Source organism: Manis pentadactyla, chromosome 16 (assembly GCF_030020395.1).
Source record: "Manis pentadactyla isolate mManPen7 chromosome 16, mManPen7.hap1, whole genome shotgun sequence".
In the NCBI taxonomy this organism is placed as follows: domain Eukaryota; kingdom Metazoa; phylum Chordata; class Mammalia; order Pholidota; family Manidae; genus Manis; species Manis pentadactyla.
Genome location: NC_080034.1, coordinates 75,878,555 through 75,950,643, shown reverse-complemented (window position 1 = coordinate 75,950,643; position 72,089 = coordinate 75,878,555). Strand labels below are relative to the sequence as shown.

General features: G+C 41.2%; 1 protein-coding gene and 1 long non-coding RNA gene across 3 annotated transcripts; one reads left to right on the top strand and one right to left on the bottom strand.

Moving 5' to 3' along the window:
• Positions 1–35,963: 35,963 nt before the first annotated feature.
• Positions 35,964–54,785, bottom strand: LOC130681203 (uncharacterized). Its single transcript, XR_008994272.1, has 3 exons — positions 54,660–54,785; positions 38,192–38,329; positions 35,964–36,050 (listed from the first exon to the last, which is right to left on the bottom strand). It is a non-coding gene; the product is annotated as an uncharacterized LOC130681203 (long non-coding RNA).
• A 6,340-nt stretch (positions 54,786–61,125) lies between these two features.
• Positions 61,126–63,304, top strand: ID4 (inhibitor of DNA binding 4). Of its 2 annotated transcripts, XM_036911751.2 has the most exons (3): positions 61,126–61,948; positions 62,146–62,204; positions 62,696–63,304. In XM_036911751.2, the coding sequence occupies exons 1-2, from the start codon at positions 61,508–61,510 to the stop codon at positions 62,188–62,190; spliced, it is 486 nt and encodes a 161-aa protein (XP_036767646.1). In that variant the 5' UTR covers positions 61,126–61,507; the 3' UTR covers positions 62,191–62,204; positions 62,696–63,304. The 2 variants fall into 2 exon arrangements, with proteins under 2 accessions (XP_036767646.1, XP_036767647.1); XM_036911752.2 differs by lacking the exon at positions 62,146–62,204 and having other exon boundaries at positions 61,128–61,948.
• Positions 63,305–72,089: the final 8,785 nt, after the last annotated feature.

Here is a 72,089-nt window from a genome sequence, read left to right as displayed (position 1 = left end):
TACTAGGCCTGATTCCATTTGGGGAAATTAAGACTTGGCATCTCCAAGTTCACTCACTCCTGACCGGTCTGCAACTACTCTAAGAACCAATGCAGAGATCTGCCAAAAAGTAGAACAACAAGAAACAGAGGACTGTCTTTATATAAATGTTAATGAAAGACCCTTAGAAGTAGCCTTGACCCCCTCTTCCCCCAAAATGGATTCCAGTGTGTATCAGACCCCAGAGAGATATTGAGTAAGACAGAGCTTAATTAAAAACAAAAACTATTACCTAATTAGCTTGAGACCAATTCATTTTATATACTACCTAAGAAGACCCACAAGCCCTGCATTAATACGGAGAGCAACAGAGTCATGCTAAACGAATACCACCCCAAACGTGAAAACTCTTTCTATAATCCCCTCCTTGTATTGTTTCACACTGTTTCATTTACTTTTTGTACGGTTGCTAATTGTTAACAGGGTTCTCTTCTGGGGTTTTGAATCCCCTAATGCATCTCTTAGAGATTCTTAGTTCCACATCTTCTCAAATGACAAGAGAACTAAAAGAGAGAGAAATACAGTATCAAACACCTGCTGGTGTGTGATTCTATATAGCTTCCTCCGAATGGGAACACTGTGTTGGCCATTTGCATACCGGCATCAGCCTGGGAAGGGGCATCAACTGCTTCCCGAGGGCGGCTCTAGTCGGCTTTTCCGGCCCAGGCGTGCCCGTGGTGCCTGCTGATGAGCTGGTATCCTCTCTCCCACCCATGCAGAGGGATTGGTACTAATCACTGTGTGTCAATCTGTCTGGGAAACAGGTATTTTTTTTATTAGAAGATTTGAGAGCAGGTGTAAAGTTTTCTAGTAACAAAACAAATGACAAATCAATACAAGATTTTATTTAGAACTAATGGATTTTTACTAAGTTTATTTTGACAAGTATATAGTACGCTATCATCCCTGATTCTGATTAATACATTGATCAGACAGTGAGAGGCTGGAATGTGGAATGTGTTAGCTCAAGTATCCTATTTCAAGAGCATGGATTTTGATAACGAAAAAAATAATAATTTAAGTGCCTTGTAATTGTCAAGGCCTAATCCACAAGTATACATATGCCTGAAAATATGCATTCTACAGGGAGCACAGGATCAAGTATCAACAAACCAGTAACTTCTACCCATTGGAAAAGAATCTAACAAGAGAGAAGTACTAAGGAAAATGGATTTAGAAAATGAATATAAATTCTGGAACAAGATGACTATAATGAGGAGCACAGGGATGAGGGCCGCGCCCACAGCCGGCACCGAGGAGGCCAGGACCCCACAGCGCTGGCCTCCTTTCTCCAGGCTGGTAATGACTGCCATTCATACGACGGAGTTCGGGCTACAAGACAGCTCCTTCTGCACCATGTGCAGGAAAGAATCCTCTGACTTCTGGCTGCATCGATGATGAGCAGAATACGGATCCTGCTTCTGCTCAAAAAGATCCAACCTCTTTTAACGTGACACGCCAGGACCCTGACTGCCTTCTGGCCTGACATGTCCCATTGCTTTCAGGATCCAGGACTGGATACACAAAAGTGTATCCGAATTCCTAAATGTTTTAAGAATTATCTGAAATGTGCTAGGGCACCATTATTCATACAGTCTAGAGCTGCACCGCACAGGAGTCTGAGGGAAGAGAGGGTCAGCGTGAAGGAGACACAACCCACCCCACGTTATGAACGTGTATTACACGCTGAGAGCTCCGTATCTGCTCTGGGCAAAAATCTTCTGTTGGAAAAACTCAAAAACTGATTCCAAAACTTATATGGAAATACAAAGGACCTATAATAGCCAAAACAACAAAGTTAGAAGACCAACATGGCCTGATTGCAACTTACTAAGAAGCTATAGCAATTAAAGTGTACCACTGTATTATGATAGAAAATTAAATCAATAGATGGAACAGAGAATCCAGAAATAGACCCACATATACATAGCCAATTGTTTGGGGATTTTTTTTTTCCTTTTTTACAAATATGCTAGGGCAATTCAATGGAGAAATGAGAAGCTTTTCAATAGCTGGTCCAAGAAAACTGCAAAAGAGTGACACTTGACACTTGCCTCATACCACATCCAAAAATTAACTCATAAATAGATAATAAGTCCAAATAGAAAACTTAAAATTATCCAACTTTTGGAAGAATATTCAGGAGAAAATCTTACTGCCCTTGGGTTAGCCAAATTTTTTTTTTGACTAGGACCCAAAAAGAAAAAAATAATTGAATAAGCTTTATCAAGATTTAAAAATTTACTGAAATTCTGTTTTCCAAAAGGTACTGTCAAGAAAATGAGAAAGCAGGCTACAGTTCAGGAGAAAATACTTGGAAAACATGTTACCTTAAGAAGGACCTGCATGCAGACTATGTTAAAAATTCTTATAACTCTAAAAGGCAAAGAATCCAGTTAAAAAGGCAAAAGAACTGTAAAAAGACATAAGAATGACAAATAAGCACATGAAAAATTTCAGCATCATTACTCATTAGGAAAAGAATGTCCATTAAAACCACTAGATACTACAGAATGGCTAAAAAATAATACATACATAAAAACAGAAGATGCCAAGTGCTGGTGAAGACGTGGAATGACTGGCTTCTTATTCATTGCTTGTAGGGATGCAAATAGAACTGCCACTTGGGAAAACACATTGGCAGTTCTTTATCAAGTTCAATACACACATAGTATATAGCACAGCATTGCCACTCCAAAGTACTTCTCCAAGAGAATGAAAAATAGGTGTCCACACAAAGACTGGTGCTCAAGTTCAGAACTGCTTTATTCGTACTCATCCTTGTCAAATGCTGGAAAGAACTCAGACACCCATCAGCTGATGAAGAAATAAGCGAATAGTGGCGTACGCATACACTGAGATATCCATATGGTGACATATTCATCACACGGAGGACGGAATACGATGCATGCAATAGCACGGATGTTCTCAAGAGATCCTGTTCAGTGAGAGAGGCCAGACACATGAAATTATATGATTCCATTTATATGAAGTTCTAGAAAAGCCAGACTATGGTGACAAGAAGCAGAACAGGGTTGCCAGAGGTCAGGAGCCCTGAAAGAGGACGTTGACAGCAAAGAGGCACAAAGCAATTTTCAAGGAGATAGAAATGTTCCACGTCATGATGCTGCTGGGATTACAGGGTGGCACCTATTCGTCAAACTCATCAGATTATATACTTAAAACTGAATTTCACTGTATATAAATTATAGGGCCATAAAGCTGACCTCACCCCCCAAAAAAGGAAGGCTGCAATCAGTCCTTTGTATATCATTTTAGACAAGCAAGTGTCTTCGTTGCCACAGTTTATACTCAGGAAACTTCCCAAAAGCTCGATTTTAAAACGGTGAAATTAAAAAAGCAGTGTATCAGCATGCGACATAATGAGTTATAAGAAATACATCTTTGGTCATTTCAGATGACCAAATATATATTTTCCAGGTGTATTTGGTTTTCATCCACAGTTCGTGAAGACACTGCAGAGTCTTAAAGGTGAAATGGGTGTCTTGTCATGTCAATGACAGACTCCCTTACCCAAGGGCAGGGGCTGGAGGTTGGATCAGCCAATGGCCAATAATTTAATCAATCATGATTATGCAATGAAGCCCACACAAAACCCAGGAGAGAAACACTTTGGTCTGTTTTGCATCCTGCTTCTCTGTCCAAGAGAGCGGCCATGCTTAGGAACCCAGAACTTTCCACGAGACACCTAGATGGTCCCCAAGCTCCATAAGGACAGTAGCTCCTTTATTCAGGACCTTGCCCTTTGTGTCTCTTCTTCTGGCTGTTAATTTGTATCCTTCACCGTATCCTTTATTAAACCGGTAAACATGTTTCCTGAGTTCTGGGAGATGCTCTAGCAAATTAATTGAACCCAAGGGGGAGGTCATGGGACCTCCAATCTGTAGCTGGTAGGTCAGAAGCACAGGTAACTGCCTGGGGCTTGTGACCAGCCTCGGGAGTGGGGAGTGGGGCACTCTTGCAGGATGGAACCATTAACCTGGGGAATCTGATGCTATCTCCCAGCACATAGCATCAGAACTGAGTTCTGAAACACCCTGCTGGTGTTGAGAATGGCTTGGTGTGGTGGGTGGGAAGATCCCCAACCCCACACACATACACACCCTGGAACCAGATCTGGGAACCCAAACAGAGTCATACTAATATTACTGCTGGATAGAATGCTGTTACACTGCTGTAATATACTATTGTTGTACATATGAAAAGGAAAACAACTCCACAGCCCCAACACAGAAAAAGTCACCTTGCCATATACTATGCTAAAACTCTTCCCTTACAAAAGTTCTTGTTTCTTTTTATTGTAATCTGAATAATCTAAAATTATTACTCAGACAGAGGTGTTAAAGCTCTATTACATATGTAGCTTGTGGAGTTGTTCTGGAAGGATTGTGGAGCTACTGGTCCCAGTGGACATCCAATCCCAGGAAAACTGCTATCAAGTCTGTACTCACCAAGCCTCTTCAAAACAGTGATCACAAGTGATATCTGAAAAACAAGCCACTCTGATGCTTTGCTTTTATTTTATAAAACAAATTGATCAATGCAATTTTGTCAGAAGGTTATGGACATATGCAGATAAAATGCAGGAATAGCAAGTTTGAATGTTTGAAGCATGTAGCAGAGCAGACACATATTTTCCAGCCATGGATTTTTAATCTATGATGGGCCTCATGTCTACTGATACTAGGAAATGAAATGGGAATACAGTCTGTTGGCCGGCAAGTCTAGAATTCAGGACTCTGTATGTGTCAGCATGACTACGGTTAGTTGTGACTATGCAAAGCTGAATAACAGATGGAAAGTACAAAAATGGAAGGTATTTAAAGTAAACAAAGTGATATGTACATGCCTCAATGATTTTTTAATATGCACAGGAAATCAAAAGACATACATAAAAATGTGACAGGCATTGTCTGTGAAAGGCTTGATTTTTTTATAATTCTTTTCTATAATTTCTAAGTTTTTATGAGAGTGTACTATTTTCATAGTATTGTATTTAAGTATACATAAAGAAATGCAAAAAAATGCCTTTCCAGGGAAGAGGACTGCTGACAAATTTGTCATAAGAGGTAATTTGTTCCACTCTATTAAGTTTACTGTTTAGTTCATGTTTTTCTTACTACTGGAGAACTTTTCAAAAATGTTTCCTCCCTTGCAAGTAATGACCTCCAAATAGCTCAGCTTCCACAAAATGCAAGTCATTTGAGCAAGACAATGGCTGGGCATTCTACCTGGGCAGGTAATTCAACCACTTAATACCAGCAGTGTTCAGGAATAGGACCTTTCCCATCATAAATGTTTTCTTCAAATGCTACGTACAGTTTTACAGAAAGATAGTTCCCTCTGACAACAGCTTATTAGTGTATTTTTAATATGAGTTAAAGGTACAAAACCATAGAAGTCATTTTCCTGAAAGTAATTGCAGAACAAGACATTATCTGTTATCAAAACATGAAATGCGTTGAAAAAAACTTACAAAGAAAACTGGTGCTGTGGTATATTTCATACTGACAATCCAAAATATGAGAAAAATGCCTGGTGCATGTTTGGGAGAATGTTCATGCAAGATAACAGACTTTGAATATAAACAAGTACCTAGGAACATTCTGAATTACTTAAAGGGATATCAGTTCTCTTTAAAATGTACGGATTTATGAAGTAACTACCAGTAAATACCTGAGGAAGTACAGTTACTGAGCTGCAGTACAAAGCTATGCATTTCTCCAAAGATGCTATATCTTACTGTTACTGGCAAAAATAAAAAATGGGAAACATAAAAATGTTTTGCAATGCAAAATACACTGTATGGGATCAAACTCAGTTACTGAACATGAAGCATTATATAATATACACACGTGAATTCACTTGATCCACTCTACCTGGAACACAAGCAGTTGTGTTTATCATCAAAGAAATAAAAATGATATCTAATGTTTGGTGAGCTTTTAGTATATGCCAATAACTATTCTAAGAATTAGTGTTTTGCATTAATTCATGGAATACTTACAGTTAGAAATAGCATTTGTCATCTGATTTTCCCAGAAATACTAAATTGTATGACTGGCCCTTCTTGACCACCTCTCCCTAAATATCAAATATATTTAAATAAAGTCGTGAGTGGGACACTTTTTTAACATGCCTCTCATGGAGCAACGACCTCTTTCAGATCAAGCCACCACTAATACAGGGGTAATGTTCTTATCAAATATTCCATTGTGCTACTCAAATCTTGATAAATTGCTCACTGATCATTGCTCTGCACTATACAGCACATTTTATCAAGTTATTTAAAATTCTGTATTATTTGCATTATTCTTTTTATTGTCATATACTATTGACCTTCTAGAAAATGTTAAGCTATTTCATTTGAATGTAACGTTTCCTTCAAAGCTAAGAGCTTCTGGAGAATAAGGACCAGTTTTAATTTATCTTTATTTTCCTGGGGCCCAGAATAGTGTTAGGTACACTGTCGGTGGTTCAGGTGCTTTGAGCTGAAGTCCATTAAGCACTAATGCTTAAAAAAATTTCCCTCACCTTAGGATACAGTCTAATGACCTTGGGAAAGGCTCAGGTGTGAGGCCAATTAAAGTGCAAGGCTGCCTGCCCAGGTACTTAACAGAGGGCAAGCAGGACTCAGCTCGTTTCCTGAGGAAGGTCCGCAGTGGCATGCTGAGTAGGGAGAAACCAGTTTCCAGGTACGGTATTAAATGACCTTTCTTCCTGCCCTGGCTAAAAGCAAATGGAGTTAAGAAGAGGCAAGCATGCACACTTCTGCATGGCGTGCCCAGGCTCTGCTCTGGCTCATTACTAAGTAGGTAACTTAGGGCACCTCCATCTAGTTCTCCTAGCCTCATTTTCTCTTTCTGTGATTTCCAAGTAACCTAGAGGTTTTAATGAAGCAATAGGAGAAAGCCCTTCCTCCCCAAACCAGTGCTCAGTCAAGGGCAGCTGTTATTACCTCGCAGTAACATGTTGGTAGAGAAAGCAGAGTGGCATTCTCCTTTGACAGCAGACTGTCAGGCAGATGGCTCTGATACCAAAGGAAACAGGGCCTCGCTCAGGCTGAGGAATGACTGAGCCAAGAGCAATGGCAGCTGATCGCTGTCACACCTGGTGAATCCATAGGTCACACCTACCAAGACTTAAGTGTCTGCACAGCAGCTTTTCCCCACCCAGGGGGAAGAGTCACCTTTTTGGAGCTGGTGGACACCCTGCAGGCCCCTCTTCCAGAAGTTCTACATAGATGTGAGCCACAGGTACCAGCCTAGGTTCAGCTCAGCTATGGTGGCCTTGAGCTTTCTCCCTGTGCTTCTAGGGAAGGGGGTCCCCTCCAGACCCTGGTGAAGACATAACCAGCTCAGGAGGTGAAGCTGGGGTGGACGGTCCAGGGAGAGGCGCCAAGTAAAGGCAAGTAGGTGAAGGTCATAGAGCACAAGAATAGGATAGACTCAGCCCAAGATCTCTGGCTTCCATGGCCAAACACTGGTCTCACTCAATTCTCTGAGCCCCCGTTTCCTCTTCTAGGCACATGTACCACCATAACACTTATGCTACCTTCCTCAAAGTGTTATTTGATAATCAGATAAATCACAAAAAAATATATTTTGGAAATATAAGTGCTCACTATGCCCTCAACACACCACTTGAGGAATCTTCAGCAGCTGTATCTCTTAACCTCCTGGAGATCTCGGAGAAGTCACTGGAGTCTGCATGTCTGGAAACCAGAAATAATAAGTCCATCTTCCTAGATTGATGCAAGACATGAAAACACAAATACTCTCACACCCTTCAGCAAATTCCAAAGTCAGCAAAAGATGTAAATTAATTAATTGTTTCCAAGTAAAGAGCTCAAGCTTCTGTCTGAGACCTATGAGAGAGCCAGACCCCTCGCCATCATGTAGAACAGTCAGCCCTGCTGGACCCCCCCACAGCCCCTGCTGGCTGCATCTACTCCATGCTTGTCCTTCAAGGTTAGACTACTGAACCCTAAGTTTTGCCATTTGTTGCCCCTGCTTTTATCTTTAGGCAGTTTTTTTCCTAACAGATTCTCCATACTGTGCTTTACCTCATCTCTTAGGAATTAGGAAGACAAAAACAGCCCTCCAGGGACCACACTCTGCGCCCAGCTTGCCTGGGCCCTGCTTGCTCACAAGCCTGGCTCCCCTCACGGGCCTGTCCAGATGTGCTGCTCAGAGGTGGCTGAGGCATCGTTAAGGTCCCGGTTCCCCTGGAGGTTAGGGTTGTGAGGCACACAGGGGGTGCACCCGGTGCACACAGCCTTGTAATCTCTGTAAAAATGAAAACGCAGCAGGCGTTGTTCCTGCAAATCTCTGTGCAAAAATGTCTGCCCATGCCACCCAAGGAGACCACGTGCGTCAGAGCTGTTTCCACCCCTCCTTCCTCCCAAGGAGGGGAGACTCATACATTTATATCAGGCTGCTGGGAACAGCAAGCAAATTGATTTCGAATGCATTCGTTTGGGCCTTTAAATCTCTTTTGGCTTTTGAATATGAGCAAATTAATATGGTCTTTGACATCAGAAGAGTGAAAACAAGCCACTGAGAAATGAGCAGACGAAGACTTGAACTGAACCAAATACTCACACTTTACCAGAAAACGCTGATCCACTCTACTTGATTTCTCCTCATTTCCAACATTCCCCAACCATTTATTCTTCCCAATAATATCAAAATGAGAAAAGTCATTTATAAGATGCTTAGACATAAAGCATCCTATAGGGTGTGAATATTAAAACATTAATTCATATCTAAGTAAATCCCCAGGGCCTTATTGGAAGACTAGAGGCAGAGCAGCATAGCTGTTGAGACCCTAGTCTGATGGCTCTGGGTTTGAATCCCGACTCTGCTCTTCAATACAGAGTAACCTTGAATAAAGCCTGTTAATAATTCTGAGGTAGTGGCGATTGATTAGGGGCATACGATAGCAATAATTTGAGAAATTCTTTTGCTATGTAATCCCATGGAGTGCCTAGCACCAATTCAGAGAATTCTCCCTTAAGATTCTGTTCTTCTGCAACCATTTCTAGCACCAAAATCACCAAAATCTGTATCAGTCAGTGTTCAACCAGAAGAGAATCAGGAGGAGACAGATGATAGGTAGGTAGGTGATTGATGATGAGGATACATAGAGATTTAGTGCAGAAAATCAGCTTACAATTGAAAGTGCTAAGTCAGCAAATCAGAAACCCATAGGCCAGGCCGTCAAGAAGGACTCATCAAGAGCAAAATGGAACTGCAGGGGCACAGGCCAGGCCGCCACCCGCAGAGGGGGCTTCCTCGCTCTGTAAGGGAAACATCAGCCCAGACTTTAAGGCCTTAGCAACCGGTTCTGGCAAACCCACCTGGATGATCCACACAATCTCTCTTACGTAAAGGCAAGTGATTAGAGTGACTAATTATATGGGCAAAATACATTCACAGCAAGAGCTAGATTAGTGTTTGGTTGAAGTACTAGTCTAGTGCAGCAGGGACTACAGTCCACTTGACACATGAAGACATGACCACAAATATTTTCAAAATCCTAAAAAAAATAAAATTGAAAGACCTCTGCATTTTTTTGAAAATTATAAAGTTACCAGAAGAGATATGCTAAAAAATGTAAATAAATGGAGTGTCACACTGTGTTCGTCAGTGGACTGGCTCAATATTGTAAAGTTTCAATGCTCCCCAAATTTGACAATAAATGAATACAATCCTAACCAAATCCTTAGCAGGTTTTTATATACATGTTGAAATTGACAAATGAATTCTAATATTTATATGGAAGTGTAAAAGGCCCAAGTTACCAAAATCATTCTGGTAAGAAGAAAGCTGGACAACTTACACTCTAGACTTCAAGACTTACTATGAAACTATATTAATTAAGACAGTATGGATAGCCATGAAAAATAGAGTAATAGATTAAGAGAACAGAATATAGTCAAGAAACTGAAACGTATATGAGGTCATTTGCTTTACGACAAAGGGGCCATTCACTGCAATGCAGTGGGGGAATGATAGAATTTTCTACAAATGGTCCTAGGTCAATTGGACAGCTATGGTAAAAAGGAAATCTTTACTCCTAACTCATATAATAGAGACACAAAAATCTGTTCCAGAGGCGTTATATATCTAAAAGTGAAAAGTGAAATAATAAAGCTTTTATGGTACATCTTCCTTTCTTCCCTGTAATAACCTTATTAGGACACACATTGTATTTCCTCTACCAGACTGTACATAAGTCCATCAATTTGGCCATATTAAGTGGCTCAGTAAGAATATGTTGTACATAAACTTTGGTTTAGTTTTACAACAAGCCAAAAACCTCAGCTTGTTTTTTTAAAGTAGTCATTATAGCACTGAAACATGTATGATTAAATGAATTGCTGTCAATACACAATGTGAACTAATTTCAGGCATAAATTCTTTTTAAAAAATTACTTACACATAGTACATATACATTCCAATAAAGCAATATGCCAGTACAATTTTTTAAACAATTGAATATCAACAGATTGATTTTTTTTAATTAAGATAATGTATTTGAATATGCAATAGTAGTCTCTGCTAGTATGTGAGAGACACAGTGGAGTCTAGTGGGCGATACAGTTGCCAGATACCTGGGCTGCTATAATGCTTCCACATCAAACTGTGATTGTTTACCTTCTTTTTTCTGCACTAGACTCGGAGCCTCTCAAGGATAAGGACCACATCTTATCCGTCTTTGCATGTCCAATACCAACTCCATATCTTTACTTTGAGTATACACAAAGCACTCACAAATTACATGCGAGTCCAGGGTTTTAATGAATATATAAATCAATAAAACAAAATGACTTGAAATCAAGAGATCTTCATTTTAAGCCCAGCTCTACTTTGAACCCCTGCAGAGCCTAACCAAGTAAGAAAATATTTCTTTTCCTTCCTTCTTCACTCCCTCCTTTTCTATCGACAACAATTGCCCCAATAATAATAATGCTGCTATGTAAATTATAGACTATTTCTATGTTTACTACTCTTCTTACTAATGTACTTTCTCTACTTACCACATGCTAGATTACACACTGCAGTGCTCCAAACAAAAGCAACACCTATTTTGGAAAAACATACGCATCTTTGGATTCTTCTCTGTCTGCTCTGTGTAAACATGAATACTTGTGATCACCCAGGGTTAATAGGCTCCAGATAAGTGTCATGCCCACTATTAACGCTGACCTTTTCATCAGTAATCTCTCTAAAAAATTTCAGGATTGCAAATACTTCCTTTCAAATGGGCTCCAGCTGACTGATAGGGGTATCTGGGAGTCCTGTATTGAGAAAGATTCTGAGGTTACCATCAGTCTGTGCAGGACAGAATGCTATCATCAATTAGTAAGGGAGGATGGCAGGTGGTGCACAAGCTATATATTTTCCACCCCTTTTCCATGGCTTTTAATGATTTAATTCCAAAGGGAAAACTGAAATAATCATTCCTTTATTCATTAGTTCTTCCATTCATTCAAGACATACTTACTGAGCACTGACTATGCTAGGCACCTAAGAGTCAGTATGATCAGAGAACCAGCTAAGCTCTAGGACATGTCCTCACGGAGGGTTCAAACAAGATACTCTTTTATGGTTTGAGCAGCCATTTGAATAGTGTTAATTAGTGATATTTCGTAATGCACACTTTTGTTTTAAAAACCATTGTCCTTTAAACATTGTATTTCATTCATCTTATGCAATGATCCTTAATTGCAGAGAGACAGATGTTCCTTATTTTCTTATTTTACAAATAATAAACTGAGTCTTAATAGAGCATAAAGTAGCAAAATAGACTGGACCTGGATTTCCCCAACCATAGAATGTTAGTCAAGAAAAATGTCCTGGTGATCATTTTGTTTTCTTCTACAATAATGTTCTGTTTTTATGACTTCCCAAAAGAGGCCGCTTTCATGAACTTTAGCCCATTCATTGTGTGCTTGGACTTTGCTAAGTACACAAGGCTAGCATTCAAATGTAGGCAGGGAGTAAATTCCAATAAAATGGAGAAGCTGGCACTAGAATTGTCATGTCTCCTGGAAATGTAGAATGTAAGTAGTTGGATTTTTTACTTTCTTCCCTTTCAAGTTGAGTTTGCTTTTGGTTACAAGTGTCCAGCAGGCACACACATTCAAAAAGACGCACATACACGCCAATAAACTCTGCGGCTGGTCACCCTACGTATCTCCTAAGCTGGAGAAAAGGAGGGAGAGATTGACAGGGGCACTGAGGAAGAAGGAGCTCAATACAAAATAAAGAGGGAGAAGATGCAGAAATCCCAGAAGAACATAGTTTGGTGGTGGCGGTCTCTTCTTTGCAGGGCAGTCTTGGGCCACTGGGAATGGCAAGGGACTGAAGGCTTCTGATTCTCTAGAGCCCTCAGGCAGAAGAGATGCCACGGAGATGGACTTAACCCTAAGATTTGGGTAATTTATTTTGAAAGCTTAGTACATTTTACCAGCTGAGAGATGGTTACTGCTCCCTAGAACCAAATTTCTTTTCATTCTCTAATTCTATTTCCCATGCAACTTCCCATGAAAAGACGTAACAGGAAACAATATTTCCTGGGACCATGTCAGGCTCTCAGGAGTGAATATTTGGACAGTAAGGCTAGTCCCACCTCCATAAGATCAGATGGCATCTCTGCTCTAATCTAAACTTGGCCAATTTTGACGTGTGAATTTCAGGAGTCCTTTTTTTTTTGGTCCTCTCTTCAGACTCATTCCTTTCAATTAAATATTTTTTCCTCCAAGTTGAGATTTTTTAAATCTTGCCCAGTTATTTCCTAGTAAAACATTATCCCCTAAGTATTTCTTAAAGAACTGGTTAACTCTTGAAATTATTGCTTTATGAAACATTTGTGAATGTAATTAACTCATTTTCTTGATTTCATAGGTGTAATATCACACATACAAATTAAAATATCCAGATCCGCGTCCTGGCAGGGAGCACCATGTGTTTAGCTCAGCAGTCTATTACACTGCACACACACCGCTCATTAGCACTAACGGACATCATGTGCATAAAGCCCCACTCATTAATTGGAAAATTAAACCCCCTTGTGTATAAATAAATCACACACCTAGTTATAGAAAAGCACTTATTTTTATCTTTAAATTTGTATTTTAGTGCTTGTATAATAAACGTAATTGGACTGTCCTAAATATCTTTAATTGTAGCAAAGATTTGTCTATGCTAGGAGCAAATTCCATATCCTAAAGTATGTCCACTTCAAGCCCAACAGAGTAATATTAGAATTATTATCTTTCAGATGGTCACTAATATTCCATGCCAAAAGACACATGGTTAAAGTGGATAAATGTTCCACAGGCTTAGAGTAATGCACTTAGGTCTTATTAGGAGGGAAAACTTTTGGCTGAGTTTCAGGCAAAAAGGCCTCTTGAACTCAAAAGGCCACCCATACCTGTTTCTTCCTGCCTGAAATTGTGAGTAAGCTATGACCAGTCTTCGAGTTCTGTCTCAGCTGTAAAATGGGATAGTAAAAAGCGCCATCTCATCAGGTTGTTGGGAGGATTGAGTGAAAGAACACACACGAGGGGCTTGCCACAAGACCTACCACAGTAGGATGGAAGCCGGCAAAGGAAGCTGAGAGGAGATGCCAATTAATTGAAGCCATTAAATCATGATAAAGAGGCTGTGTCTACATGTCGGTTACTCTAAGGGATGCTTCTGCACTTAACCCAAGCAATCCTCACAGTCTGACAGACACTCATCATGGTGCCTGCTGTATCCACACAACGTGACAGTTTCCAGGAACCTGGCTCCGAGAGGTTAAGCCACAGTCTCAGGTGGCACAGAGTCTTGCAAACTGTTCTGCGATTAAGACCTAGGCTCTTTCTCTGATCAAAAAAAAAAAAAAACTGAAGATCTAGTGCAGGATGAAAACTTTGGTTCTCGAAAAGTAATGATAGCCCCATAAATTGCCATGATGTCTTTGTTGTAGTTTCTCAGGGAACTTTTACAGATAATAGTTTTATAAAACTAGAAAATACTTTTAACACTGTCACCGAGTAGAGATAGATTCAGTGATGGAAACTAGAATGGTAAGCACGTTTAGCATCAACTAAATGAGCGTAAGAGTAATTCTGGGACCTCGCAAGTTGTCGCAGCTCAAACTCGCCCTGCTTCACACGTGGGGGCAAAGATATCCCGTGAACCCTGCTATTTGTTTGTTGAAATTTCCTGGTGAAACAGGCATAATGTCTAACCTAGTTTAAACAAGAAAGAAAATGGTTGGTTTGGAATATAAACTACAAAAGAACAAGGACGCTTTCATCTGCGTTTATATGAGATCTTTTAAATGTTTACTTGTAACATGATTAGTGTTTGAAAAGATTTATCTAGTATAAAAATAGTTTTAAAGTTGTAAAAAAGGTTTTAAATAAATAAGAGGCTCTGAGAACCATCTAGCACTTACAACATTGTTAAGTACTGATTGAAGTGTCATTTTAGTAATGCTTCTAAAATTTCCTGCATAAACTAGTGCCCTTATATGTCTACATAAACAGTTTCTCCATTGCAAACAGTATGTATTCTTGGCTCCAAACAAAGACAAATACTTTGAACAAGGGATTAGTATTAACATTCCCTCAACAAATGCTAAAAATTCATTATGACCATCTCCTTTACTATGTCCTTGCATAACCTACTTTACATGTGGACCCAAAAGAACAGCATTAAGAATTTCATGAGGGAAAAAAATTGGCATTTTATTGTTAGCCAGAGAGAATTTTTTTCCATACATGCACTGCTACCCTTCTTATTTGTATAAATTAATAGAAAATTGTTTTTAAAGTTAAGAGTCTTAAAATATATATAAAATATACAAATGTATAGAGAACACTAGTAATATTTTCTATTTTTTTCTCAAATTCAATGCAAGCATATTTTTTAATTTGCATTTGTTACCACTCAGAATACCTAAGATTCTGAAGTACTGGTATTCTGAAACATAGCCATTGGGATAGTCGTTACATATTTAATTTCATGCTCCACTCAGCATAAAGCAGTTGTGGCACTACAGACCAAAGCAAATTAAGTGGCTTCTTAGATAATTTCCTGCTTAATTGAAAGCAGGTAGCTTTTTAAAAGTAATAATTGGCATTTGTTTCAAATGATTATAAGGTTACTTCTTTTTTTTAATACATAGGGTAACTGTTTAGTCCAAGCATAGTGGCTTGGGAGCCTCCCAGCGTCTAAAGGACAAGAATGTGACCTGGTGCTGATAGCAAACGAATGGGCTCACTCCTTGTTAAGTGGGTGGATACAGAGAAATGGGGCAAATGGAGAAAATACACACACACACACATATATGGACAAATATATACACACATATTTGTCCATATATGTGTGTGTGTGTGTGTATATATATATATATGTCTTTAACATATACAACAGATTGGATGTCCTTTCTGTCATTCTGCTTTATTCTTAGCATTGGTTTAATGTTAGCAAATGGTCTAGTATGAGCTTGGTAGCCCCAGTTCACAGCTAAGAGACAGGTCTTCCTCGTTACAGCATAAAACTGACCATCAGCTATGACATTCTCTTTCTCTCTTCTGGAGATACAGTGGGAGGAATGAATGTGAGCATTCTGATGAGACATGAAAGGAATCTGGTTTGACATAAAGATCTATACAATGAGTGGACTATGGAGCTCTGTTTTGTCAGGAATCAATATTCAAATGTTTTCAAATAAATTTGATTTTCTAAAAAGCTTTTAAATTACACAAAAGAAAGAATGTTTTATTGTTGCCTAGATTTAATGGAAGGACAGAGAGACAAAGAGGTAGAAACAGAAAGAGAAGACAAGGTATTCTTCTGAACCAGAAGTTTTTAAACAGTACAAGGAAAAAATACATAAAATCTTTACGTTCTTCAATTGCCATGGTGATTGATGCAACTGATAACAGTGAACATTGGTGCCCTAGAGCTACGGAATGAAGATTGAGAGATGCATCTTGGGTATTCACTAAAGTTCTAACTCACCCGCTGTCTTTTTCGGCCCCTGTTTCCGTTGTCCTCGCTAAGGAGGATCACTGCTGGGAGTCGGACTGCACTTAAGAACCACTACCTATGCTGCTATAATGCTATTAGCAAATCGACCTTTCTTTCTCAGCACTTGTAACCATCCAGTAGTCCTGAGTGCTGGGTTTCCCATTTTTGGGGTCTTCCCAGGAATGTTTTTTTAAGTCATTTTTTTTTAAAGGTCAGAAGAAGGAAGGAAGGAAGAGAAGGACAAGAGAGAAGAGAGAGAGGGGGGAGATGGAGTGAGGGAGGGTTTCCAGAAGAGCCCGTAGTGAATCCAGCAGCCGTTAAGGATATTCTCCAGCTATTGCAGTCTGCCTTCCCAGCGTAGGGCAAAACACTTCCCGGCCTGTGTGGTAGTGCGACATGCTTGGTCACTGGCAGATGAGCTCAACTGATGCGTGTCACTGCCAGGCAGAAGCCTTGAAAGCCAACGTCACACGTACCTCGCTTCCTCCCTTCCTTGGCACACAGGAACAGACGACCTCCAGGCAGTCCAGCTGCATCAGCCTTGTTCAAGCCCAGAATAGGACAGACATAGGGCAGCATCTTTAGCCAACTGTGATGGTTATGCAGCAGGAGCAACAAATAAACCTTTAGTTAAAGCAATTAAGATTTTGCTTTGACATAACTTCCATCCTGACTTAACACAGTCGATGAGAAAGAAATAAGAATTCCACTTGTATAAGCAGTTACTATAAAGTTGAAAGGAAGAAACAAAACAAAGTAAAAGCACAGAGAGGGTATAAGAGGACATGAACTTCTAGAAACAATATGAACCCAAAAATTCAAATATCAGCAATAAGTGGTCTAGACACTAAGGATGATACTAAGAGAATTCCATCAGATACCCCATAAGGTATAAAAATAGTCCTAAGGGACATTAGTTTTAAAACTGGGGAGGATATTTTAACTCTTCTCTGACATTTTTTGACATTCTTACATTACTTCCCTTAGTTGCTCAATGTAATTTTTAAGGGATTCCTGAAGAAAAAATCAACAGGAATTGATTGCTGCTTGAAAAGATGATGCCTGAGTTTCTGGCTTGGTATTGGCCCTAACGGAGGTGCTCTTTAACATACAGAGAAATCAGTTGAGAGGGGGAATTCGGACATGTTGAGACTGGAAAGCCTGTGATGCACACCTAAACAACGATGTCCAGTGGTGATTAAAGACCTAATACATGAGCCTGGAGCTGAAAGGAGAGATCTGAGCTAAAGACAGATTTGGAATCTTATAGCTTTTTCATACTACTTTGAATTGGACGACATTATCCAGGGTCAGTACATGTGGGAAGAAGACGGCAGAACCTCAAAGTACACTGATACTTACAGAAGAGGTAAAGAAAAGGAATCCTCAAGAAAGTAAAGTGAAAAAGGAAGACTTACTTATGAAGCTTTTCTCCCAGACCTTCATCTACTACTTAGGGTTTTATCTCCTTCCCTATTCAGTCACCCCACAATCACTTTCACCTCTTTTACATTGTCAGTAGTCTTTCTTATTGACTTTCATCACTACCCTGCATATGTCCTGCCTTAGGTAAATTTTTTAAATCTACATTTATATTTTTACAGTGGTATCTCCCTGGAACTATTTTTCTGGTTATTCCTGAGCCAAAGGTTAAGGTATGTCCAGGGTAAGCCCACCGACTCAAACACCCAGTCCAAGTGTTTACTGCCATAATCATATGTAAGTGCTATACTGAGCATGTCCATGGGGAGAATGAAATGATGTTTAAACAAATATTATTTGTTAGTCTTGCTATGTGGTACATCTTTTACATATAGCATATTTACTTTTAAAAACAATATGAATTTTTATGGACTTTTTAAAAGCTAAGAAACTTGTCAAAAATCTCATTATTATATAGATGTTCTGCTTCCAAAAGTCTTGTCTACACCACTGGGCTCAGATGCCTTCCGAAGAATAAGAAGGTGTTGTTCCCTCCTTCAAAGTAATTTCATTGTTGGGAAAAGAAAAATCTACTCATGCTGAAATTATTTGAAAATGGTTTCAAACTTAACAGAAATAGAAATGACACCCTATCATAATCTACATTAAACAGATAGGCTCAGTTGTTTTCAACTCTGTACTTTTTTAGAATCACCTATGATGCTTTTAGAAAACATTGGGTCTTCTATTTCCAGAAAGATGGACTAGAAGTACTTTTCCCTATTACCCCTGCCCAGTAAGTAACCAAAAACTCTGACATTATTTGAAAAATACACGTAAGAAGACTGAAGACAAGATGGAGAGAAATAAGCAAACGAGCTAGGGAACTTACCACCCAACAACATGGCAGTGAGTTCCCTGGGCTGTCTTTTTGCCTCAAATATTCCAGATGAGGTGATGGAGAAGTGGACAATCCAGAAATGCCAGCAAGCACAGAAAAGTCTCGAGAAAAGCCTGCCCTCTCTAGACAAAGGACAAGGAAAGGGGCAACCTGGCCAGACAGAAAATGCTTAGACAATAATGGCTTCATTTCAAATACCACAGAGAAAACTGTGGTTCCACCCCTACCTCCACCAGCCCAAGCTGAGTGGAAGCCTAGACCCCCACCCTTGCCAGGCACCCCAATACTCCTGCCTGAGTGTGGAACCAGGACTTTCATCCCGCAAGGCAATGGGACATGCAAACACACCATGGTGTCCACTGAGACCACATGAGAAATGTGAGGAACCAGGACTTGCACTCCACTTGGAAGTAATAAGTGTTCCTTCCTTCTCACTGGAGTGTATCAGAGAAAGCTTCATAGAGAGTCAGGACTTGCAGTACCGCCCAGCAGTCATGAGGCCACCCCAACCCCACAACATCACTAGAGGACATGTAGGGAACAGAAACGAAGTCCTTATGCCCAGCAGAGGCCTGGTGGGAAACCAGAACACCCTGCTGGAGTCCATTCCCACCAGGTGTCAAGAGAGGCATGGATTCCTCCCTCCCCCAATGCCAGGCAGCAAGATGGCACCTTCCTCCTTCTCCCCCTTCCTGGCTCTCCTGCCCGATCAGAGTCTCAGTATGATGCACACCATATCCAAGTTGCAATTGACAATCACTCTTCATAATAAGAATCAGAAAACTCTCAACCTGAATGAGAAGAACAATCAGTAAACATCAACATGGTGATGACAACGATGCTAAGATTATTACAGATTTTGAAGCAGCCATCATAGAAATGTTTCAATAACCAACTATGAACATGCTTGAAACAAATGAAAAACCTAATAGGAAGTTTCAGCAAAGAAAACAAAGATATAAAAAAGAACCAGAAAGAAATTGTAGAACTGGAAAATATAATAACCAAAATAAAAAAAAAAAAAACTCAGTGGATGACCTCAACAGGAGAATAAAGGGAACAAAAGAATCAGTGAACTTGAAGATAATAATAGAAATTACCAAATCTTGAAGATAGAACACAGATATTTAAAAATGAGCTGAGCCTTAGGACTACAGGACTCAGGGTTAGTAGGATGATAACAAGACATTTAATATTCACGTCCCTGGAAAACAGGAAGGAGAGGTGAAAGATAGCAGGGCTGAAAAAGTATTTAAAAAACTAATGGCTGAAAACTTCCCAAATTTGGCACAAGGCATCAACCAACAGATTTGTAAAGTTAAGTGAGCAAAAAACAGGATAAACTCAAACAAATCCACTCCAAAGCACATTATGTTCAAACTTCTAAAAACCAAAGAAAATAAAATATTTAAAGTGGCAAGAAAAGAGCAGCATCTTATTTTAGGGAAAAACAACTAGACTGACAGCAGATTTCTCATCTGAAACCACAGTGGCCAGAAAGAAACAGTACAACATTTTCTCAAGTTCTAAAAGAAAACAACTGTCAATCCAAAATTCTATAGTCAAGAAAAATATTCCTCAAGAATGAAGGAGAAATCAAGGAATTCTCAGATGAAGGAAAACTAAGATAATCTGACAGCAGCAGACCTACCCTAAAAGGATGGCTAACTAATTCTCTAATCTTGGAACCTCAGGAAGGAAGAAAGAGCAACAGAAATAATAAAGATGTGGGTGAGTAAAAGAGGTTTTCCTTCTCTTCTTGAGTTTTATAAATGTTTGACTACTGAGGTAAAATTATAATAATTTATAAAATAATACTGAGGCAAAACTATCTGATGTTTCTAAATGTATGTATAAGAAATACTCAAGAACTTATACTGTAAGTAGAGGAAAGTAAAGGGATATAAAGGGAGGGTAAATTTCATTTCATTTGAACTGGTAAAATGTTAACCAGTAGACTGTGTTAAGTTACGTATATATAATGCAATACCCAGAGCAACACTAAAAATGCTGTACAGAGAACTATACTAAAAAATACCATAGATAAAACAAAGTGGATTTTTTTTTAAGTTCAAGTAGCCCACAGGAAACAAGAAAAAGAAAACAGAGAAAAAAAACAGAGATAACAAACATAAAACATAAAATGAAGATTTAAACCATAATATATCAATAATTATACTTAATGTAAATGGTCTAAATACACAAATTAAGAAAACAAGATTAGCAGAGTGAATAAAAACTAAAAGATGACCCAGCTATACAAGAAGCTCACTTCAAATATAGGACATAGGTAGGTTGAAAGCATAAGGATGTGAAAAGATATAGCATGCAAACACTCATCAGAATGGCACAGGAACAGCTGTATCAACATTAGGAAAACCAGAAGTCAAAGCAAAGAAAATTATAATGGACAGAGAGAGACATCACATAATAATGAAATGACTGACTTACCAAGAAGATACAGCAACTCCAAATGTATATGCACCAAATAACAGAGCTGCAAAGTATGTGAAGCAAAAACTGATACAACTGAAAGGAGAAGAGGTGAATCCACAGTTACAGTTGGGGACTTCAACACTCCCCTGTCAACTGACTGAACAACAGGACAGAAAATCAGCAAAGATATAGTACAGAGCATTCCACCCAACAGCAGCATTCTTTTCAAGCAACCACAGAACATAAACTAGGATAGGTAAAATCCTGAGCCATGAAACAAACCTCAAAGAATTTAAAAGAATCCTACAGAGTGCATTCTCTTATCATAATGAAGTCAAACTAGAAATCAAAAAACAGAAAGCTAACAGGAAAAAAACACTTGGAAATTAAACAACACCCATCTCAATATTCCATGGGTCAAAGAGGAAGTCTCAATGAAAATCAAAAACACACTGAACTGAATGAAAATGAAAATACAACATATCAAAATTTGTGGGATTCAGTGAAAACAGTGTGGAGAGGAAAATGTATAGGGCTAAAAGTTTACATTAGAAAGCAGGAGAGTCTCAAACAAAAATCTAAGATTGTATCTCAAGAACCCAGAAAAGGAAGAGCAAAATAAACCCAAAGCAAGCAGAGGGAGGAAATAATAAAGAGTAAAAATAAATGAGATTGAAAATAAGAACACAGACAAAATTAGTGAAACAAAAAGTTCTTTGAAAAAATAAAGTTGACATATCACTAGCAAGACTGGCAAAGAAAAGAGAGAAGACACAAATTAATAATATTAGGAATGAAACACTAATATCTGACATCACTACAGATCCTGCAGACATCAAAAGGATAGTAAGAGAATACTACACACATAAATTTGACAACTTAGATAAAAGTGAACTAATTCCTCAATAAGCACAAACTACCCCAACTCACACAATAAAAAATAGATAATATGAATAGCCGTGTAACTATTAAGGAAATTGGATGTGTAACTTTCAAATTACAGGAAAAGAAATCTCCAAGCTCATATTATTTCACCAAAGATTTCCACTGAACATTTAAAGAAGATTAACACCAGTTAGTGTTATTCTCCAAAACATAGAGGTAGGAGCACTTTCCAATTAATTTTAGGAAGTCAATATTATCCTGATACCACACCAGACAAACACAATACCAAAAAAAGAGAATTACTGCCTACTACCCCTCATGAATATAAATGCAGCAATCCTTAACAATAATAATGAAATGATTGACTTACCAAGAAGATACAGCAACTCCAAATGTATATGCACCAAACAACAGAGCTGCAAAGTATGTGAAGCAAAAACTGATACAACTGAAAGGAGAAGAGGTGAATCCACATAATAACAAAATATTAGCAGAGATTTCAGCACTATGTTGGCACAGAACTATATACCATGACCTAGTGCTATTTATTCCTGGGATACAAGGCTGGTTCAACGCTCAAAAATCAATTGATATAATCTACCCTATTAACAGGCCAAAGAAGACAAGTCACATAATTCTATTAATTGATACAGAAAAAGCACTTGGCAAAGTTCAATATCCATACATAATAAAAACTTTCAGAAAACTAAGAATAAGAGAGACATCTTCAAATTGATTTTAAAGACTTAAAAAAATAAACCCATAACACAGACTTAATGATAGAAATGAAAGAAGACCAGGAAATTCCACAATTATAGTTGGGGCTTTGACACTTGTCTGTCAATAACTGACTGAATAACTAGACAGAAGATCAGCAAAGTTACAGAATTCAACCACACGATCTGACTGAAGGCTTTCCCTCTAAGATCGGAAAAAAACAAGGACGTCGCATTTCACCACGGCTACTCAACAGCAGTACTAGAAGTTCTAGCAAGCTCAATAAAGCAAGAAAAAGAAATAAAAGAGGAACTAAAACTCCCTATTTGCAGATGACATGATTCTCCATGTAAAAAAAACCCAAGGAATCAAAAACAAACCAACAAAGAAAAAACCTCTTAGATGAGTGAGTACAACAAGGTCACAGAATAAAAGATGAACCTACCAAAATATCAACTAAATCTTTACATACTAGCAGTGAGCACATGTAAACAGAAATTAAAATGCCACTTGCAGTTGCTCAACAAAGTGAAACACTTAGGTATAAATCTGGCTAAACATGTTCAGAATTTTTATGCTGAAAACTACAAAATACCAATGAAAGAAGTCAAACAAGATGTACGTGGAGAGACATACCGTACTCATAGATGAGGAGACCCCACATAGTAAACTGCAATTTTTCCCAAATTGCCAAATTGGTAATATACTTCTAGCATAATTCCTATCAAAATCCCAGCAAGTTTTAATGTAGATATATGTAAGATAAAGGCTTATCATAGATATACACATCATTCCAGATAAACGTACAAAAGGAATAATACCTCATGGGTCCGTCTACCCCATGTCAAGGTGTATTATATAAGAACATCTGTCAATACACTGTGGTATTCATGGAGAGATGGACACAGACCAATAGAACAAAACAGGGAAGCCACAAACAGACCCTCACTACCAACTGATTTTTGCAAAGCAAAAGCAATTCAATTGAGGAAGAACAATCGTTTTCAACAAACTGGATATGCATAGGCCAAAAAATGATCCTTGATCTAAACCTCACACTTTATATAAAAATTAACTTAAAATGGATCATAGGCTTAGGTATAAAATGTAAAACTGTAAAACTTTTAGAAGAAAACATAGGAGGAAATATTTCAGGACCTAAGGCTTGGGGGAGTGTTCTCAGACACGCCACCAAAAGCAAGAAATAATTTAAAACTTGGATTTCATCAAAATTGAAAACCTTGCTTTCCAAAAGATCCTTTTAAGAGGATAAAAGGACAGGGACAAACAACTTACAAACCACATGTCCGATAAAGGACTAGACATATCTAGAATTTGTGAAAGACTCTCAAAATGCAGCAAGAACAAAACAGCCCAAAAAGAAAATGGGCAAAAGACACGAAGAGACATTTCACTGAAGGGGACATGTGTGTGGTCAGTAGGGACATATTCAGCATCACTAGCCATTAAGAATGTGCAGATTAATAATACCACTATGATACACACCTATCAGAACAGGTAAAGCGAAAAATGCTGGCAAGGATGGGGGAAACTGGCTCTTTCATGCATTGCTGTTGGGAAAGTAAAATAGTACAGCATTCCTGGAAAATAGTTTGGCAGTTTCTTTTAAAAAACTAAACACATACTTACCATATGAGCCAGCAATCACAGTTCTGGGCATTTATGCCAGAGATAGGAAAACTTATGTCCACCCAAAAACCTGTTCATATATGAATATTCATAGCAGCTTTATTTTTAACAGCTCCCAAAAAGGAAACCACAATGTCCTACTACAGGTGAATAATTAAACAAGTAATTTAGTTTGATTATTGCCAGTAATAACAAAGAATAAACTATTGATACATGCAACAAACTATTGATACAATACATACTATTGTATGGATCTCAGGGATCCCACTCATTATGCTGAGTGAAAACAGCCAGTCTCAGAAGGTCACAAGCTTTTAGGAATCCATTTAAATAACATTATCAAAACGATGAGATAATAGAAATAGAGAAGACATTAGTGGTTGCCAAGGGTTAGTTAGGACTGAGGTGTGGGAGAGCAACAGTAAAGGGATTACAGGAGGAAGATTCTGGTGTGTTTGTGCCTTCATTGTGACAGCGGTTACAAGGATCTACAGGAGATGAGAGGACATAGAATTATAGGAACATACCAGTGTGTCGATTTCCTGATTTTATGATTGTGTTATAGTTATATAAAATGTAACCAATGGTGGAAACACACTGAAGGAGGCAGGAGGGGGACTTCTCCATACTGCCTCTGCAACTTCCTGTGAATCTACAAATTAAAAATGAAAACTTTTCAAGAGAAGATGCACAGGCCACACCCCTGACCAAGTAAATAGAAATCTCCAGGGAAGGAATCTAGACAGGTTTTTGTTTTTTTTTAAGTTTATGGGGTAATTCTAAAGCGTGGCTAGGTTGGGAACCACTAGCAGCCCGTTTTATTACTGAAACTACAGGTGCGAACACCTGTGAATAAGTTTAGCGGAAGACAGGAAGGAAGAGAAAACTAAACATGCAAATCTATTTTAGATCTCTTAGGGGTTCCTTCTCCCCCTAACGTTGAAACCTGGCATTTAAATGAATCTAAACAATGTGGATGGGATAATCAGTCATCCCAATGTTATAGACCATTTTATACAAAAATGCCAACCGCAGTACACTGTTCTTTGGGTTCTAAAGCATTTGGTATCCATGTTATAATTTTCAAATGCTAAGGAGCACTTACAATCACATTTAAATATGTAGCGGTTTTAGAAAATTAATGTTTCCCTAAGTCCTCATTTTTGATGGGTAACAAAATGAGTTTGAGGTTTCAAAAAAAATTTTTTTTTACATACTGCTCCCTACGACCAGAAATAACCCTGGGGAACATGTGAAAGTAAGTATTCCTATCTTGATCATGAATTCTAATGTTATTTTTATTAATGATTATTAACTACTGCCTTGTAATCTCTGTATTGAATTGTTTGGAAAGAGTGAGTAAGACAAAAGCCATAGGTTATTACGACTGGACCAGCTAAATGCCTTGTGTTGTTGCTCATGATTGCTTAGCACCATCATCAAAAGATATTCACTGTGCAAGCAATCAGCAGGGCCAGGAGATTTAAAGGTTAGGAAAAACAGTCGTCTGCCTTCAAAGTGTTTAAGATCTGTTTGAGGATGGGGCCAAATACATAAACAATAAATACAGCAAAGAAGGATATGCTGAAATCTGGACTAATAGGAGAAAGGGGCCAAAGTGCTTGCTTTTACTGGAGTTATTTTTGCAAGAACTGGAATGCAGTTTGCATCTTCTGGGCTCACTGATCCTGCAGCAGAGCGGTTTCAACAATGCAGATTTATGGCATCCATGGGAGAGATTAGCTTACTTCTCGGTTGTGGACTTACTTCCAAAAATGCAGTTGTTTTGAAGCAAGAGGTTTGGCCAAAAAGTGAAATGAAGAGAAAGGAGTTACCTCCCACCCAAGTCTGCTCCACAGTTGTATTCTTTCCCCCCCGAGGGCTTACAGGGTGGAGGGGGCTGGGGTGGGCTGCGTGCTGAGCGATCTGCCTTATTCCGAAGCCACCACGTTTCTTCCTCCTCCTTCTCTCTCCAGTTTGTTTTCTGTCCTGGGAAGATTTATCCCTTTGGAAGCCTTCAACTCCTCACTTCAAGTTCCTGACTGCGGTGAACTTCGATTTAAGAGCAACGTGGGACCCGCCGCGCTCCAGCAGCGGGTGGTGCCGGGTCCTCCCCCGCGCGCAGGCAGCGGCCCTCCCCACGGCTGAGGTTTCCCGGGCCCCTCCTCCGCCCGGCGCCTCCGCCGGGGCCGCGACTCGGCCAGCGCCCGCGGTGGGCGCCCGGGCCCGGGAGCCGGCGGCCGAGGGGGCCCCCGAACGGCAGAGCGCGAGCGTTTCCTCGCGGGCGCCCGCAGGGCCCGGAGGCAGACCCGAGAGCGGGCCGGCCCGCCCAGCTCCTCCGCCCGCGCGCGGCCCCCGCGCCGGGTCCGCGCCGCCGGCGTCGGGTTGTCAGGACGACCGCCCGGCCGGCGCCCGAGAGGGGGCGGCGCGGCGCGGATGACGTCACGCAGCCGGCGCCGGGCAGTCTGAGCGGCCGGCCCGGGGTCCGCGGGCGGTGGGGGCGGGCGCGGGCCGGTTGCGGGCTCGGCGCGGGCGGGCGGCGCCGGCAGCCCGACCCCCCGTCCTCGCTGCTGCCGCCGCGGCGGACTTCACACGACAGCGGGGAGGCCTCGAGCGGGCTGGGCACTGCCCCCCGCTTCTTGCGACTGCGCCGCTTCCTCCTAAATAAGGGACCCAAACGTGTCCCGGTAGATGCAGTCCGTGCGGCCCCGCGGCCGCGCTGCGCGGCTGTCCCAGCGGAGGGCTCGGGGCCCGGAGGGAGACCGCACGGCCTCCAGCCCTGGGCGCGCCGCCCGCTGCCGTGGCCGCCGAGGGGCCGGCCCGCGGTGCTGGCCGCGCCGGGATCCCCGGTGCCGGGGCTCCCGGTCCCGCGGAGGGCGCTCAGACCTGCGGGCGGCATCCACCAGGCGGGAGCAAAGGTTCAGAGTACCTTGCATTCCTGAACATGTCGGGGTGCTTGCTCGGGCCGTTGACGGTGCCGGCGATGGCCGATGCTCTGCTCCGGAAACGGGACCACCGAAGTGCTTGGCGGTTGTCTGTCTTCCTTCCCTGCTGCGGGATTTCCCTGGCTGGACTCGCTTCTTCATCTGTAAAAGGAGTAGACCTGGGAGGTGTTCTCTTAAGAGCGTCTCCTTTAAAGTTCTATATGCCCATCTTTGTATTTACCAACCTTTAAAACTAAAATTTGAATTTACTATTTCTATAATTGTATTTGGGAGACATGATTATTCATTCATCAAACAAGTAGGGGTACCTGCTACGTGCATAGTAAGCACTGAAACTTTAAAGTTAGGCCCTGAAAACCATTAAAGATACGCAAGAAATAAACCTGAAAACAAAAGAGAATGCTAACAAACCGCTGTTGCAGACAGACCAGTGCCTCTCCCAGTCTGATGGTGCATTCAAGTCACCTGGCGTCTGGTTGAAATGCAGGCTCAGGTGAGGGTTGAACTCTGCATGTGAAACAGGTGATGCTGGCCCACGAACCACGTTTTGAATAAAGAGGGTTTACACTACAAAGGACCAGGGAAGTCTTCAAGAATATGACGGGCGTAAAGTGGTGTCATTTCCTGAAAGCCTCCAGAGGAGGTGAGTGAGGTCTAGAGGAATGAAAACACTTTCAGGAGAGCAAACAACACAAATAACAGCCGCGATAAAGGTAGGGGAGGACCAAATAAACAGGGCAGTGTAGAGGATTTTATTTGATTACACTTAAGGATTTTTTTTAAATATGACAATGAACCAGAGAACTTACAGTTTTAGAGTTATAAAGAAGCTTAGAGGTTTCCAATCCCAACAAGTCTGGTGTAGATGAAAAAACTGAACAGCCAAACAATTTCCTTCGATGATGGCAGAGCTCAGAGCCAAAGCCAGGCCGAGAAATTACATTGCCTACATCCTGTCATAGCCGAGTGCTTGAAAAAGGGAAAACCATTTTTGTGCAAGGTGGAAATCTGAAGGAAGAAGAAAGAAAGAAAGACAGGAATTAATTTATTAGTCTAAGCATGGATTTTTGGGTAAGGTCTGGGCTAAGTTGCTGAGGAAATAAAGGGAAGGGTTTCATCTGAAAATATTTAGTTTGTGTGTAAATTATAATGGCTGGAACCAGATGATTAAGTCATCTTTCCTGTAGAGAATTTCCTCCATCCTCATGTTTCAATGCAATGTTTTTCAACCCTAACTCCGCATCAGCAACACCCCAGGAGCCCTTAAAAAAAAATGCTGAGGCTCCACCCCATATAAATTTAATCAGAATCTCGAAGTGGAGCCCTGGCATCAGTATTTTTAAAAGCTCCCTAGGTGATTATAATGTGCAGCCAATGTTGAGAATCACTAATCTAACATATAGTCACCAGCCCATTTCATAGACTTCATTTCTGTTCCTGAACATTTCCCCTAGTGTTAACTGTTACACTAGCACTAGATCATTTTTAATACATGGTGTTTTGTGGGGGATTTCAATGGTTCATGGAACATTCTCTAAGCTCAATGTCTTCTATCCCTCATTAACTAATCCAACTTAAATGTGAGCATATCCTGATATCTCTCATTGGCAAGAAAAGAAAAAGTGATTTGGCACATACTGGATGGAAATGATAAACCTGGTTTATGAACCTATATGGTACCATTGTGTGGCCAAGTGTTGATTTTATTTGATTTTATCTTTGCTTTAATAATCTACATTAACAGCCTCTTTAGGATTAGAGCTGCTGAGTACTTAAAAGCTACATGGACCCCTGGAACATTTGAGTCTTATCTTAAAAATAATTTTAGTTTTTGCTGAGAGTAAGTTCTTGTTGCCTTTTCCTTGGTAACTAACTTAATTTCTAAACTTTATTGATTCATTTATTCCTCTAACATTAATTGAGTACCTACTGTGTGCACTTTTTCAGGCATGAGGATACCAAGAAAAGAAAAGCATTTTCTCAGTCCTCAAAGAGGAAAAAATAAGCACAGTTAATTTCAGGTGCTGTATTCATTCATTTAGACACTTAATTTCAGGTACTGTATTCATTCATTTTGGACACTGGCTTTTCTACACTATCTTACACTTCCACTTTGTGTTATGAAAAAATTCAACCCATTCATTTAGAGAAGAAAACTAATACATTCATGTGTTCAAAAACCAAATAAAATAGTCTCCCTCTCATTCTTGCCCTACATCTGCCTCATTTCCCAATCACACCTCAGAGTAGTCACTATTATTAATTTCTTGGGTATCCTTCCAGAGTGTTTTTATGAATATACAAGCAAATAAAATTCTTAGTTTCCCCTAGTTTTTACACTGCCCCGAATCTTTTGGGGAGTTCTTTCTATATCAGCCACATTCTCTTCCATTTTGTTATTCCTCCATAATATTCTACTGCCTGAAGGTACCATAATGTATTTATCTTACTGCTATCAGTGGTAATCTAGACTCTTTCCAATCTTTTATTACAAAACTGTGTAAATAACTCTGTATTTGTGTCCTTTTATACATGTACCAAGTTTATTTGTAGGATAATTCCTACAAGTAAAATTACTAGGTCGTTAAAGAGTGTATGTTAACATTCCTATTTCCTTAAGATAAAATCCTAGGCATGGGATTATTGGGTTGAAAGTATAAATATTTTAAGGTTTTTAATATTTACTGACAAATTACCATCTAGAAAGTTTGTACCTATTCAGTTGCTCACCAGCATAGTATATGAGTACCCATTTCTCTGAAACCTTGCCAAGCACTGGAAATTATCTTTCATCTTTTTTTTACAAATCTTTGTTCATTTGATATATATATTTGCCATCTGTATCGTATATATATCATGTTTTACATATATATGATACGTATCATGTTAACATTTCTTATGCCTTTCTATAATTATTAGATAGTTTGTACTTGAATCCTTAAGTTTATTACATTGCATGACCAAGGACTTGTTTGTTCACTTCCTTTGTCCAATTTTGGAGTATTTTTACTTTTCTTACTGATTTGTAATAAATGGCTTACATTTATTAAATGCTTACCTTGTTCCAGGTTCTGTGCTAAGCATTTTTAATTGGTCCTGTATATTATAAATATTTTATTTCAGAGTGTTGTGTCCTTAATCCTTATTTAAACAGTGTTTCCACTTTACAATCTATAGAGGCCTTAAAAATTATGATAAAATAAATCAATCTTTTGTGTTTTATGTTTGCTTTAACACATGAAGTCCATGCCACTCTAAAATCAGAACATTCATCTTTTTTCTAGTTCCTTAGGATTTTAAATAATTTTTAAAACCCTAATCAATCATACATACATACATAAATATTTTTTAAATGGTTATCTACCTATACTGTAACCACCTTTTCTGTTTTAAGAAAACATTTGTATCCTTTTTTTAAAATTATCTTTTAAAGTGCAGATAACTAACAAAGGTGCTGGAGGAACCTAACCCCGCCACAATCCCAGCCTGAGACAATCCTTAGGAACATGTAGAACAAATCCAGTTGGTTTCCTATGGGTAAATATATATATATTTTTATATAAAAATTGCATTACACCGTGCATGTATTTTATAACCTGCTGCCTTCCTCCAGCTACCAACATGGGGGATCTCTCTGGGTTGGTACGTCTACATCCTCATCATTAGTCATCCATTGTATGGATGAGAACCCTCTGATGTGATCATTTCCCCTCTAAGAAAAGTAAACCTGGGCAGAAGCATTCCAGGAAAAACCTCACCTGCTTGAGGTTCATCTGATCAGAATTTCCTATGGCAGTTTAATGCCATTGTTTCTCAAGGACTTTCAGTTTCTTTAAGGACCAAACAGCAAAAACAAGGCTAACATGATGGTCAGTCATTAACCTGCCCCAGCAAGAGAGACAACTCGGAAAACAAAAATCACCTTCCTAAGGCACGGTCCACACTATTCTTCTACATTCATTTTCTTCAGTTTGCTTTCTCTCTGCTTCCCCACACCTCAATCTCTTCCCCCAACAGAAAATTTTTAACTTATGCCCCTTATTTATTTCTTAACAAAAATAGGGACATGATTTGCTCTCCCAGGGAACTGCCCTCGGCTTTGTTCCAGCTGCAGTACTAGCACAGGCCACTCCATCCACCATGAATGTACTCATGTGTGTACAGGCAGTAGAAGGCCAGGGGTGATGTTACCTTATTCTGGAGAGTTACCCTCATAAATAAATAATGAGGTGGTTCTGTGAACTGCCTTGGGCAAAGGCAAGGAGAAATGACATCTCAAAAGACTGAACATTTTATAGATTAAAAACTGATACCAAAGGTCCCTCAAGAGGACCTTAACCATGTTATGCAAAGAAAAGAAAAAGAAAATGAACTGGAAACTATAATGCTAAATTGGGTGGCCAGATTCCTCTAGATGCCAAGTATAAAATCTAAGTGAAAAGGTGAGACAGCTGCAAGTAGATTTCTGGACACATGGAGAAACATCTCTCTACAGATATCTTCCTATGCTGTACACTAAAAGTAAATGAATCACCGCACCTGAAAGTTTTAGATAAATACATCATGTATGATACAGTGCTACATTCCATATTAAGCATAATATTGAAAAACTGTTGTAAGTGATTTTGATGAGAGTAATATAACCCAGTGGTATATATGACAGATTTTTATTAAGAAGCATCATCTTTTTTCCTCCTTCAGCTAATTCATATAATGCTTGTGTGTTAAGCTAGATATTCAAGTCTGGAGACTAATTCAGACTGGGACAGCAAGTGCCAGCTTCTTGGGATGATCTGTTCTGTACTGTATAATCTCATCCCGTTTCTAGCCATGTAGAAAGTGCTTTATGGTAACCACTAGAGGGCAAATAGCCTCCTGGACTTCTCTTTGACCAAAGAGCACCTCTGTCTAGGCAGCCAAAGTTTTACGATCTCATATAGCCCAGTCTTAAACCTTGCATTGCCAACCCTAGTCAACCCACAGGCTCAGCAAGCTGAGAACTTTTTAAGTCAAGATTTGAATGTGCTCTTTCACCATTTTACCACATGGGCCCATTCTGGATGATAGATCTTGTACCCGAATGCACTAACTTCTTATACTAATGCTTTCTGGTCTAGATCTGAAACCTAAGTGTTCTACCCCCAAGGTGACCTCACAGAATTCGACAGCATTCTCAGTCCTTAGGGTGACATAAGACTGATTAATTGCTGCTTCCTGTCCATTCTCATCTCCTCTCTCTCCCTCGTATTCCTTGTACACTGCACCCGCCCATAATCATCCGCAGTTCCTTAAACATACATGGGCTTCTCTGCTACGGCTGTAACCTCTGTGTGGGATGCCAGCACTGCCCACCACACGCTGTTGAAGACTCAGTTCATACACCACCTACAAGAAGCCTTCCAGTCTCCTCTGATCTCTCCTCCCCTTCTTCCTTTTCCTCAGCAGCAAACTGAGTTTCCCCCTCCTCTGCCCTCCGCAGCGCCCTGCACACAGCTCTGTTAGCAATGCTGACTCTACTGCTGAAATTATGTCTAGTGGAATATGAACATTCAATCTATTTTGAAATGTAAACTCAACTGTTTTGTCTTTTCTTTGCTGCATTAGAAATGGTGAGGAGCCCTAGAAGGCTGGAATGCAAACAGTTCCCCTCCTCGCTAGGAAGTGGAGATCAGCGATTGTGGGTTTTGAAAACGGAGCTCTCTCTGCCCTTGAGGGAAAAAAGTACAAGATTTCTGCTGATAAGATTTTGGACTTCACTGCTAATTAAAAGAAGTGATTAGGGTTTTAGGCATAAAGAAACTCTTGGAATCTGGAGAGACAGAAGTAGACCAGAAAAGGTTTGGAAAGGCCAATTACTGGCCAGAGTCAGTAAAGGGGTCTGAAATGCAGTTGCTGCCCGGAGGCACCTCGTGCGTGGGCTTGAGGGGAACCGATGAGGAGCCCAGGTCCTGAATAAACGCCGCACAGCACCCCCCAGAGACGCTCTAGCCAAGTGGGAGCCCTGCCAAAAAGAGACAAATAATCATGGTGGATTCTCAGCTTATGAATAATCTTACCATCTTTTTTTTTTCAAGCAAAAACAAACTACCTAAAACTATCAAAATATGACTAAAAATAAGGTGAGTCTGAGAAATTGTCACAACCGAGAGGAATCTTAAGGAGACGAGGCCATGAAATGAAATGTGGTATTCTGGATGGGATTCTGGGACAGAAAAGCGGCATGAGATGAAAACTAAGGACATCTGAATAAACTGTAGACTTCTGTTGATAACACTCCATTAGGATTGGTTCTTACACCATAGCAAAGTAAGGTGCTGATAACAGGGGAACTGCATGTGGGGTGTATGGAATCGGCCTGTACTCTCTAGCCAGTGTCCCTGTAAATCTAAACCTGTTCTAAGCACTAAAGTTTAAGAAGAAAAAAGAGGCGGAAGAGAAAAAGAAGAAAAATGAAAAGCTAATTTGTGAGGAAATTAGGCATCTCCTTTAAAATGCCCAGGATGCTGGCAATGCAAGGTTACCTAGACCCATGAGTGCCACGAGAGCGTAACTGATTGATGCTGATGTCTCCAGTCCTGCTTTAATATGGTCACTGCATAGTTACTGGATTAAAATTTTATTTCCAATGAGGAAGTAGCAAGAGGTAGTAAAAAGAATGTTTTTCTTCTGATGATAAATAGAACTACAAATATATTTTGTCTGCTTAAGTTGGTAAAAAAAAAAATTGTGTAGAGCTATCCAGATGAACAGAGTTTATCCTGACATTTAGAAAGAATGTTTTAAGACAAAAATTATCTTAGTGCAAAGAAGAAAAAACATTCTTTTAAAAATATTACCATTTTTCTGATGTTAACCCAGTGGAAACCTATCCTTATAATAATGAGATGTTAAAATTGAGGCAGAAAATACATAGAGATCAGGTACAAAATGTCTAAATAGTTTGAAGAACAAAGATTCAATATCTTTGTCACATAAAAGGAAGCAAACATACTAAAATTCTTTAAGTATTGATATTTGAAGTACATAGACTGAAAATAGCAAGTGCTCATATAATGTACTTTTTATATAAAAATTGTTCTCCAGTATGTTTTTTTGCTTTAGTGAAAGTTTTTTGGCAAATGATACTTATCTGTGAAGAGTATTTCATAATAATTTGGAATACAGATATTGTATTTTTAAGTTTTGCATATCTCGTGATTTTCGTCTTTCAATATGGTAAGGAATAGTAGAAATTTACACAAAGAAAAAAAGTGTGGAAGAAAGGAAAGATGGCCAAACAATAAAGGTTCCAGGTGATGAATGCAGAACTCCCCTCTGCCAGCATTGTGTGCTCTGACGGAAGCGACTGGGGATCTTGCTGATGACCTAAAGCTCCGCTAAGCTGTCTTTCTGATCACGAGGAAGGCTATCAGCCACAGATCTAAACCTGTAACCCTCACTCTTTGGCAAGGAAGTGAACAAAACCTAATCGATTTTTAATTTGAAAGGACAACCCATTCTGGTATTTCATTCTTGACATATTGTGGGAAAAGTAAAAAGGTCATTTTTTGATACAATAAATTTAAATCAATGATGTTTTATACATATACTCACTTCCAGATATCTATTCAAATATATTCCAGGTAATATATTAAAATACATTAATTCCAAATGATGCTAACTAATTACATGAGACAGATTCTCTGTTTCTCTCAGAAAATAAAATGAACGAGGAATGCAGAAAAGGTGAGAATGAAGAAATGCATGTGATGGGAGGCAATAAGGCAAAAAGAGCTGTGTGTGGTCTAGAGGGCACAGAAGCCTGGATGGAGACGTTTTCTGTGCCAACAATTCTTATGAGTGAACTATGACGCCTACTGTAGGGGCTTGCCATGCTTGGGAATTTTATATGCATTTTCTAATTTTCTTCACAACTTCAACCAATTATTATCCATATTTTAGACATGAGGACTCTGATATCCTGAGAGTTTAGTAACTCGCCCAAGGTCACCTACCCTGTGAAAAGCAGACCCAGGTAATCAAGCCTAGATCTACTTGATTGCATAGACTATGGAACCTATTATACTATGTCCCAGCATATCCCTGTCAAAACTTTTCAGGTCTGACTTTGAACTAGAGATTTTAATAGGTTAATTCATATTTATAAGAGCTACTGAAGGTCTAAGTCATTGCTGAAGTTTATTAAACCTCATCAATCCCCTCAACTTTTGTCGGTGTCTATAGTCTCTGCTGTCCTTGGTGCTCCATAGCAAGAGGTTGTGTTACTTCTCCCAAATGCTTTATGCAGTCTGGGCGATCTGCAGTCTGCTTACGCTGGTATCACTATGCTGTGTCTGTTCAAATTGTTTACAGCAGTGTTCAAAATCTGATTTCCTGTATATGTTTTTTATGGCCCAGATAGTGTTTTAATTCTGTAAATTCCCTTTGGTTCATTATTATTGTGTCTAGTTCTCTGTAGACATTTTTTATCTTGTCTTTTGAATTCTTAAAATGTGAGTGGTGGTTATTTTATAGTCTGTGTCTGAAAACTCCACTATCTGGATCATCTGTGGGTCTGTTTCTCTTGTCTGTTTTTCTTTTGGATTATGGTCATGTTCGCTCTCCTTTTTTGCCTGGTTATCGATCACCAGACCCTGTATGGAAGTTGTTGAGAGACTCTGTGTGATGCTATATTCTTCCAGAAAAAATGTACATTTGCTTTTGGCAGGCAGCTTGGTTAGGGGCACTAGGAACCCTAAACACTGTAATCCAGTTGGCAAAAGGCCATCATCTGTAGTTCAGTATCCACTCTTCTGAGAATTGTTCTATTTCTAGTTTACTCCTGTTTCTGGCTATGGCCCTTCTGGTTCCAAACTGACTGCCTGCGGTATCTACCAGGATCCCAGTAACTTGGCAAGCACTGACCTCCAAGTTTAGGCCTCCCATCTCCATGAATCTGTCCAAAGCCTTCTCAGTTTGCATCCTCTTAGCCACAGCTTTCAGAATCAGCAATCGCCCCTAGGAGCAAAGTGGATCCAAATGTCAGATTCACATCTGTGGACTTCCATCCTCTCCCACATCTTGACCTCACAATTCTTCACCACCTTGCTGGTTATGCCACAATTTTAGAGTTTCTTTATTTTTATTATCTACTACAACTTCTCTAGCTGCTGTCAGTGGGAAGGCTGGTCCAGAAGAACCTAGTCTTGTCACTGCTAGAAGAGGATTCACCCACACAGTATCAATTTTGTTTTTTTATTTATTATCAGTATAAAATAGTTTCCACAAAAATGTTGAGGTATTTGACTTCTCGTAAAAACCCTAGAAGTCACAGCAAAGTGACTCCCTTCTCCTGCACGTCAGCCGTCTGTTGGTCGGGGTACAGGCTATCACTCTCAGAGGCACAGGCACAATTCTAGTCTGTAAGTCTTTCTAACATCCTAGTTTATTACACAAGTCACCTTTGTTCATTTCTGCTGCTTGCTTGGCTCCTGAAGACATTTGCTATTATGACCCTTGGTTCAAGTGACTATTTATAAATTAGGCGACAGGAATCCAAAGAGGCTAAATCAAGTCCTTTTCCCAGAAAATTAGTTAGCATCCAGCAGCGACAGGGATTTGGGTTGCCCCCACTGATAACCCTCAGAACTAAAGAAATTTCTGTCCACAGAATACAGTTGAGGTGAATCACACAACATCGTTTTTACGATATATTCTACAAGTTTGCATACATAAACATTTCTCTTTTTTTACTTGCTAGCTCACAGTTTTGATTATCTAATCATGACTAGGCATTTCTAATCTATATCAACTGCCTAAAGACTTACATTTTCTTGAGTCTCATGTCATTGTTTCTCAAGTAAACTAATTAAACAATTGTACATGAAATTTTGCAAGAGAATTTGGGTAATAGTGAATGTTCAATTTTAGGGGAAAGGTCAACTTCCTTATGTATTCTATCCAAGACTGGCAAGTATTCATTCCGTCTCTCACTCATCAAATATTCGAGCAGACACCGGAGCCAGGCACTGTACTAAATGGTGAAGATGCCAAGATGCATGAGAAGCAGGCCTTAACCTAGAGAAGCTCAGCGCAGTAGGGAGACAGACATGAGTAACGGTTCTTACAACGCTCAGGGATAAATGTTATAGTTGAATTGCAAACAAAGAGCTGTGTGAGTGAATGACTAGGTGTGTCTGAGGGGTAGGAAAAGAGGTTTCTCAGAGGAAGTTACATTTCAAACTGCCCTGAAAATGATGATTTAGGTGTTGGTCAAGCAGGGGAAGGAGGTCTTTCTTCTCACCGTGTTTTCTTGCATAAACCATGCTGCCCAAGGTTCCCTCGGTTTCCCCACCTCATTCTTTCCTCCAGCAATCCTCTCTCTATGCTGATCTTCCCAAGGAAAAATCTGATCATTGGTTTCCCATCCTCTTTATGATTAATCGATACCCCTCAGCTGGCATCCAAGCCATTTGCCATTTTAAACCCCCAACCATGTGTCCAGTCCCGGTCCTGCCATGACTCCTAGGCAAGCCATGGACACCCCAAAGACCACAATACCTCGTGCTGCCATGTCTTTCACATGAGTTTCCTCTGCCTCACCCCTGTCTCCTCTGCTTCTTTCCACAACACTCCAGCACCTAGAGTGCTACCTAGGTGCTCTACCTCTGTTAACACCTAGCCATGCACAGGGATGCCCGCTTATCCTGTGTGGGTTTATCCAAAAGACGGGTGGATCTGTATAGCTCAGGCCAGTGCTTAGCACAAAACGGTTCTCATACCTGTCTTAGGCGAATGAACAAATTCAAGAAACATTGTGATGCCTTCAGTAGCTACAGGTCAAGAGATAAGGGATAAACTGGAGGGAGATGAGATACACAAAGCACTACGTGTGTATGGACGTGACTGCCTCTCAGAATATCACATACACATTTTCCTTTAGATGGTACGACTACATCTCTGAAATGTCACCCTCACTTAGGCCCAGTAGTATATCACAGTTAGCAGCTTTTTCAATATTTTGACTTAAAAGAACCCTTGTTAAATTCTGATAATAAAGAAAAATACCAGGTGACTTGACAGAGCATCAAGAATATAAACTGCTGGGAGTAAAACACAATGGCGGCCACATCTTTGAAGTCAAGGTTTCCCAGGCTTACGTGTGTGCTGTTTCTGTTTTTTCTTCCTGATTCTGAATCTCAGTCACTATCCATCAGCTCTGAGGTTTTTATAACTCTGGTCCTAATTTTCCTCAAAAGTTGGAGTTCTAAGAGCAATTTGGTATCCTGGACTGGGTCCTGGAAAAGAAAAAGCACATTAGCGGAAAAACTGGTGAAATCCAAATTATGTCTGTAGTTTAGTTAATAGTAGTGTAACAAGGTTAAGTTCTTAGTCATTACAAAGGTACCAACAGTTATGCATGACATTAACATCTGGGAAACTGAGTGAAGGAACGCAGGAACTCTCTGTTCTATCTTTGCAACATTTCTGTGTACCCGAAATTGTTCCAAATAAGAACTTTATCTTTTTAAAAGTTGGGATGTGATAAGAATTATGTTTAGAGTGTATTTATCACCTACAGAGAAATCAAATTCACTGAAAAACTGACCCAGGATATAATACAACTGACACGTCCCAGGCACCCAACAACACAGAGTATTGATGGCTTCCTTTACAAATATCCTTTTATGCTGCTCTTTCCCTTCCAGACTCACTAGATTTTACGTTTATACTTGTATTCTAGGGCAAATTCACATGTAGCTCTTTTTTTATGCTTCTCATCATTACCCAGAACTGATTCCCAAGATCCTTCATTAAGCTAGAAAAGTCACTGGGAAGTAATCCATATTCCTTTAATAATAACACCAAACAAAGAACAGCAAAAACTAAAAACATTTACAGTAGAAATTATTTGGTAGCTTATTTCTTTTCATTTTTCTTTTTTGTGCCAGCAATTCATCTCTGTTGTGGGAAATTTAGGAAGACAAAACAATTCTGTTTCTACTGTTAACAATTAATACTTAATTGTGTAAATAAGGGGAATAGGAAACATTCAGTGTATTGTCATTACATGGCATTTAAGATGACTAGAAACAGAAAAAAAAGGCTAAATTATGTTATGATAAGCAGATGTTTCTAGGAAGTGTCGGGAAAACAGCACACAGCTAACAGAGCAGGAAGCTTGTCTTATTGGGTCTCTCCCACGGTTTGCACCTATTCACATGCAATATGCCTAATTGAGAACCAAAAATTTTGAACACTCAGTGACTTGAATTATCAGATAATTCGCAGAACAAGCGGCATGATCTGCACTGTAGAGAATCTAAGTTTGATAATAATGTTTAAGTGTCGCATTCTTCTCCAAGACCATGTGTCAGTCAAGGGGCCTCTTCTCCCGACAGCCACCAAGAGCATCCTCTCTGCAGATAGAAGAGAATATCATGCTCGTAAGTGTGATTCAGAAATCCACAGGCAAACAGGACCAAACCGGAGGGACCAGTGAGAATGAGCTGGGGTAAAGGATTGTGTGTGGCCCTTACCAAGCCAATGGGCAAGCGAGGAGGCCAGACCCGTAACCGGAGTTACCAGCGGCTGTCGGAGCTGTTTCCTGCGCTCGGTTGGAGAAGAGCAACACTACAGACGGCCCCACGGACCACGTGGCACCCAAAGAGCTGGCATAGAGCTGCAAGGAGAGAAGCAGAGGAGTTCTGAACGACAGATCTCAGGGTCCAAGTGTGCTGGCTGAAGAGAGTGCTCGGCGAGCTGGGGCAGTGCCCCGCGGCACAGAGCCAAGGAGCCAGAATGTGTCCCTTGACCAACAGACACGCAGTTAGAGCGCACGCGTTCATTTCACGTATCCTTTTTACGAGGAAATCCAGGAATACATTCATATGATGAGGAAGCAAAAGGGAAAAACCTTTTTTTGCACTTAGGGATTTTTTGAAAAACTCCTTCCTCGAGGCATCCTTCTGGTTGGAAAGTAGGCTGTTAGGATGGCTGCGGCAACTCCATGAGGTCACCGAAAACAGAAAGAAAAGGTCTTCTTGGAAGAAATTACTGCAGAGGGGCCCAGCAGACAGAATTCCAAAGCAGGTGATAGTATTTGTTACTGAGATTGATAATGTTCCTATCTGTATTCTAAATAGATTAAATGAAAACAATCTTTCTTTTCTCCTGTGCTTGCCATCCCAGGGTACAAACTGGAAGATGACACAGATGAGGCGGCTCGGATTTCTAACAGTTTCTTCCAGCCTGTAAACCAGACCGACAGCATTTGACCTGAGGCACTACCTGCTCGTTCCAACTATTCCTTCCCTTGACTTCTCTCTTTCCCTGTCCCTCTTCTCAGATTCTTTTCTCCTCCTCGATCCTCTCCCCAGCCTCTGAACATTGATGTGGTGCAGAACTGGATCATCAGACCCCCGTTCCCTAGCTGCTCTCTCCCTAGAAGATGCTATCCAATCTTGTGTCTCTTGCCCGTAATTTTACATGTTAATCTGGAATGATCACTCCCAAATTTATACCTAGTGCAAACATCTCCCGTTAACTCTGGACCTAGATATCTAATTAGCTGCTCCGCATCACGATTTGGATGTCTAGTGGGCATCTCAGTTTGATATGGACAGAACTAAACTTCTCCCAACCTCACTCCTTATACAGGATTCTCCATCAATAAATGTCAAGTCTGTCCTTCCAGTGAAGACCAAAAGCTATGGAATTTTTTGACTACTCTTTTCCCTAACAACCCACATTCATTCCATAGGCAAACCCCACAGGCTGTAGTTTCAAAATACAACCAATTATTTCTCACCACCTCTGATGAATCAGCCTGGTCAGAGCCTGGATTATTACAGTCACCTCCTGCCTACCTGTACCCTTGTGTTCTATGGACTGGGGTCAACACAGCAGCCACAGGCTCTCCCCCAGCTTCTCAAAATCCCATAGACCATCGCTTGAAAAGTAGCTAGAGGGCACTGCTATTATTCTTGGGGAAGGTTGATCATGATTCATGATGGCCTGCAACCTCTTTTTGAAAACAAGACCCTAAATGAATGAGTGAATTAATTAACTAGAAGCATAGACTATTGGGATTAAACAGAACCCTACAGACCAAGCAGTTCTAGCCTCTTCCTGTATTGACAGATGGGAAAGCAAGAGGGGAAAGGATCCCATGAGCTCCCCCAGCCAATGGTAGAGCTAGAATTGCAGCCGGATTAGGGTGCAGGGCCCATCACTTCTACAGAGCTGGGATCTGGGGGGTTCTCAGAATATTTTACAGATTATAAATCACATTTCCCCAAGATCAGCTGATTTTTTCGTTGTTGTACATATTTAATGCATATAACTTGATGACTTTTGTGATAAGTATAATCCATAAAAACATCACCATAATCTATTCAATAAACATACTCATCACTTCCAAAAGTTTCTCCCACTTTATTATTATTATTATTATTATTATTATTATTGTGTGTGTGGTAAGAACACTTAACATAAGATCCATCCTCTTAGCAAAATTTTAAGTATAGAATACAGTATTATTAAGTATAGGCATTATGCTGTATTCTATCTGTAGACCTCTAGAATTTGTCTGATGTCACTGTAACTGTGTACCCTCTGACTTCATAACTTTTTAGTTACACATGTTACTTACATAGCTTAGCTTTCTAAAAGGATATGTTCTATGTAAATTCAGTTTTCAAGTAAAGTACTAGTGTTAATGGTATGTTTTTCAGACTTAGAATTCTGCTGAATTTTGAGATCTTTTAGGGAGTGAGCTTATGTTGTTCTCACCAAACTCACTGAAGAGTCCTCCTTGTCAGGGAAAGGGCCCCACCTCCGCTTTGCTGGCCGTGATAAGCAGCCATGCAAAGCCACCTGCAGGTTGCACTGTATTGGGAGCTCTCAGAAGTGAGAGGCAGCCGGGCGAGCTCCACTCCGCCTCCCACCCCGGAGTCTATATCTGGATGACCAGATTACCCTGCTCGTCTTGTTCTTTGTTGGTTTTTATTTTGTGTGTATTAATTTTTTTGATAATTTACCCCTGTGACCATTCCTGGCTTGATTCTAAGCTTAAATAATTACAGCATGCACGGGAATGCCAATGTTTAAATTATTCATGATTAGACTTTGGACTTTTGAAAGAGTATATATGGGTACGTACAGGCAGACATACCGATAGTTACAGGTGTGGATTATTAATCTCTTTGCCTCTGACTGACTCCCTTTTCTCTTTTACAGTTCTTTATCTACGCTTACTCTGTCGGCTGCAACTGCTGACTAACCACTCAGTGCTTCATTTTGGGATGATGCTTCCCAGGAGTGTGAGAATGAAATGAAATATCTCTACGTGAAACCAGCTCAACAGTGCTGAGGGCATATTCACAGTGCAATACATGGTGGCTACTTTGCGCTGTCACACTGCCACCAATCCACCCGCACTCTGTTCCTTCCCCAATTCATTCTCATCCATAGGGGGTCAACCGCTGAAATTCCAAACAACTCTCAGAAAACTCCGCTGAATTATCTACTTCACCTGGCATCTTGATGAATTCCCATATGTACGAGTGTGGTTTTGTTGGGAATGTATTATTACACTTATTACAGCAGTATTTTTCAAAATGCGGTCCTTGACTCACTGCATCTGAATCACCCACAGCAGAGTAAGGAGTGGTGTCCGGATACCTGTGTCTGAAGCAAGCACACAAGAGATGGCTTTGCACACCAGCATGTGGGACCAACGCCAGCCCAGTCGCAATGCCAACCACTTCATCAAGGCCATTACTTTGGCCAGTGGTTTTCAAGATGGTAAAAAGAGAGATTTATCTTACCACGTCCTTAAGGTAACACATATTTGTAGAATATAATTCTCAAAAACTTTTTGATAAAAAATACATATATACAGGTGGAGCCAAGATGGCAGCGTGAGTAGAGCAGAGGAACTCTCCTCCCAAAACCACATATATCTATGAAAATATAACAAAGACAACCCTTCCTAGAATAAAGACCAGAGGACACAGGACAATATCCAGACCACATCCGCACCTGAGAGAACCCAGCGCCTCGCGAAGGGGGTAAGATACAAGCCCCGGCCCCGCGGGAGCCGAGCGCCCCTCCCCCCAGCTCCCGGCGGGAGAAGAGCAGGCAGAGCGGGAGGGAGACGGAGCCCAGGACTGCCGAGCACCCAGCCCCAGCCATCCAGGCCAGAGTGCAGGGCCCTCGATACTGGGAAAACAGGGCAGCAAGAACAGTGAGCGGGCACTGGAGGCCGGGCGCCAGAGGACATAAGAAAAGCGCGCGGCCATTTTTTTTTTTTTTGTAGTTTTGTTGAGGTGAGTGCTTTTTGGCAGTCTTAAAGGGACAGGGAAACCAATACTAGGGAAACGGGGCAGCGAGACTGGTGAGCGGGTGCCTCAGGCTGGCGCCGGAGGACAAAGAAATGGGAGTGGCCTTTTTTTTTTTTCTCTTTTTTTTTGGCAAGTGCTTTTTGGAAGTCTTAAAGGGGCAGGGCGGGACACTTAATCCAGAGGTAGGGAATCCGGGATCTCTGGGCACCCTAACCCCTGGGCTGCAGGGAGCAGGGAGGCCCCTTACGGAGATAAATAGCCTCCCAGCAGCTCCTGCTCCAACGCGACTCCACCACTTTGGAGCAGCTGCCCGAGCCAGGCCACGCCCACAGCAACAGCGGAGATTAACTCCATAGCAGCCGGGCAGGAAGCAGAAACCCTGTCTGCGCGCAGCTGCGCAGCACAAGCCACTAGAGGTCGCTGTTCTCCCAGGAGAGGAGGGCCACAAACCAACAAGAAGGGAAGTCCTTCCAGCCGTCACTCGTCCCAGCTCTGCAGACTATTCCTATCACCATGAAAAGGCAAAGCTACAGGCAGACAAAGATCACAGAGGCAACACCAGAGAAGGAGACAGACCTAACCAGTCTTCCTGAAAAAGAATTCAAAATAAGAATCATAAACATGCTGACAGAGATGCAGAGAAATATGCAAGAGAAATGGGATGAAGTCCGGAGGGAAATCACAGATGCCAGAAAGGAGATCGCAGAAATGAAACAAACTCTGGAAGGGTTTATAAGCAGAATGGATAGGATGCAAGAGGCCATTGATGGAATTGAAACCAGAGAACACGAACGCATAGAAGCTGACATAGAGAGAGATAAAAGGATCTCCAGGAATGAAACAATGTTAAGAGAACTGTGTGACCAATCCAAAAGGAACAATATCCATATTATAGGGGTTCCAGAAGAAGAAGAGAGAGGAAAAGGGATGGAAAGTATCTTGGAAGAAATAGTTGCTGAAAACTTCCCCAAACTGGGGGAGGAAATAATCTAACAGACCACGGAAATACACAGAACCCCCAACAGAAAGGATCCAAGGAGGACAACACCAAGACACATAATAATTAAAATGGCAAAGATCAAGGACAAGGAAAGAGTTTTTAAGGCAGCTAGAGAGAAAAAGGTCACCTATAAAGGAAAAACCATCAGGCTAACATCAGTCTTCTCCACAGAAACCCTACAGGCCAGAAGAGAATGGCATGATATATTTAATACAATGAAACAGAAGGGCCTTAAACCAAGGATACTGTATCCAGCACGACTATCATTTAAATATGATGGCAGGATTAAACAATTCCCAGACAAGCAAAAGCTGAGGGAATTTGCTTCCCACAAACCACCTCTACAGAACATCTTACAGGGACTGCTCTAGATGGGAGCACTCCTAGAAAGAGCACAGCACAAAACACCCAACATATGAAAAATGGAGGAGGAGGAATAAGAAGGGAGAGAAGAACAGAATCTCCAGACACTGTATATAACAGCTCAATAAGCGAGCTAAGTTAGGCAGTAAGATACTAAAGAGGCTAACCTTGAACCTTTGGTAACCACGAATTTAAAGCCTGCAATGGCAATAAGTACATATCTTTCAATAATCACCCTAAATGTAAATGGACTGAATGCACCAATCAAAAGACATAGAGTAATAGAATGGATGGATAAAAAAGCAAGACCGATATATATGCTGCTTACAAGAAACTCACCTCAAACCCAAAGACATGTACAGACTAAAAGTCAAGGAATGGGAAGACATATTTCAGGCAAACAACAGCGAGAAGAAAGCAGGGGTTACAGTACTAATATCAGACAAAATAGACTTCAAAACAAAGAAAGTAACAAGAGATAAAGAAGGACATTACATAATGATAAAGGGCTCAATCCAACAAGAGGATATAACCATTCTAAATATATACATTTGTCTCAAGTGCACATGGAACATTCTCCAGAATAGACCACATACTAGGACACAAAAAGAGCCTCAGCAAAATCCAAAATACTGAAATTTTACCAAGAAATTTTTCAGACCACAAAGGTATAAAACTAGAAATAAATTCTACAAAGAAAACAAAAAGGCTCACAAACACATGGAGGCTTAACAACATGCTCCAAAATAATGAATGGATCGATGAACAAATTAAAATAGAGATCAAGGAATATATAGAAACAAATGACAACAATAACACAAAGCCCCAACTTCTGTGGGACGCAGCGAAAGCAATCTTAAGAGAAAAGTATATAGCGATCCAGGCACACTTGAAGAAGCAAGAACAATCCCAAATGAATAGTCTAACATCACAATTATTGAAACTGGAAAAAGAAGAACAAATGAGGCCTAAAGTCAGCAGAAGGAGGGACATAATAAAGATCAGAGAAGAAAGAAAACAAAATTGAGAAGAATAAAACAATAGCAAAAATCAATGAAACCAAGAGCTGGTTCTTTGAGAAAATAAACAAAATAGATAAGCCTCTAGCCAAACTTATTAGGAGAAAAAGAGAATCAACACAAATCAACAGAATCAGAAATGAGAACAGAAAAATCACAACAGACTCCACAGAAATACAAAGAATTATTAAAGACTACTATGAAAACCTATATGCCAACAAGCTGGAAAACCTAGAAGAATTGCACAACTTCCTAGAAAATATAACCTTCCAAGACTGACCAAGGAAGAAACACAAAAGTTAAACAAACCAATTACGAGCAAAGAAATTGAAAGAGTAATCAAAAAACTACCCAAGGACAAAACCCCCAGGCCGGACGGATTCACCTCAGAATTTTATCAGACACACAGAGAAGACATAACACCCATTCTCCTTAAAGTTTTCCAAAAAATAGAAGAGGAGGAGATACTCCCAAACTCATTCTATGAAGCCAACATCACCCTAATACCAAAACCAGGCAAACACCCCACCAAAAAAGAAAATTACAGACCAATATCCCTGATGAATGTAGATGCAAATATACTCAATAAACTATTAGCAAACCTAATTCAAAAATATATCAAAAGGATCATACACCATGACCAAGTGGGGTTCATCCCAGGGATGCAAGGATGGTACAACATTAGAAAATCCATCAACATCACCCACCACATCAACAAAAAGAAAGACAAAAACCACATGATCATCTCCATAGATGCTGAAAAAGCATTTGACAAAATTCAACATCCATTCATGATAAAAACTCTCAGCAAAATGGGAATAGAGGGCAAGTACCTCAACATAATAAAGGCCGGATATGATAAACCCACAGCTAACATCATACTGAACAATGAGAAGCTGAAAGCTTTTCCTCTGAGATTGGGAACTAGACAGGGATACCCACTCTCCCCACTGCTATTTAACATAGTACTGGAGGTCCTAGCCAGGGCAATCAGACAAAACAAAGAAATACAAGAAATCCAGATTGGTAAAGAAGAAGTTAACTGTCACTATTTGCAGATGACATGATATTGTACATAAAAAACCCTAAAGACTCCACCCCAAAACTACTAGAACTGATATCAGAATACAGCAAAGTTGCAGGATACAAAATTAACACACATAAATCTGTAGCTTTCCTATACACTAACAATGAACCAATAGAAAGAGAAATCAGGCAAACAATTCCATTCACAATTGCATCAAAAAGAATAAAATACCTAGGAAAAAATCTAACCAAAGAAGTGAATGACCTATACTCTGAAAACTACAAGTCACTCTTAAGAGAAATTAAAGGGGACACTAACAGATGGAAACTCACCCCATGCTCGTGGCTAGGAAGAATTAATATCGTCAAAATGGCCATCCTGCCCAAAGAAATATACAGATTTGATGCAATCCCTATGAAACTACCAGCAACATTCTTCAATGAACTGGAACAAATAATTCAAAAATTCATATGGAAACACCAAAGACCATGAATAGCCAAAGCAATCCTGAGAAAGAAGAATAAAGTAGGGGGGATCTCACTCCCCAATTTCAAGCTCTATTACAAAGCCATAGTAATCAAGACAATTTGGTACTGGCACAAGAACAGAGCCACCGAGCAGTGGAACAGACTAGAGACTCCAGACATTAACCCAAACATATATGGTCAATTAATATTCGATAAAGGAGCCATGGACATACAATGGCGAAATGACAGTCTCTTCAACAGATGGTGCTGGCAAAACTGGACAGCTACATGTAGGAGAATGAAACTGGACCATTGTCTAACCCCATACACAAAAGTAAATTCAAAATGGATGAAAGACCTGAATGTAAGTCATGAAACCATTAAACTCGTGGAGAAAAACATAGGCAAAAACCTCTTAGACATAAACATGAGTGACCTCTTCTTGAACATATCTCCCCGTGCAAGGAAAACAACAGCAAAAATGAACAAGTGGGGCTATATTAAGCTGAAAAGCTTCTGTACAGCAAAAGACACCATCAATAGAACAAAAAGGAACCCTACAGTATGGGAGAATATATTTGTAAATGACAGATCCAATAAAGGCTTGACGTCCAAAATATATTAAGAGCTCACACACCTCAACAAGCAAAAATCAAATAATCCAATTAAGAAATGGGCAGAGGAACTGAACAGACAGTTCTCCAAAAAAGAAATACAGATGGCCAACAGACACATGAAAAGATGCTCCACATCACTAATTATCAGAGAAATGCAAATTAAAACTACAATGAGGTATCACCTCACACCAGTAAGGATGGCAGCCATCTAAAAGACAAACAACAACAAATGCTGGCGAGGCTGTGGAGGAAGGGGAACCCTCCTACACTGCTGGTGGGAATGTAAATTACTTTAACCATTGTGGAAAGCAGTATGGAGGTTCATCAAAATGCTCAAAACAGGCTTCCCATTTGACCCAGGAATTGCACTCCTAGGAATTTACCCTAAGAATGCAGCAATCAAGTTTGAGAAAGACCAATGCACCCCTATGTTTATTGCAGCACTATTTACAATAGCCAAGAATTAGAAACAACCTAAATGTCCATCGGTAGATAAATGGATAAAGAAGATGTGGTACATATACACAGTGGAATACTACTCAGCCATAAGAAGAAAACAAATCCTACCATTTGCAGCAACATGGATGGAGTTGGAGGGTATTATGCTCAGTGAAATAAGCCAAGCGGAGAAAGACAAGTACCAAATGATTTCACTCATCTGTGGAATATAAGAACAAAGGAAAAACTGAAGGAACAAAACAGCAGCGGAATCACAGAACCCAAGAATGGACTAACAGGTACCAAAGGGAAAGGGACTGGGGAGGATGGGTGGGTAGGGAGGGATAAGGGGGGGGAGGAAGAAAGGGGGTATTAAGATTAGCATGCATGGGGGGTGGGAGAAAGGGGAGGGCTGTACAACACAGAAAAGGCAAGTAGTGATTCTACAGCATTTTGCTATGCTGATGGACAGTGACTGTAAAGGGGTTTATAGCGGGGACCTGGTATAGGGGAGAGCCTAGTAAACATAATATTCTTCATGTAAGTGTAGATTAAAGATAAAAAAAAAAAAGGAAAGGAAGAAAGAAAAGGGGCATTACTCCATGATAGGATAAAACTAACTGTAAATCAATGATTAATGCATGCTTTAAATATCCTTAATTTTGATCACTTAAAGGGTGTCAGATGATCGGCTATGGAGGTACACTTTTCTGATAATATTCCTTTCTCTTAAAAAAAAAAAAAAAAAAGCAGTTCCTGTGTGGTGACCTCCAATGAGTTCTACACAATGGTATAAAGGGCAGATCAAAGTGTGGGCAAAGGGTCTGTTTGTGTTTATACAGAGGATCAAAGCCTAATTTGGCTACCCAGAAAATGAACTAAGATACAATATGAAGAAGAACTTCCAACATCAGCACTCTCTGGAAGAGTCATACCAGAAGATGATCATCAAAAAACCTCAACAAAGATCCAGGCGATGCTGCAGTTGTAGCTGCATTCATCCCACCGGTTCCTGGACTTGCCACTGGAATGAAGAAGGAGATATCTAAGCTGGCCTGTGCATACAGTAAAACAACAAATTTGACTGAATCTACACTGTTGGAACTCAACCAAGAATTAGGAGAAGTGCAAATTGTAGCGCTCCAAAATCTTACAACTACAGACTATTTACTGTTAAAAGAACATATGGCATGTGAACAGTTCCCAGGAATGGACTGTTTTAATTTGTCTGATTTCTCTCAGACTGTTCAAGTACAGTTGGACAATATCCATCATATCATAGACAAATCTTCACAAATGGCTAAGGGTGCCTAACTGGTTTTCTTGGCCTCACTGGAGATGGCTGGTAATTATAGATCTGCTTTGGTTATGTAACTGCATTCCTGTTATGTTAATGTGTGTGTGCAATTTAATTAGTAGTTTAAAACCTATACATGCTTAAGTTACTCTACAAGAAGATATGTCAAAGAAATAATCAATCTTCCCATGTTTTCTTCCGTCTGCTACCTCTATAGCTTTTCTTCTTCCTTCCTAATTACAACCCTTAAATAGAATTCATGCTTCATATCGAATTTACCAAGTGTCATAATTCCTCCAAGTGGTAAAGATACCTCAAGACAAATGCTGGGCATAGAAGCCACAGGGCATAAATCTGCAAAGAAGTAAAAAGCTAACCTTTTCAAACAATATGGCTCCTCTCTCACTTACCAACTTTACATTTCCCTGTATGGCCCGGAAGATGACTGGTTAGCCAGAGACGGGTAAGATTCCTCAAGGGAGGAACAACCTAAGACAGGCACAGTCGCAGGGGGGTCATCAGGTGAGAAATTGGGGATCAACAGAGGTGAGGCTTAGAACCTCACCCCCCCGTTCTGAGAGAAATCTTATGCATACGTGGATGTTTTATTGCCCTTGTCTAGCTTGGATTAACACATAGTCTACAGGCACACACCTGATCATCTACATTTGCTCTCTTACAACACTAAACTAAGTTTTCTACCTTTATCTTACATCTACCTACCACTTCAGCATTTTATTTAAAAAATAATAATAATAATAATAATAATAATAAAGGGAGAATTGTGGGATCCACATATAAATCAAGTATAAAAATCAAACGAATATTCATATTTGACCTGTTTATAGTTCATAATGCGTGATCAAAACCGAAAGTTTCTGTGATGACTGCCCTTGTACTGTTCACCATGTAAGAACTTATTCACTAGGTAAGAATTTGTTGACCATGTAAGAACTTGTTCGTTATGCTTCAGAAGATTGGAGACTGATGAGAATTAGGCTTGGGGTGGATTAATGATTGTGCATTGAGCATTGACTCCCCTATACAGAATTTTATTGTTGTTAACAACCATTTGATCAATAAATATGAGAGATGCACTCTCAAAAATAAATACATATATATATTATTATACAGGTTTAAATCTCCAGAGGAAAGAGAAGGACCTAGAACAAACTGGCAGATGATGAATGAATGAGAACACAAAGGATTCAAGCCTCTCCAAGGCTCAGGTATTTTAGATGTTTGAAGAGAGGAAAGAATGAATGCATGAACTTCCTTGAATTATGCACTCCAAGCAACATAGTTATTGGCTATTAACTGGCTATTTTTTTCCCTGCTAGTTTAATTAGAAGATTGCTTTCAACAAGGCACTGTTGTATTGGAGGTGAACTGTTACAAATTCCTTTCGGAAGTCTATAGACTCTACTTCCTAGAAAAAAGTCAATAAAAATGTGGAAGATAACGAAAATTTATCTGTGCAATAAGACTGTGGAGTTAAGAGGCTAGTTTTCTTGGTTGGCTTATGGAAATCAGAATTGACAATATAGAGCCGTACTTTGTATGTCAAAAACACGGCCACTACATGAATATAAAAACTTTCCAAGTTGTAGATGAGACTCCTGTGCTAGATGGTACTATTCAAGGCATGCACAAAGACAAAGGGATGCTTTGAAGTAAGTGCCGAATTTCTTACAACATGAAATTGAGTATAATTGACATAGTATTACTGACACCTTCCTCACCAAGGTGCTTGTTTATCTCCTTGCTGTCTGTGCTCAAGTGGTGTTAGGCATTTAGGAGTGAAGACCAGCGAAGCATTTTTCTAAAACTGTTAATTGCAAAGCTAACTGGAGATTGCAAATGAAGAGGGACTAATAAGCACAATGATGTAAGAATGCCACAGCATCACAGAAATTTACATTCAGAAGGATCTAGATCATTCCAGTCCAGCCTCCCATCCAGATCATTACATTCTGCTTTAAATATGTGCATACGGGGGAAATGCTCTGTGTTTATCTAGTAAATATTTGTATCGTGTTCTGGTGACTGTCATTAAAATAGCGTGCTGTTTCAAAATACCATCTTTAATACTTTTTGCCTCCTTGTATTTACTTTCCTAAATGTCAGACCTGGATTCCTGCCCCCACCCCTCGTATTTTCTTTTCTGTGCTCTCTGAAAAGTTTTTTCACAGATATTTATTTGTTCTGCAGGTGCCCAGATACTTCCCACTGACTAATCCAAGTTTTTCTGCTGCCTATAAAATGGCCTTTATTCTGCATGTATTATAATCATTGGTGCACTTATACAAATTAGATGGCCAAGAGAAGAAGCTATATTGTTTGGACGTGTGATTTGCATTCACAACAAGGGAACAAGAACAGGGAGGTGTTCAGCAATCTCCCTCCTCTGCCACGTGCCATCCCTCCAGCCACCTGATGGCCTATTGAGGTGTGAGATACCACACTTGTTCCACCTGTTTACTGACCCCTAAAATCTGGACTTGTCTGAAAACTCAGTGACAAGAAAGCAGAGAGAGAAAAGTGGCCAATACTTCTTCACCTTTTTTGAAGTAACTCTAAGTTTGATCAAGACTTACAATAGGACAGATAACCTAAGTTACCCAAGTCAGAAGGAAGGAAGAGGCCCCCTTCTAACACCTGCTGTAAGGATCTTAGAACTGCCGTTTTCATAAAGCGATAACTACTTTTCTTCAATCCAGCAGGGTAGATAGAAAGATGCCTCGGGAAGCCTGACGGCTCAGCCCACAGGCTGTGGAAGAATGAAGGAAGATACATCGCTAATGCTATTTCATGTCCTTTCAGAAATTAAATAATGGATTTTTGACCACCTGGGTTTTTAAATTAATGTCTCATCAACAGTAAGTCAAAACATTAATCATATTTATGTGGAGAAAATGAAGACTCACTTCTTTGCTAAGTACATTTCTATTCCAAGACAAAGTTTGCCAAAATAAATGAATTATGTTAGGGACAGTATAATAACCATTTCTAAACTCCTATTATTGAATAGAACCCTTATAACCACTTAAGTTACATAGTTCTGTGTTTGGTTGGTCAATAAGATGAATGAGGAACTTAATCTTCAAAAAGAAACTTAATAACAAGTCCTTTGCTGTTTACTTACTCCTCATGTACATTTTTGCCACTAGGAGAGGCCGTTCACTGTTTGCTGCTGGCTTACAGTATGGTGGCCACCAGAGACTTCAAAGGAAACCTGGTCTGACTGAGACATATAAGAAGGTCTGGGCCAACATGGCTGAACGTGATATGAGTTGGTATACAGAGGAGACATAAACTTCATTGTCGAAACTGTTTGTAACTCCATTAAAGTCCTGATTGTAGGAGATGATAGAGCAAGAAAAAGAGCTGAGAGAAAGGAATGGGAAGCCAAGCCTAATGATGGACGCTGAGAAGAGAGAGAATCATCAGAACAGTAGACGCGTCCCACGCATGATCCTGTGCCTCGTGTACGTGACAGTTCTGGTCTTGCTCATGCAGACTTTATGCTCTACTTTTACCCCTGTGACCTTTCCTCCCACCACTTCCTTCACTTGATAAATGTCCAGCAAATTCATAATTTAAGGTTCTAGCAGCTTTCCTAAGGCTTTTTGCTAAGCAGACAACCTTCCTGGGACATTAGCTGACCCAGAGGATCCCCCACTCCTCTGCTCCAACCCTTACTCTTCCCATTTCAACAGTCCAGTCACTCTGAACCTGTGCAGAATCTGCAGGTCCCCTCTGTACAGCTCCTCATTAGGATGTCACCCTAGCAGACTGCGCCATCCCACCTGAGCAGCCATGTAAGCACTGGCTCTATAAATAATTTTCTTTATGGACTCCAAAGGATGTAGCAAAGGTAAGGAACAACTGGCCTTGCCTTAAGATGCTTTTGACAGCTGGAGGTCCTGACATAGCTTGAACAGAACTGTGTGGTAACGCACCAACAGATTCAAACTGGTGGGCAGACCTGAGAAGAAATAGGTACACCAGATGTGATGAGGGCATACAGCAAACAATTGGAAACAATTTAAAAAATTTGATAACAGAGAGTTGTTGAGTAAGTGATGGTATGGCCATGCAATAGAATACTATACAACCATAAAAGTTACGATAAAAACAAGTCACTTTTGATAAGGAAACTGACTTAACGCAGCTTGAATTGAAATAGTTTGGGGAAAGGATCCCTTAAAAGCCTTAAAAGTAAGGCCAAAGAGTTAGGTGTCATATAATTCACTGTATAAAGGTTTTAAGCATACACCCCTTTGACACATTAGTCTATTTTTTCCTAGAAGAAACATCACAATTCTTCCTCCTGTGTCCACCAGAAATCAGAGTTGGCAGTTCTGGGAAGACTGTTGATAGACAATGTCGGGAGGTGCTAAACATTGCCCATTTAACAATGTGCTGAAGAGCAGAGTTGTTTATGTAGTACAGGTTGTAGATTCCTGACAGAGACAGAGCAATGGCTTGGGAACCACTTTTAAAGTGTTTTCCACAAGATATTTTGATACCATATTAACTCCAGTCTTATTCCAGAAGCCCCAGTGTGTCAATCCATGTAGCATTTTTACAATGTTGCCATAGTAATTGTCCTATTTTCCTGACAATATGTTTTACTCATAATGCAAACAAAAAGAATCATGCATTAAGTAATGTTGACCTATTGAACAAGAAAATGGTAAATATAGTTCCATCAGACCAAGTATTATCTAATGCTTCATCAAATTTTTACATTATTCTAACATCTATATTTTAAGAATTAATATTTCATGAAGGCTTTTAGTCTTTAGAGATTATAAATACCATTTAATTCTATTCAAGAGAAAATAGTCCTACCTCCCAAAGTAATGGTTTTGTTTAAACTGGACTATTTTCATATATAATTCCCAATGTTGATGACGTTCAAAATTCAATCCCTTTTCCTTTAATTCTGCCTCAGTAATTCCTTTAGTGCTTTCTTGCACATGTTATGCTAGTAGAAAATGTACTAGCTTAACTATTTCACACACAAGTGAGTTTTCATGCTGTTTACCTGCTTTCCACCTGCCCCCAGCCATTTTCCCCTGTAAGTACGCAGTTCACCATTGTAAGCCATCCAAGCACTGCTGCATGAGGGCTACAAAAACGTCTCCAAAATTCTTCTTCAGGGAAAAAAATGCAACTGTATCTTGAACACTGTATCTGTTCTTCAGAACCATGACCTAGATAGAAAGTTTTTTCTATCAGCAAGGCAGATTGATACTGTGCTGGATTCATACTTGGCACTTTCAGTTCCAGGAGGTGAAGCAAGTGTCTTTCCTCTACGTAGTTAAAATACATGTAATTGTGCTTTTTTATCTTTAGGGATTATATTTTTTCATCTTAAAAGAGGGAAATTCGCCTAAGACCCCTTCATCAGTGTAGGTCCTGCAACAGCTTGGGCTATGAGCAGAACAGTTCTTAGCAGTGATTTCACTTGTGCATCACCTGTTCAGGAAGGACTGCGGCAGATGGATACAAATCCATATGTACTGGGCTGAGTTTTTAAATAATTAATAAATAAACAATTCTTGTTTTAAATTTCTCTACTAAAGGACATTGATGACACACTAAGGCAAGAACTTGGTCCCTCAGGCACCTATGTAGCCATGTTACCCATCACAAAGCCCTTTCAATAATGGCACAGACACCAGTGAACATTGAATATTTGAGCAAAATGTACTGCTCCCCATTGCTTAGTTACTGCCTTCTAGGGTTTTCAAAGCAGCTCATCTTCACTCCATCCCTGAAAATCTTTCCACATGTCAGATGGAGAAGCTACAAACTGAGCCATAGGATTTTTGAGGCAAAGATGTGGTGCCTATTGGGAATTTTTGCTCCCTGCCCTGGAAGTGAATGCACTTAACCCTGTTAGATTGTTTATTTCCTTGGGAAGGAAAGGATGAGGAGGAAAAAATTGTAGGCCATCCTGAACACAGGACAATGGAGCTTCTTATTCTCTCTCCACTGTGTGTGTGTCCTGAGGCAGCTGCTAATTTCAGGTAAGAAAGGCAGCAGAGGCTACAAAAGGAGTAAAGCACAGAAAGGAAAGTCCAGAACATAGCGTTAGTTTTTGCAACAGGGAAAAGTATTTCAAATACTCAGGCTGAGTCCTTGGAGCCTCAAGTCCACGTCACATCAGAACAGTATAAGAACGAGGAATGAATGTGGTTTTAGTGGAGTGCATTTGCAGCAAGAGACTGAATACGCTCATAGGGAACCATGATGGGGAAATAGAAAATCAGTACATGCCTCATGCCTGCTTTGGAAGGTGTCACACCAGCACTCAGCACTCTAGTACCTGACTCACAGCGACATGACAGAGTTCGGAAGAGAGAAACAGGCACTATAAAATGCCTATTTATGGAAGTTAAAGAACAAACCCTGGTAGATTCATGGACGGAACTCCTCTGAGATCCAAATGTCAATTTAAAAAAATTAACAGCTTTGTGGAGATAGAATTGGTATACAATAAACTACTTGTTACATATAACATTATATCTAATTTATATATTGCACAACTTGATAAGTTTTGACATATTATACCAGTGAAACCATTACCACAATCAAGAGAATAAACATACTCATCATACTCCCGGCCCTTTCTTCATGCCTCTTTGCAGCCCTTGGGTATATTATTTTCTTTCCTTTGGTAAGACACCTAACAGTAGAATGGGTCAGTCATAGGGTATGTGTGACTTTTTAAAAAACTGCCAAACTGTCTTCCAAAATAGTTTGTCTAATTTTACATTCCCACCGGCTATGAAGAGTCCAAATTTTTCCACATCCTCACCAATATTTAGTATGGGCTGTCTTTAATTTTAGCAATTCTGACAGGTGTGTAGTCATATCTCACTATAGTTTTGAATTGTATCCCAAATGACTAGTGATGTTGAACATCTTTTCGTGAGCTCATCTGTCATTTGTATACCTTATTTAATGGATTGTCTGATAAAGTCTTTTGTCCACTTAACTGGGTTGTTTGTTTTCTATTATTAAGTTTTGAGTGATCTTTATGTGTCTTCAGTATATGTTCTTTATATATTTTGGACACAAGTCCTTTTTTGAAGAAATTCAAAAAACTGATTATAACATTCAGATGAAAATGCAACACACCCAGGATAGTCAAACAACTTTGAAAAAGGACAACAAAGCTGGAGAGTCAATCAATACTACCTGATTTTAAGGCTTGTTATAAAGCTACAGTGTAGTCATGGCATAAAACAGACAGACCTAAAGAACAGAATTTAGAGGCCAGAAATAGACCCGGACAATCAATTTTTTATGAAGGCTCAAGGGCAATCCAATAAAAAAAAAAAAAGCATAGTCTTTGTAACAGAGGGTGCTGGAACAGTCGGATATCCGTATGCAGAAGTATTAACTTCAATCTGTATCTTGAACCACATTAAAAATAACCTCAAAATGGATCATAGACCTAAACATAAAACATAAAACCAGCACTGGCTACATAATTTGTGGGCCCAGCATAAAATGAAAATGCAGGCCCCCTTGTTCAAAGCTTACTGCAAATTTCAAGATGGTAACAGCACAGCACTTAGCCATGCATGGGGCCCTTCTAAGCGTGGGACCCTGTATGACTACGTAAGTTGCATGAAGCCAATCCTGCCTGAAAATTATAAAACTTACAGAAGAAAGCATAGGAGAAAATCTTTTTCACCTGGGAATATGCAGAGATTTCCTAGATAGATGCAATACCAGCAGCACGAGCCCTAAAAGAACGAACGAATACAATGAACATGAAAATTAAAAACTTATGCTCTCAAACGATTGTCAAATGAAAGCAGATATTTGCGAAAAATAATAATAAATTTTAACATTGTTTGCCCACTCGTTATGTGCCAGATACTGTTACACAAGTTCTTACATACACATATATGTAAAGTGGATACAATTTTTATCCTTATTTCATACATGAAAGGCACAGGAATTTAAAAATCCAGCTTAATGTTATAAAACCCGTAAACCAAAACGCCAAAATTGGAGCCCAGGCTGACTTTTGAGCCCATGCCCTTTATATTTCCTAAGGTAAAAGCAAATACCTCTTTCTTCTCATTTTTTGTTCTTAACTGTCAGAGGAAGGCTTTTTTAAAAAACCCACTTCTTACTTCAACGGACTGCCTTTGAAAACTCCTTCTAGAAGGCCTTTCTGAGGGCTACAGCTGCCTGGCTCTGTTCAATATATAACATTCCCTTCCTTGATGCCTTTTCCGAGACCAGGGAGACCACGAGGTTATCAGTGTTTCCAGGACTGGTGTCAGCAACCCAAGAGTGGCAAAAGTATGTCTGCGAGGCTTAGTACCAGGAGAAGCAGCCTTGAGCTCGAACTGCCACACTACCCAATTCACTCTTTTGGAGCGAGGGACATCCCTGCAGCAGAGAGCATGCGAGTTCGTTGTGCCCAGAAAGAATGCATGTACCTCTCTCAGGGACCGCTTACATCTCGAGAGGCACCAAGTCATGGGGACACTCATGTTCAGCTGTGTGTGAGCCCACCCACTGCTCCGCCACAGGCCGCGGAGAAAGAGGTGTCAGATCCTAAAACGGCATTTGAGCTGAACAGCACAATATGCTCAGACACCCTTGCTTCATGCAAACACAGGGCGACTGTGAATTCTAAGAGCCTGGGTGTCGCAGTTCAGCAAGGGGCTGATTAGCATCTAGAATGCATCCCAAGAAAGGGCTGCAGACCTCTTTGTCTGGTGGAGGAGTGTACACGTGGCTCCGGTCACCTGGGCTTCCTAGCGATTCTCCGGTGAGTATTTTATCCCAGGTTCCCATTGAGGAGCCTTCTGGGAGTCTCTAACACGTTCCTGGCCAAGGGCTTTGGGCTAGCCCATCTTACTTTTACAGGTTCAAATGAAGCGTTGTGATGTGAGAGGAAGTCGTGAGAAACTAAAACCTTTCTCTGCACCCTAGAATAATGGAGTTTGTAACGCTCTTCCCAAAGCCGGTAATTGCTGAGTAAACTCTACTTTGAACTATTAGTGCTGGGAGTCTTTTCGTGGCTTCAGCTTTGACGTCATTTAAGTAACTATGTTTAAGAACCAGAAACATACCCTGTGTAGCTCCTAGTTGCCTCTGGCCTCAAGGGCCAAAAAAGCAGAGGCTCATATTCCTTGTTTCCATTGTGTGACAGTTTCATAGCACTTTAATTTTTTCATGTCTTCCAACCTTCAAAATGAGGCATAATAACTGCCCCTCCCTACTCTACTGGCAGGACTAGGCGGGGGGGGGGGGGGGGGGGGCTCGCACTTTTCCTGGGTGTTTTTGATCCATGTGGCCGGAGTGCATTCCTTTGAACTGAGCCCCACAGGAACTCAGCCTTTCTGACATGAAGCCAGCCACACAGAGAAACACCCAACAAAACCTGAAACTGGCATTTGGCAGTTGTCACACCCAAGGCCCTAAGATTCAGCACAGTCCAAAAGAGAAGGATATGAGCGTTCCTTTGTGTCACGGATTTAAGCCTTAAATTTGAAATTTAATCCAGTTAAAACATATAAAGTTTTGAAATGAGTGTGCCCTGGGCATATCAGCATGGTTAAATTTTGCCCAACAGAGAAAAATCTGAGGTTTTAAATTTTGGAGCAGCTCTGAAACTCTAGGAAAGAGAAAAATCAATGGAACAAAACATTTTACATACCTCCATTTATCATCTGTATTGATAGGATGGGCTCCAAGATAATAGCTTATGCCCACTAGTGCTTCAACTTTGTATCTAAAATTACAGTATTCTCTCTGTGTTCACATTATTTCAAGAATAGATAAAACTACGCCTGTATTTAGAAAGAAGTCTTTGGGTTTTTATCATTCTGCTTTTTCTTGATAAGTGTGTATGGAAACTATCTATATAAAGACATAAGTAAATGAGAATGTCACTTGTTTCCCAACAATTACTGGAGGCAGTAATGTGTAAGGATTAAGAGAGAAAAGGGCTGTTGCACCTACTGAGAAACCAGTATCAAGAAGTTACTCCTCATTCCGTGAGGAAAGACGAATGTGCTCTGGGGAGGTAGCAATGCAATACTCATAAACACCCACGTGGCTGAACAAAATGCCCACCAGTGTGATGCAGGCACCTCCATTCTGAGAAGGGAGGGATGGTTTCCTTGCAGAGAGTAGACAGGAAGAGATGAGGTCCACATCTTTTTCTCAATTTTGTCTAAAAATGAAGGCACCCATCCATATCATTTACACAAATGAAGTCATCTCCAAGGTGTTGTCTAAAGGTGGGAAGTTGGCAGGATGAAGGCACTCAAAATTCATTCTCCATTGACTGAGTTTTTATGCTTATTTCTCATCTGAAGGGTTCAATTTCTCACTGATGAGTACACACAAGGCCCTATCAAAGTTCATTGTGCAATTTTGTTTGAATCCTTGAAGGACAGCTTTTCCATTAGAAATCTAACACAGAAGCGTCCTTAATTAACAGGCTTCTCTGCAGGGTGGGGGTCCAAGCAAGACTCCAGGGACTGGGAAGTGTGAATTTTAATGCTTTCGTGCAAGAGGAGACTCAGGATATTATTACATTTTTTTTAAAGCGGGGTACACTGATTCTTGAGGTGGGGCATTAATGGTCTACATTAAGTTATAGGTATGAATTTTACATAAAACGGATTATTATGTCCTGGTAGAATTTTAAATATTTCTTGCCTATGCATTTTTACTGTTTACGTGCCCCGATTCAGTGCTCCAGGCAACCGAATCTCGAGCCCACTTTTGCATCTAGACAGGTAAAAGAAGAACCCTACGACGTTTTTGTTTTATTTGTATGTCCCTTCACCAAAAATCTGCATTCGGTATTCTTTTCCTTTTTTTTTTTCTTTACTAAGCTTTAACCTTTTTAAAGAAAACGGAAAGGCTTACACATTCCATTTCATCATGGTTTGGGCAATTGTGAAAAGGAGAATGAAACGGACGGAAAAAAGAACAGAAGGAACGTGCCTTCCTGAACAGCGTCCTTCTTAGGGCCCTGGAATCCCAGCGGTGGAGGGACGAGTGGCGGGGGTCCCTGGGCGGGGCGCTCGTGGGCGGGGCAGGACATCCTGCGGCCGGGCGCAGCGATCCCCCGGCCGCGGGCCGGCGACAGCGAATTCCAGGCGCACATTCCCGCGGTTCCGCGCAGGCACTTCCCCGGCCCCCCGAGGCACACGGCAGCCCGGCCCGGCTCCCTTTCCCGGGCGCCCGAGCGCGGCGACGCCAGCGTGCACTGCCCTTCCCATTGGCGCGAGCGTCACTCCCGAGGTGGCTCCGGCATCCTGATTGGCTGGCCTCCGCGACCCCCGCCCGGGCCTCCCCTCGGGTTGCCCGGCCCCCAGCTCCGCCCGGAGCCCCCGCCCCGCCGCCTCCCTCCGCGCGCCCGTCCGCGCGGCTCCCGGCGGCCGGCTCGGCGACCCGCCCGCGCGCTGGCCCCGCCCCTGGGGCGCGCGGCTCTACAAATGCAGCTGCGCGGCCGGCTGGGCCCGGGCTGGCGGAGGTGCGGCCGCGCGTCGGAGCCGGCGGTGGGGACTCTTCGGGCCGCGGAGCTCGGGACGGAGCCCTAGGGAGCCCGGCGGGTGCTTCCTCTCCGGTGCTTCTCATTTTTCTTGCCTTTCGGTCCCGGCCGAGGTCGAGCGTCGCCTGCTGAGCAGGGACTCCTCGCAAAGCCCGGAGCGACCCTCCCGCCGATCGTGAGCACGCCATCGCCGCGAGCTTCGAGGTGCCCCGAGCGCGCCGGGCGCGGAGGCCAGGGGAGCGGAGCCGGCCGCGGGCGGGGGCCCGGAGCTGCCCGCCTCCCTCCCTCGCTCGCCGCAGCAGGGTCGCCTCGCCCAGTGGGTCCGCTCGCGCCGGGCGCCGCGCGCGATGAAGGCGGTGAGCCCGGTGCGCCCCTCGGGCCGCAAAGCGCCGTCGGGCTGCGGCGGCGGGGAGCCGGCTCTGCGCTGCCTGGCCGAGCACGGGCACAGTCTGGGAGGCTCGGCGGCCGCGGCAGCGGCTGCGGCGGCAGCGCGCTGCAAGGCGGCGGCCGCGGCGGCGGACGAGCCGGCGCTGTGCCTGCAGTGCGATATGAACGACTGCTACAGCCGCCTGCGGAGGCTGGTGCCCACCATCCCGCCCAACAAGAAAGTCAGCAAAGTGGAGATCCTGCAGCATGTCATCGACTACATCCTGGACCTGCAGCTGGCGCTGGAGACGCACCCGGCTCTGCTGAGACCGCCGCCGCCGCCCGCGCCCGCGCACCACCCGGCCGGGACCTGTCCTGCCGCGCCGCCGCGGATCCCGCTCACGGCGCTCAACACCGACCCGGTGAGAGGCCTGGCGCCGGCCTGGGACGGGCGCCCCGGGTTCCGGAGGGCGGTGGCGGGCTGGCGGGACGGGGCGCTACCCTCCTCCGGGCCGGGGCGGTGCGCACCCGGGCCGGGGCGGGCGTCGGCGAGCGCGCCCAGGACCGGAGAGCGAGGCTTGCGTCCGCTCACCCCCGCGGTGCTCCGATGCTGTTCCAGGCCGGCGCGGTGAACAAGCAGGGCGACAGCATTTTGTGCCGCTGAGCCGCGCTGCCCAGGTGAGCGCGCGTCTCTCCCCGGTGGCGGGTCCCCGAGCCGCTCCGGGCCAGGCCCGCCGTGCTCTCGCCCCGGCGGCGGAGGCCCCTCCAGCGAGGCGGACGCCCGTCTCCCACGCAGCCTGCCCGGGAACCGGGGCTGCGCCCGAGTGACTGGGGCTCGCGCCACAGGGACGCGGATCCGCTCGGGCCCCCGACCCGGGGCCTCGCCGGTGGCCGGCGGGCTCCGACTGCCGCCCTCCCGGGGCTGTGAGCGCGCGCAGGCTGACACCCGCAGAGGGGCCGCGGCGGAGCCCCGGGGTGCATCCCCGCCCCTCGCTCCCCGGCGGCCGCAGCTGCCTCTCGGCGCCGGGCCGGCCGCGGCTGCGGGTGCAGCCGGGCCGGGTGGTTTGTTCGGGGGTGCTGATCAAGCCTGTCTTGAGTTGGGTCGGTGGCGCCAGTCCGTCTGCAGCGGGAAGCTTCACACACCCCCTCTATTCATTCCTCTTCCACAGGTGTGCGGCCGCCGGAGCCCGAGCCAGGGGCCCTAGACAGGGAGGGGAAAGCGCCCAAGTCAGAGAAAAGCCACCGCGGGAGGAAGGAAAAAACATCAGCAAATCCCCGAACCGTTTCCGTCGTCATTCCAAGAGAGGGAAGAGGAAAGAAAAATAAAATGTTCATCCTTTTTTTTTTTTGCACGTTCATAAACATTCTACATTTCTTTGTCTCTTCATTTGTAACCGCTGTGAATTGTACATTTCTGTGTGTGTTGGAGGTGCAGTTAAACTTTTAAGCCTAAGTGTGACAGGACTGATAAATAAAAGATAAAGAGTAATTCTGACTTTAGAAGCCTACTTTGTGACCGAGAAGCTCAATTTTTGTTCTGAAGCTTTACTAATACACCAGAGCATTGTAGATAATATTTTCTTTACATCTATTGTTTAAAATAGATGATTATAATGGGGCAGGGAACTTTCTTTTCCCTGCAAGAATGTTACATACTGTATAGATAACTGAGTGACATTTCATACCATGTATATATAGAGATGTTCTATAACTGTGAGAAAGTATATGCTTTAATAGACTACTGTAATTATAAGATATTTTTAATTAAATATTTTTTTGTAAATATTATGTGTGTGTTTTTTTAATCTATGGGAATATTTCCTTTGGAAAATAATTTTTCAGTTCAATCACAGAGCTCTTGATATGATGAATGTCTGTTCTGTTTGGCCTGGCTTTTAATTTGTGTTGTGCGCAGTGTCATGTAGACTCGGAAGTAACAGTTCTAGGTAGTGATCCTGCATGACTGCATGAGATGTTTAATCACAAAATAAACTTGTTCTGAGTCCATTCAAACGTGTTTTCTTTAACCTAGATAGAAATCTTTGTCTTTGAAGCGTCCATGTTGGAAATACAACTTACCAGTCTCTAAGTACAGGGTTCCATAGTGTACTATATAAAGAATAAGTGTTTGCTTTTTGTTTTTTAAATGAAGTCAATTGAATGCTGAGTGATATTTGCATCTGGGATGGGGAAATGCTTGGCTCCTTGTGGAGTTTATGAAAGCTACTGTTTTAAGAGTGAAAAAATGCTTATCATTCTTCATTTTACACTAACACTTAACATCACCAAGTTTCATGCCTGTACAGATTATTTATATCACAGAAATGAGAAATGTTCTCTGCTTGCTACCAAAGGACAAACTCTTGGAAATACACTTGTCTGCTTTCCTTCCTCCAAAGAATATTAAGGCAACAGTGGGAGAAAATAACAAAAAGGCATAATGACAAGTCCTTCAAGCATGGATAAAAGTCGATCTTCAAACATTAAGTAGACCAAAAATTCTGATGACCGCATCTAGATTATTTTTTTATAAAAATGATTTTCACTATAGCTATGTTAGTTACTGCTAAACTACTGTCCAATCTCTTGTGATGTGTAACTTTTACATGTGCATATTAAAGTAGATTTATCTGTCTTGGAACTGTGATTTCTGGTCTCATTTCTTACACTTAATTTTCCAAGACTTTTCTCTTTAAGGAAGGTAACATTTTGTAGGTTAGATAGGACTATCAGTGCTTGTGAACATGCATTTAATGTGATCGGTACTTTACATAGCAGTTAGATGGAATTTTTGGAGTGAGAGAGAATTAAGTAGGATTTAATTGTGTGCTTTGTAAATAGTCAACTGTGTGTGTAATGTGGACTGTTTGATTTTTAAAAGGAAAGGATTTGTTTCTGATTATACAAGAATAAAAGTATTATAGACCCAAGGGACTTTTTATGAGGCCAAAGTCAAATATTTATATGGATATGAAATAGTATGGTCCCTAGTAACTGGCTGCAATGGCAGTGACCCAACAGAAATGAACCAAGTTAATGCAGTAAGTTAAGTAAATTGAAAGGTTGAGAAATCTGTCCTATCCCCAGCATGTTATCCCTGCAGCTTTGGCATTTCCCTTGTCTTAGATATTTTTAGAATTTGATGTATTTTATGTTGAGCTTTATGAAGTCAAAGGACTGCTTGTTGAGATGAGGTTTATTTTTATTTTTGATATTACTCATTCTGGTCACACATCAAGAGGAAACACAAGAACACTGCTGGAATTCCAAATCTGAAGAATCCTAACGATTGCATTCTTTGTTTAAAAAGGGGGACAATTCCTCCTTTTTATTTGGCAGTTTAATTTCAGTAGGAAGCAAGTCACATGGGTGCTGCTGGTTGGAGTTAGGCGTTTTTCAGGCCTGACTGCCACACCCCTACCTACAGCCTTTAGGTGCAGTTTAAATTTATGCTGGGAGATTACAAACCTCAGAATAAATGGATAAATATTTTGGTTCCTGAAGATAGATGTTGCTCTTTAGTTCGTTTTGTGTTTTGGGCATGAAAAAACACTTTAAGGGAAGAAAAGTGTTATTGTAGATCCTACATATCAGCGACTTGGCATTTTCCCCTTGGCCACTCACACTGTCCTGGATGGAAACAAAGTCATTGTTTATTTTTTAAAAATATACAAGTTGTATAAGACATTACATTCTTTTAAAGTGTCCTAACCAAGCAACCAGAAAATAAACCATTTTGAGTCATTTATCTAGATAGTTATAATTATGCAGATCCTCGGTTTAGCAAAGAATAATATCCTACTTTCTCTCATTTGTGTACTCTTCATTGTAGAGAGACAATGAAAGAGTAAGAGTCATTTAAAACCTTCAAAGGAATAAAAAAGGAACCCACAGAGGGATGATGTTTCTAATGTGGTTATAAAATGCTGAACATCTTTGACACCTCATGTTAAAGGAAGAAAAAAAAAACTTTATAATTTCAAGGAACTAATATACTTTGGTATTATATAAATCTTACTAAAATTTACTGTCAAGCTTTAACTGCATTTTTAGAACTTTAAAATTTTGACCCTCCAAATCTATTGTATTAAATGCCTCAGTAATAATAAATCTTCACTGAGCAAAGGGTTCTGAAGTTTGTGGTTTTTAATTGACTTCTACTGAGTTATGCAATTTTTCATTATCAAGAGTGGGTTTCTTGATGGATCACCTCAATTATTTACAGTGTTTCTTACCGTGTGATGGAAAATGTGGCTTAAAAATGGTGATATGAACAGAAAGAAAAATCTAGTTTGAATGTTAGGGGAAGCTCGTCTACTCTTTGGTGCCTGCTAGAATAGGAAGCAATAATCCTGGGGACAGCAGCAGAATGATGACCCAGGAAACTAGACCCCCCACTCCCACATGCATACACAGAAGGTAAATAATGTAGACAGAAAGAAATTATTTCACAGTAGTACAAAGCCACATAAAACTGGCTCTGCTTTCTAACTGGTGCACTTTAATTATATATATGTTAATCAGCTCAGATAGCCCTTGGGTCTCAACAGGGCCAAACACCAACCCCTCCAGGTTTATAAGGAAGGAAAACCTTCCCTTTGCTGCACTGCAAGTCCAGGAAATTAATTTGCACACCTCAGAATTAATCTTTAAAGGGCTACACTCAGTAGGTATTCCTCAGACCCTGATGATTTCTTTCTATTACAACCCATGACATTTTGCTGAAATATGAATTGTATTAATTAGAACCATTGCCCAAAATGGTTCTTTGGGATTGTCATTTTACTTAGAGCTCTACCTTGAGCGTTCATACAATAGATAAACCTTAAAAGATAGATAGAATAGATAAACCTTAAAAGATAGAGCTCTTACAAACGGGAACTAATTTATTCATGGGAGACAAACTGCAGGTATATATCTACTTCATTGAAAACGCTCTCAAATTTAAAGTGAATTTTTAAAAATGTGTTTTGCATTCAAGTGCCTGTTTCATATCGATTCAGATCCTGGCTTGTTCTAAAAAGTTTCCCTTCAGAGCTAGAACTCAGGTGTGGGCCGCATTGCCAAAGGTTTTCCTCTACTCCCCCAAGCAAAGCAGCGCGGTGTCATCGCTCCAAGTCTGCACAGTGAATTCACGCATGGGACAGGACAGAGGGCTGCACAAAGTGGAGGTAATTTGAAAAGCCCCTCTGCGTCCATAAGAGTAGGCACACCAGTTTCTGGCAAAAGAATAAAATGTTACCTGTGTTCCACTGATGAAAATGCGGCTGAAAAAGTACTGAACTTAAAATGTTTAAAGTAAAGAGACCCAAGGAAAATTTTCTATGCAAAGCCACTTGTATCTGAATTTTGTTCTGTTTTGTTTAAACACAAGGCAGGTGGAAAATAAAAGAGCAAGTAAATTAATGGTCACGTTTATCATATCCCAGAATTTGGTCTGTGAGATATCTCAGACTTTAGAAAGGAATTTTCTAAGAGATTACATACGTGTTGGCAAAATTTGCAAATTCTTGGTGAAACAAGACACCGTTATTTCTTTAAATTACTGATCCTCAGTTCTGTATAATATAAAGTACATGGTAGTGCTGTTAGCATGCATATTTTAAATTTTTTATCTTTTATTCCAGTTTAATTTCCAAAGCAATTGTTGCAGCCCTACAGTTCTTCATGCAAATCCACATATTTTAGAATGTTTAAGTATTTTAAATATTTTCCTAAGAATTTTAAGCACTTTCTTAAATAATTACTACTACCTTCATAAGCGTTAGCTGTCAACTGAGAGACTAGCCATGTGTGTCTGTGTCATTTGTATGTGTTTTTACCTAAAAATAGTTAACATACAGGAAAATATCTCCAAAAATGAAATTTCACTCCCCAAACTAAGTAAACCACATTAACCTTCCTTCATTTTCTCTCCCCTTTAATTCCTAAGATTGGCTATTTCCACAAAGATACACTCCTCCTTTTCTTAGACTGCTGTTAAGTCCACCACATGATGTTTAAGCATCAAGCAGGAGAGAAAATAAAGACCATGTAAACTGATCGTCATGTTTATCATATCCTAGAATTCGGTTTAACCTCGTCAATAAGCTGAAGAAAAATAATAAAGGAAAAAAGAGAGACATATTTATATATCAAACCCAGAGAAAGCCAGGGAAACAGACCTCAAGTTGTAGACATAAATTTTATACTTATTTCAGAATCATTCTTGGAAACGCTTTCCACACTTGCAGACTGTATTAAAACAGGCTCCTGAAGGCAGAAGGCTATGCACCATTCCTCTGTGCATGTCTTGCCGTGCCTAAGCAAGGCCTTGTGAAGTATTTGTTGACCTGCCCTAAGAATGTCTCCTTAATTGAGTCCCTTCTCAGTGTCCCCAGTGACTCCTTCGGCCCTTCATCTATGCTGAATCACAATTGAGTTTCAAATCAATAAATCTAACTGCCTTCCTGTCCTCTCTGCCTGAAGTGCAGCAGATTTGAAACAGGATTTTATGGTCTCCCCCAGACCTGCCACTCTTTCTGGGTCCCTGACTGTCTTAGTCAGTTTGGGCTGCTCTGACGAAGCAGCATATGCCAGGGGTGTGAATGGCTTGGACAAGAGCCGTTTATTTCTCATATTTCTGGAGGCCAGGAAGTACAAGATCAAGACGCCGGCCCGTTCGGTCCCTAGAAGCCACCGCCATTGCCAGCCGACCATAGTGATCCACCTGCGTCCTTCAGATCCCACCGTCACCCCTGGCACTTGGCGGCCTCCTCAGAGCCACCTCACAGGAGGCAAGAGGAACCAGGGCTGAGCAAGGTCCTCGTCCCACCCCAGAACTGGATGCAAGGCTCCATCGAGTCATTCGCCACCAGTCCTTCCTCTCCTCCACTCCTGGCTGCCTTCGAGCACGCAGTCTGAGACTCAGCCACGCCTAAGGTCTGGTCCTATACGTACTGGGCAGCAAAGCAAGCTGACAGAGTCTGACGGGTTTCCTGAGAATGAGAAGAGGACTGGCTCGGGAAGGACACGGGGAGTCCGGAATGTGGGGAGGGGCGGGGGCACCTGCCCAGCCAGCCAAACCAGAAAGGCAACTTGTTCAGCTGCGGGTGAGGGCTGACCGATCCACATGCGGGGTAGCATGCGCTTCCGTGCTTCCCTTCTCCGCACATGGTGCTACCTCTGCACGGTTCCCCTGGCCCCCACTCCCGTCTAGGTGGTTGTTCAACCCCTCACCATCTTTCAGGACTTAACTGTCACCAGTTCTGAAGAACTATAGGATGCCTCTCCTCCTTACCCCCAAATAGCCACCACCCACCATGTTATAGTATAATTATTTTCACCTACCTGTGCCCGCTGTAGACCCCTAACCCTCCAGGGATTCCAGACCACAAAATACTAGGACATTTCTGTTACTTTCTTTGCCAGCAAGTCTAGCAAATTCTTTGCAACTCAGCAGAGCCGTCCAGAGATTTTCATTATCTTTAAGAGCATCTGGCTGTGTTAAACTTGGAAAATAGATAAGCCGTGTGTTCTTGAGACTGAGGAAGTGTGGTCATCCCTGTGCAGAGATGGAAGGAGAGAAGAGAGGCAGATTCTACAGGATGTGGTGGGTCTGAGGGAGAGGCAGCAGGGGGCGCTCGGGAAGATGGCGCCACCAGGTCTCTGCGTGTGCGTCGTAGGCCTCTGCTGTCACTGCCTGGTGGAGTGACGAGGACAGCTCAGCCACAGCAAAGGCAGGGAATCCCCAGGAGTCCGTTCTGCCAGGACAAGGCTGCCACGTCAGTGGGAAAACTTTTCACGGGTGGAAGTTTCATGACCCCAACTCTGTTCAGGGGGTCCTCGAAACAGGATCATATGATTAGCAACCTGGAATGTGTCTGGCAACATTCCTCGCATTTTCCAGAAATAGAGCCAGAAGCCCAAAAGGTGAGGAGGTAAAGTCAGGTCTAGAACCTGGTTTCTCTACAGCTAATCCAGGGCCACAAACTGGGTGCAGATGAAGTCTATCTATCCCACTTCACTCCTAAGTGGTTCGTCTCTGTCTATAATCTACAGCTCATCTCACATTTGGTGCTAAGAAGGTAGGGTTCAAATCTTAAGCAAATAATTGTCAAATTCAGGACTGATCTGGCTGCCTTTTAAATGAGAGAGCGGTGTCAAAGCACTTTTATAACAAGCATCTAGCACTTCAAAGCTCTTTGACGAAGGAGGAAAGACAACCAGTGGAGAAATGTCAATCTTCGCAACAAACGACCCTGGAGCAACTGGATGTCCACATGCCAGAGAAAAGGAACTTAGACACAGACTTTACACCTTTCACAAACATTCACTCAAAATAGACCATAGACCTAAATGTATAGTGCAAAACTATAAAACTTCCAGAAGAAAACAGGAAAAAATCTTTCTGACTTTGGGTTCTGTGCTGAATTTTTAGATAGAACACCAAAAGCATGAAAGAATTGCAACCCTATATTATCCTCCACAATTACATCCACCACATGGGTGTGTGCAGACCCATCCTCCAGTGAGTGGAGGCAGTGTGGTGCGGGGAAGGGGTGCAAACCAACAGGCCAAGCCGAAGACTTGGGAGCTACTCACAGCTCTGCACCTAATTGACTGGGTCCCCTCAAGCAAGCAACTTTCCCAAGTTCCAATTGCCTCATCTGGAAAATGGGTATATAATAATAATTACCTAGCACAGAGGGATCTCAAAAGATACAAAGAAAGTAACGTATATGAAAATATAAGGCGATGATTGCAATTTTGGTATATATAAAAAATCATGTGGAGTGAGTTTTGCTTTTTAGATTCCTGAGTTCCACACATCCTTCCCTGCCACCACTGAGATTCTGACTCATCAGGTGCAGGCAGGACCCAGGAATCTGCCCTTCAGCTTTTCCCTGGTGATTCTGAGGCAAGCCTCCCCAGAACCCCATTTTGAGTAACAGTATCGTAAGTTACAAAGTGCTTTATGGGTTTAGGTTATTGTTGTTATGCCACACCAGATACATTTCTCCTACTTCTTGATACTACCTTTCAGTTTTACCCCAATCAAGTAAAGAAGAGAGGTCAGTATAATAATAACAGAAGGTCGTGGAACTGCTATCTGGTGAGAGAAGGGAGGCTGGCTAGCAGGGGGTACTTAGGAGAAAGCAGTTCAAAAGTGAGGCAGTGGTCACGAGGCAGAGCCCCCTACACCTGCGGTTCCCATCCCACGCTCTCTCTGAGTCAGCATGTTCACAACCTACTGCGCTTTACCTATCCCCTCGTCTTGAATTTCCTATGGAAAAAGGTGAAAGAAAGAAGACATTTTCTACCCTCTTCTATGTCATTCCACATCATTCCACTCTCTCTTTACATCTATGTAACAACCTAAAAAACGTTCGGAGAATGTATGCCTGGGCCCGTAGCAATGAGCAGTATTATTTTAATGGTAAAGAGCTCTTCCAGATAAACACATTTAGAAAAAAAATATTTCATTTCCCCTAGTGTATTATATCATCCTAAGGGACTGCCTGTGACATGATGTAGGAAAATAGTCTAAATGGTCTTGTCCGACTGCTGTGTTTGCCTTAGAACTGTCCTAATTCATGGTTATTAAATATTAAAAGTACTATTATGTATGTAAAATTGGGATATGTACAATTGTACCTTAATTTCATATAATAAATTTCTTCTTGGTAAAATTGTATATGATTCTTATGAATTTAAAAGCAGTGGAGAGAATAGCTTCAATTCTTCCAGAATTGAATAAGAACTTTATCAAAGGAAACCTCAGTTAATCTGTGTTATTACATTCTGAGCTTTGCCACTGTGTGGCCTCAGGCAAGATATTTAACCTCTCTGAGCCTTATTTAAACTTCCTTTTATACTGGGTTACAATACTTAGCAATAAGTCTTTATAAGGATCATGTATACAAAGCCCCTAACAGTGCCAGGCACATGACACATTTGGTATGTGTTAGTTCCTTTCCTATAATCAGCCCTGCCCCTATTCATTTTATATGACCCCAAAATGTGCTTGCCTTCTTCCAGTATGAAAATGGGGTCACCAAGAATGGAGGGTCAAGGGGAGTCTATGCAATTGGGTCTTCAATATGGAGGACAAAGATTTAAAACATACATAAACATTTCAGGGAGACCGAGATTTTCAACCTTTGAAGTGTAGAAACAATTATTCCCTTTGTCATGTCTTTCCAGAATTACCCAGAGGTACCGCACACAGAAGAGAGAAGGGACATAAACACTGATGGAGGAAGAAGAGTCTAAGGAACGATGGGAGTAGGAGGGACAAGAAGCCAGCAGCCAGAGAACAGGTGACGGCCCACAGGAAATTAAAGCGGTGGCCTTATGTCTGTCGACCTTGCAGTTAATACAGTCAGGCGGGATGCCTGTTTGCTCTGTCATCTATTTTCTGACAGATGGCTAAGTGCCACAGGACTGAGATAGGTGCTGGGGCAGCAGAGGGAACTCTACACAGACACTCCCCTACTCAGGGCTGAATAATCTGGCACCCTAGTAAGATTCTTCTGGTAGAGAAACAATGTTGAAAAGCAAGGTCGGCCCTAGAGCAGAACA

Excerpts from the sequence above, each read along its gene's own strand:
- ID4 (XM_036911751.2), top strand. The coding sequence starts at position 61,508 with ATGAAGGCGGTGAGCCCGGTGCGCCCCTCGGGCCGCAAAGCGCCGTCG. Across the intron at positions 61,949-62,145 it reads CGGCGCTCAACACCGACCCG|GCCGGCGCGGTGAACAAGCA; the intron begins GTGAGAGGCCTG and ends ATGCTGTTCCAG.